Source organism: Diadema antillarum, unplaced genomic scaffold, assembly GCF_040938485.1.
Source record: "Diadema antillarum isolate AM-2024a unplaced genomic scaffold, OU_Dant_1.0 seq00001609_RagTag, whole genome shotgun sequence".
NCBI classification, from domain to species: domain Eukaryota; kingdom Metazoa; phylum Echinodermata; class Echinoidea; order Diadematoida; family Diadematidae; genus Diadema; species Diadema antillarum.
The window spans coordinates 23,506-85,678 of record NW_027272322.1 but is presented as its reverse complement, the minus strand read 5'-3'; the positions used below and the strand labels follow the sequence as shown (position 1 = coordinate 85,678).

The 62,173-nt window shown below is 37.1% G+C and overlaps 1 protein-coding gene across 1 annotated transcript; it reads left to right on the top strand.

The window, feature by feature from the left end:
* The first annotated feature begins 8,542 nt into the window (after positions 1-8,542).
* Positions 8,543-49,700, top strand: LOC139711090 (uncharacterized). The gene is made up of 11 exons (XM_071623006.1): positions 8,543-8,861; positions 21,110-21,164; positions 32,360-32,497; positions 32,778-32,899; positions 35,435-35,564; positions 38,296-38,331; positions 39,312-39,487; positions 41,387-41,440; positions 43,942-44,005; positions 45,824-46,099; positions 49,212-49,700. The coding sequence occupies exons 1-11, from the start codon at positions 8,736-8,738 to the stop codon at positions 49,553-49,555; spliced, it is 1,521 nt and encodes a 506-aa protein (XP_071479107.1). The 5' UTR covers positions 8,543-8,735; the 3' UTR covers positions 49,556-49,700.
* The last annotated feature ends 12,473 nt before the right edge of the window (positions 49,701-62,173 follow it).

Below are 62,173 nucleotides of genomic sequence, written 5' to 3'. Positions count from 1 at the left end.
TCTTAAATCTTAGATAATGTAATCTTTTTTACATAAGTCCTCCTTCTAATTATGTTCCTGTCTGTGTTCTAAATATAACGATGTGTTTATTCTCTCTTTCTCCTGCATTCTTACCAACATAATTACGTATAAAAAATGTTTTGCATTATATTCAATCCAGCTTGTATTTCATCATTTATTTTACATTATGGAATCTAGATTGCTTGCGTCCACGATGGCACATGCTGTAGTTTTTCCCCTTTTCCCCTTTTTTTCTCTTTTTTCTCTTTTTTTTCTCCTTTTCTTTCTTTTTCCCTTCCCAATCATCTTGATGTCAGTTGACATCAGGTCGTTTTATTCTGTTTTTATATTGCTGTCTTGTGTATTTTCTGAGGGTCCCATATCGTACAAGCTCTGCTTCTTAGTGGGACCCTCCACTTCCATCCTCATCCTTAGTTGACTTGTATTATACGCTTTATGTATATATTAACAAAGATGTAATTGCATCTACTTCTCATTTTCATATGTACCTTGTCAAATTATGTTCTGCAAGTATTACAAATATGTGTCCTGTACATATGCAATGTATATAATTTCTTTGTTTATTTGATGGAAGTGAAAATAAAGTTGAATCTTGAATCTTGAATCTTGGAAAAAGGATTCAACGTTTATTTGATGAAAATTGGTTTTCAAATGGCTGAGATATCCCCTCCAAAAAGTTGATAATTATAAAAGGCGACAGGCCACGCCTTTCATTGGGATCTCTTTGTTTCACCTTGTTTTCCGATATTTCAGCCATTTCAAAACCGATTTTCATCAAATAAACTTTTGATACCCCTTAGAATTGTATGCTCTTTGACACCTCATAGAGTGCTTTATAATTCTGACTATCTCGCAAAACGTTAAAAGCTATCCTCACCTAAACCAGAACTGTACACACCCTTTAAATTCCCCATGATAACATGGGACTGACAGGTTGATTTCAGAAAATAATTCTCGCTTCCATCATTCTGTGGGAAGGAAGTCGCTTATCTTACAATGGAAATGAAAGAATCGTGACACTATTTGCGCTGGTCATTAATGCGGTTACATAATTAGGAATGGTATCGAGAAGCATAGGGGGAGTCCCTGATTAGAAAGGGAGAGAAACGGGACAGAAAATACTGCAGCATTGGAAGTCCAGATATACAGCATGAGTTACTGCATGGATGCAAAAGAACTTACTTTTCTATCGTCCCATGACTGGTCATCAGTATCATTTGGATCATCCATATTGATGACTGGCTGACTCGCTAATGACTGATAGAACATGAATGATTATTATGATGAACTTGTTATTCATCTGGTTTATGTTTGTTTGTGTGTGTGTGTGTGTGTGTGTGTGTGTGCCTGTGTGTGCATGTTTCGGTTACTTTGACCTCGTTCTCAGTGTGGATTGGAAAACACGAAAGAAAGACAGTTTTTAACTTTTGATAAAGTTAAACCCATCTCTCTAATCAAATGTTTCATGCGTCAATCATTCGATCTTGATCATTTTTATTGAGCGTTTTTTTTTTAAATCGACAGTGTTGATTCTCGTTTAGGAGGTTGCTCTTGATTTGTTTTTATGCTTATTCAACAATCTAAATTCAATGGAGAACAGTAGTTTGTAATTTCAATACTATAGAGATAAAGAAGGAGAAATCTGTCTTTGCATTGTTGTTTTAGGTAATAAAAAGACATAGTAATACAACAATAGCAATAACGTGCAATGTATGCTCAATCATCTACTTTACTCGATTATGGAACGACAATATTAAATCATCCCGAGTACCGCTTTGTTTCACCGAGACCTCAGGCCGAGGTGAAATAGAACTATATAATGCGTGAGGGATAATGGTATTTGGAGTTCTATAATTCAGTACAATTTATAGATACATATGCATCAGTAGAACGTGCACTGTAATTGTTGTTATAGCAAATAAAGACCCCTCCATCTACATGCATTTTCCGTAGGTCTATAGACCCTCTTATCCACTAAATCTACTACTGATTTTGTTTATATGACATGGGTCTACATAAGATACACAAGTTTCTTAACACATTTATTATACTGAGTATACAAAATGAACTAAAAAATCAAAATGCCAGCTCTTAAAGGGATGGTATAGTATTGGTGATGAGGATTGGGCTTTTAACTTTTTGCGAGATACCAAGAAACCACTTATGAAATAGTACAGGGCATATCACTTTAAGAGGTATTCAAAGTTTATTTGATGAAAATTAGTTTGGAATGGCCGAGACATCCAAAAAAAAAAAGAGAGTAAAACAAAGCGATCATAATAAAAGGTGGGTGCCTTTCAAATATATGTGGGAAATAGTTTTTATTATAGTTATAAATAAAGTGTCTTAAATCAAACAGATACAAATCTTTATTTTTCAAATTTTATGTTACAAAAATAGCGGGTCAGTATGGGACAAAAAGCCAGTATGACATTTAATACGTAGTGATTTCTTTTGTAATAAAAGTAGTTTATCTAAAAGTGTTCTGTAAGCATGTATTTCCCCACTCGAGAATACCATGATTTAGATATGGCAATATTAGGGATGAATTATGTAAGCAGGGGCGATAAAGGAAAACAAAATTTAAGCTTATTGATTATACCAATGTTACATGAAATGATTTTACATATACTGTCAATATAAAATTTCCATGAAAGCTTATTATCAACAGTTATTCCAAGAAATTTAACATGGGAAACATTTTCGAGTGGAGTACCATCAAAAACAATATCAACAGGTAATACCTCAGCAGGATTGCTGAAAATCATACATTTTGTTTTTTGACAATTAAGAGATAGCTTATTGCTTTTATCCATTGGGCATCATTTTCTAATTCTGAATTTATTGTATTTACAAGAGTAAGAGGATTACTGTGTGAAAAAATAAATTTGAGTCATCTGCAAAGAGAATAAAAGAAAGAACATCTGATGATGAATTACAAAAATCATTTATGTTAACAATAAAAAAGTGGACCTAAAAAATTTCCCTGGGATCCCCTAATTTTCCAAATGGCGAGCACTGCAGTTCCTACTCGTGCATTCAAATTTACGAGATAGTCCCGATGAGCTTGTTTCGGGCGTCCAATTTCATTTTCAGATGATCAATTTCTTTTTTTTTTGTTCAATTAATTCAATGAAGGAAATAGAATACTTCTTTTGAAGAATGATGGGGTAATGGGACGAGGATGGGGCTGAAAGGGAAGAAAGTTTCTTATAAAACAAGCAGAGAGGTATACACAACCCAGGCTTATTATTTGAATATTTAAAAATAATCAAAGTTTCTGCATTGTTCTGTTTTCATACATGTATGATTATTCTTGGTTCTTCACAAAACAAAAACAAAAAACCGGACACCACCCCAATAGCCACACAATGCATAAAGACAAACTGTCTGACACACATTGAACTCACGTGATAGTCCCGCAAAAGGAAACCAATTTAGGATATCAATAAACAACAAACAAAAACTATATACAGTGTTCCTATCAGTTTCAGGTGTCAATCAGCCTCCCAAATTATGCTCGTTGGATTTTTGATTTGATTTATCATTAAAAAAGCAAAGATGTGTGCGTGTGTGTGTGTATGTGTGTGATCGTGTGTGCGAGTGAAAAATAAAAACAAAAACAAAACGAAAACAAAACTGACAGAGCATAATTACAAAGTACAACACAATCATATTGATTTCCTTTATCTTTTTCTTTTCTTTTCAATAGCAATCGCTGATCAAGTTAAAGGGATGTCATAATCTTGGCTGAGGTGAAAATCCAGCTTTTACCTTTTTGCGAGATACGAAGATAGGCTACCACTATGAAATGTCAAAAAGCGCACAATACTAAAGAGGAATTCAGTGTTTACTTGATGAAAATCAGTTTGGGAATGACTGAGATATCCAAAAACAAAACTAAAGTGAAACGAAGCAATCCTAACCTAACAAAAGGGGGTCCCACCTTTTATAGGATCACTCTGTTTTGGATATCTCAGCCATTTCAAAACCAGTTGTCATCAAATAAACGTTAAATTCCCTTTGAAATTACATGTCTTTCATATTTCATAAGATATTTTTCATTATCTCAACGAAAATGTTAGAAACCTGGAGTTACGTCTCAACCAAAACTATACGATTCCTTTGATATTAACACTGGATTTCCCGTGCCAAAATCAGTGTAGCCTAAACCGAAATATTCACACGATCACGCGATGCAATCTATCCAATCACAACGTATACCTGATATATTTACTATAAAAGACTGTTGCATCGCCTTGATATGAAATTTATATAAAAATATAAACGTTATTTCGGTAGCAAAAAACATCCACTATATAGTTTGTTTGGAATGATTCCAGAAATGTAAGTATCAAACAAACAGGCGTCAATTGGAATGAGATGGGATAGATGATCGTATTCAGTCTCTACACGAGAGAATTGTCTGAATTTGAAAGCATGGTTGTTATTGTGTGTGTGTGTGTCTGTGTGTGTGTGTGTGTGTGTGTGTGTGTGTGTGTGTGTGTGTGTGTTTGAACAGGTTCAGCTGTAGTAGAGGTATCTCCGAAACATATAAATGAATGTATTTTAATATACAGAAAAAAAGTAAAATGTATACATAATCAATCTTACTGATTTGAGTCTTTTGCAATTTATAGCAAATAATTAGAAATTGTTGCAAGAGTTTTGTTTTTGTTTGTTTCCAAAGCTTGCTTATTTTTAAGAAGTGAAATCATAGTATACAATACTGTACAGCATATTATTACATAAAATGAAGTAACATAATTATATAGTGTGCAGTAATGTAAAATGAACAAATATAATTCAGTTCAAAGAGTTATGAAGAAAACTAAAATATGTTATCAATAATTGATGTAAGTTCTGATTCATCCAGGTAACGTTCAGTAAAGGTACAGAATCAAATCATAGCATCTGGACTTACTGTTTTACATTCCGACAATGATTTCAAGTCCGATCTTTGACGCTGCATCAATGACTGACTCCGAACAATAACGTCGGGCTGCAGTGCGTCTGCGCCGATAGGCAAGACATTTTTCCCGCAATCACATCAGACGAGCTGATGACACGTCCAGGATCAGACGTGAAACCGTTCTCGGAATTAAGGACTATAGTAAATCCAGATGCAATGATGTAATTTTGTACCTTTATTAAGATATATTATACAAATTTTTCGTATTGCCCTCTCTTGATGACTGATTTCGATGCTGATGTTAAAGACTATCAACAAACAAACTTCTTGGAAGCCGCTAGAGTGGAAACGACAATGATTAAAAAAAAAATGAATAAAACCCTTAGAACTCTCAGATATCTTTTTTTCAATCAGAGCATCCTGCTTAAACAGAAAGGGAACACACGGATAGGGTTCCGATGGCACGTGACTCTTGGTAGTACAATGTCGATAATAACTTGAAACAAACAAACAAAGTAAATTGACCTCTATATACCTTCACACATCCCTGAAATATAGGCCTGTGGGCGATCGATGGATTTCCGTCTTAATCAGTGTAACAGGTAAAAGTTCAGATCAGTTCCAATATGATACCACACGATAAAAATACTGCCAATGTTGTTCAAAATGGGTTATAGCAGGGAGATGGTTATTATAGGCTATTATGTGGAAGCGTTGATGGGACTCATACGTGCATCTCTACATAATAACAAAAGAGTAAAGAATGTAAATTACTTTTATTCAATTGAATTAAATTCAGTTCAATTCAATTCAATTCAATTCAATTCAATTCAATTCAATTCAATTCAATTCATTGATAATCATAAAAATAGAAATATATACAGTGTAAAGCGAGTTCACAAAGAAAGCCAAAGGCTTGAGACAAGTGATCCCCTTTGTGGAGTTGGATACATAAGAAGTTTTATGGATCATCATGATGGTTATCTTGTATATAGGAAAAGCATGTTATATAGACATGAAAAACTAATCGATTATGATTGGAAAAGAAACTGATTTGAAAGTCAATGGATGGGATATCATCGATATCTCATAAAAGAAAACGATACACCGGTAGCCATATATCATACTGATATTATGTAGGCCTATAAATGAATGCCTATACACCGTCCTGATATACACATGACATTGTGTGTGCGTTTGTGTGTTCCATGTATAGGAGATATGAATATTGATGAGATATCTGAGATAAGGGCATGTATATGGCCAACATAGTTGGAGCGACTGCAACTGTTATCAATAAATTTCAATATATTAGGTTTTCTCTGTCAATTTCATACTTTCGTTATTCCAATTCATGGATGTGTATTGAAATTCACATATAGCGCAGGCAAAATATTGGGGCATTCAAATTCAGAATCCCAGTGATCGAATGGAGCAGCTATTTCCTTTCCGTCAAATCAAAATCACGCATGCGTTCAATAATTTCAAGAATTAAAGATTCAAATCTATTTCACTTCCATCAAGTAAACAAACCAATGTATGCGCACAGGATAGTTGTAATAATCGCAGAATGTGATTGATATAACAAAGTACATGACCTATGAAAATGAGTAACAGATGAAAAAATAACCCACAATTATATTTTTTGATATATACATAAAGCATGTAATGCAAGTTAACTAAGGATGGGGATGAAATGGAAGGTCCCACTAAGAAGCAAAGCTTGTACGATATGGGACCCTCAGAAAATACACAAAACAGCTATATTAAACAAAATTAAACGAACCAATGTCAACTGACACGAAATCAAAATGATTGGGAAGGGAAAAAAGAAAGAAAAAAGACACAAAAAAAAAGAAGACAAAAAAAAAGAGGAAACTACAACACGTGCCATATAGTGGACGCTAGCAAACTGGATTCCATGATGTAAGAGTAATGATAAAATACAACCTGGATTGAATAGAATGCAGGAGAAGGAGAGAATAGACACATTGGTATAGCAGATAGCAGATACATCTGAGGAGGACTTGCGTTTAACAAACTATTATTATCTGATTTAAAAAAATGAATACATAATTGCTTGATGTTAAAAAAAATGATGACTTAACTGAGATGATAAAGCGGACCTAACTCAGTTGGATGTTGTAAGATTTCAATAAAACAATTTTAATTTATTCTTAAAAGAGTTCAAAGTTTGAGCTGTTATAATACTATTATGAAATGAATTCCAACACTGATAGGCCCATCGTAGATGAATGTGTTCCGTGCCAGCAAAGTTCTCAAAAATTGCAAATGAAAATCATTCGATCGTCTTTTTTGTTGGATAATTATGACACGGATTGATTTCTTCGAAACATTGTTTCAAATATATGTGGGAAATCGTTTTTATTATAAATTAAGTGTCCTAAATCAAACAGATACAAATCTTTAATTTTCAAATTTTATGCTAAAAAATTGCGGGTCAGTATGGGACAAAAAAATGTAGTATGACATAAATTACGGAGCGATTTCTTTTGTAATAAAAGTAGTTTATCTAAAAGTCTTCTGTGTGTATTTCCCCAGGCGAAAATACCATAATTTAGATATGGCAATATTAGGGATGAATAATGTAAGAAGGGACGATAAAGGAAAACAAAATTTAAAGGGTGTGTACAGTTCTGGTCGAGGTGTGGATTTAGCTTTTAACGTTTTGCGAGATATTCAGAAACCACTAGGCCTATGTCAAAGAGCATGCAATTCTAAGGGGTATCAAAAGTTTATTTGATGAAAATCGGTTTTGAAATGGCTGAGATATCCAAAAGCAAGGTGAAAAAAAAGAGATCCTAATAAATGGCGTGGCCTGTCGCCTTTTATTATTATCACTTTTTTGGATATCTCAGCCATTTGAAAACCAATTTTCATCAAATAAACATTGAATCCTTCTTAAAATTACATGCTCTTTCATGTTTCATAAGAGGTTTCTCATCACCTCACTTAGGAATGTTCAAAACATGAATCCCCACCTCAACCAGTACTGTACAGTCCCTTTAAGCTTATCTTTTTCTTCTTTTTTTTTTTCAATAGCAATCGCTGATCAAGTTAAAGGGATGTGATATAGTATTGGTTGAGGTGAAAATCTAGCTCACTGCTTTTACCTTTTTGCGAGATACGAAGATAGGCTACCACTTATGAAATGTCAAAAAAATATCCAATACTAAGAGGAATTCAATGTTTATTTGATGAAAATCAGTTTGGGGACGACTGAGATATCTAAAAACAAAACTAAAGTGAAACAAAGCAATCCTAACCTAATGAAAGTGGGTCCCATCTTTTATTGGGATGATGGGATTTTTTTTTTTTTTTTGATATCCCGGCAATATCAGAAACAATTTTCATCAAATAAACTTTGAATTCCTCGTATGCCTTTTCATATTTCACGAAAGGCTTCTGATTATCTTAAAAGAAAAAAAAAATCATCATGGAATAATAACGTTGTTAACCTCAAGCCCCATCTCAACCGAAACTATTCATCCCTGTAATATTCTAGCCTGTGTAATACGAGTGTGCTGCGCGTGCGAACGCAGTCAAGTCCTGACTGGTGGCCCTGGTGGTTATGGTGGTGAACGCATCTACTTGGACTTGGCAGTGGGTGTAGGGCAAAGAGTACTGGTCACAGGATCGCCGGATCTCGGGATCTCGCAGAATTGTCCACTTCCAGAGATGTCCATATCGCAGACCAGGGACTGGAGAGTATTGACTTTTCATCAAACCTGTTCAACATAGGATTTTTGTAGCCGATCCGGTCGGGTCATTGTCAGGAAAAATGCCAGCAAGAAGAAGATACGCTGCTAGTTCATCAGTGCTTTCACTGCTGCTGTTGGTGTTGGCTACAGCGCGTGTGGCTGTAACCAGCCGCGACCTCTTCCCTATCTGTACCAGTATGTGCGAGGTAGGTTTTCGAAAGCAGCTGCTCGAGTGATAATGTTTGCAATGCATTGTTCGACATTCGCCAAGTTTTATTTAGAACGTCTAGACGTTATTTGCGTTGGCTGTTCGATTGTAGATCATGACTTTCACTTATGATTAATATAGCAATTAGGATGCCTATCATAATCTACAGATTAGTGAAGGACGTGGGATGAACCAGAACAGAAGGAAAAATGCATCTTCACCTTTGTTGTACCTTTTGTGCTGTGTTGTGTAAAGAGAATATGAGAATGGTAGTATATTACACTGTATATACCAGACATTTATAATGTGCCAAAGAAGGAAAATGTGTGATATAGGCCTACACACAATATTGACAATTTTGTTTGTTTTTCATCTCATCCACTGCAATGACTTCATCTCCCATCATGAGCAATCTATCATCTTTGCAGTCTCACAGTCTAATTCAATTATAAGGAAAAACTTCATAAATCAATGCTAAGACTTAAAGAGGAATAATAATATTGATAAAATGTCATAGTAACATTTGCATACAAGCTGGAATCCATGTCATTTCATGCATTAGCCAAACCCATAGCAGTCATATGCTGTAAAAGTAAGTCTTTGTATCAATTCAATTCAATTCAGTTCAAGTAAGTTTATTTCACATCTCTTGGTTAATGCACAAACATATAGACATAAATAAAGAACATCACACCGAAATATACACAAAACAATTGCAAAACACAAATAGGAGCTATCACCATAAAATAGAAAATAGTAAAACAGTAAAAATGCAGCCAATGTGAGGAATGACAAAAGGCCTTGGCCTGTCAGAGGTCACACTCACAAGAAAATGTTTAACAAAGAAAATTCAACATGCTTTCAATTTATCCTTGCATAATGGGAAAGAGCACTTGACTAACCGCTTTCAGAAAGCAGAATAATTTAATTACCGGTACTACCTTTAACATATGTCAGTATCATGTTGATGAAATGTGTAATTTTCATGAACATGATTCTTTATGCCTCCACCACGAAGTGGTGCCGGAGGCATTATGTTTTCGGGTTGTCCGTCCGTCCATCCGTCCGTCCGTCCTTCCATCCATCTGTAATGAATTTTGTGGACAGCGTAACTAAAAAACCTTTTGAGGTATCCTAATGAAACTTGGCATGTATGTGTATTAGGGGGTGAAGTTGTGCCTATCAACTTTTGGGTGCACATGCTCAAGGTCAAAGGTCAAAAGGTCAAGGTCAAATACATAAAATTTCACTATTTCCACCATGTCTATGCAATGCCTGAAGATATTTTCTTGAAACTTTAATAGTGTATACATGTATTACCCAATTAAGATTCTCTGGTGAAAGTTTGGGGTCATGAGGTCAAAGGTCAAAAGGTCAAGTAAAAATATCAAAACTTTACTTTTTTCTCCGTACCTTGGAAATTGTTCAAGGTATCTTCATGGAACATAGTATATTCAAGTACTGGCAATTTAGGGTTCATGGGGTCAAAGGTCAAGGGCAACACTTCAAAATTTTACTATTTCCCTCATGTTTATGCAATGCCAGCAGGAATATATGTTTTTTTTACACTTGGTGTATGCATGTATTTACCTAATAGAGATTGTCTGGAAAGTTTTTTTTTTCCTTTTTTTTTGCCTCAAGGTCAAAAGGTCAAAGATCAAGTGAAAGTGCTGAACTAACTACATGTATTTCCTCCATATCTCGGAAGTGGCTCAAGTTATCTTGAAACTTACTACATATTTATGCATGTTCTGCCTGACAGTGATTATCCTATGAATTTTAGGGTCAAAGGCCAGATGAAAATGGTAACAATTTACTATTCAATACAGAAATTGCACTTTTTCTCCATACCTTGAAAATTACTCAATGCACAAACGTATGAATGGGTCAAAGTCAAGTTAAAGTCCTTAAATCCCCCAATACATGCTCTCCTATTCATCCAATTAAACCTAGGTCAAGGAAGGTGAACATTCAACACATTTGTGACAAACTTGTCATTTTAATATTTTGCCAATTTTGTGAAAATGTAATCACACATTGTCCACATGTACTATCTAGACCTATTAGGAGAATCATTCATTATGGCGGAGGCATACCAGTCGCCATAGCGACATTTCTAGTTTTTTTTTTAATTCCCTTTATATTAATTTAGTTTATGTTGTTGTCCACACATGATGTCATAACCTCCAGTAGTCTCCTCATCCAGAGGTTCCAACACCAAAACTTTGAAAATTCATAACTTTTGCATCAATTGTCCGATTTTCCTCAATCATTCACTGATGTGTTCTACTGAAGTTGCTGCTTTCACTCAATCCATGTTTCTCTTTGGGTTTTGGTTTCCCTGTAATGCATACTTTGGCCTGACAGTTTGAGATTAACATTACAAAAAGTCTACACGCGAACGGTGACAAACAGATAATGAGCTATGACGTAGATCCGTCATTTGCATACCACCTATCACAGTGCGTTGAGCGTTAAAGAATAATACATATTCATGATGCAATCACGCGCCGCAAATGCTACGTTGAGCTAATGTATTAATGAAATCTAAATAGTAATAAAGACGCGCGCACCTATTGTCATGTCACGAATTTGCATACGTGCTGCGTCACGATCACGTGTTGACGCGATGCGACCTCGTAAGGCCAATGACATTTAGCCAATCAGCGTAGCGTATTCAAGTGAGAAGCACGCATTATAGTGTATGAATATATTGGTGGGTTATTCACTCGGGACTAAACTGACATGGTTTATGTATTGAAAAGGTACTGATGGCGAAGTTTCATGAAATTCCTCCAAACTCAGTATGAATACACGTGAGTATTTGCTGCAATTTACTAGGCAGGTGCATTGTACAAATACAACAGGTATGGCAGTAAAATAACCCTCCCAAAATGGCCTTCAGGCTCACAGTTGGCACACCGCGCCGTCAATGTAAAATTGCGTGTTGTCGTAGAGCTGATTGCGTTTGAGTGAGAAATGACACCTAATTTTCAACTCGAAAGGTACCGATGTAACATTTTCACAAAACTCTACAAATGAGGTATGTAGAGCAAGCTTGAAATCTAGATTTTCATAAAAACCAGGTGCATTTAAGCAAAAAAGAGATATTCTTGGAGGTATGAGTTCGTAAAGTCGAGAGTCAGTGTAAATGTCCTATACCTGATTGTGCGCTCTGCACGGTGCATTTAAAAACGTTCGTTTCCTATGGAGGATGTCACCGCACTTTTTGTAATGAGATTTGTAGATCCTAGTTAAAAGTTGAGTTAACTGTTTAAGTGGCTCTACCCTTTATTGTGATTTCATGTTTTAAATGTTTTTCGAAGTTTTGATTAAATTCATCAGCTGCCATAGCTAGATGTAAAGGCTGCGTGTCTCAGTAGTACATCAGAAATAGGAATATAAAGAGAATAATAAACATTTATACGCTTTTTAATGAAAAGTACCCATTTTGTCAATATATAGGCCCTAACTGACATACGCGTAATAGGTAATGTCATTCTCTTGAGGAGATAAGGAAACTCAAGCTCCTTTCCATTACAGTAGTAGAAATATATCAAATGAAAATATCTGGAATTCTTGTCACGCACTGAATGGGTTCCTGTAAATCAGACTTTGGGTTGTGGGCATCAGAGGAAGAATGGGGGGGGGGGGGGTTGACAATGGATCTTCAAAATAAGACAGTGGGTCTCCAAAGGAACTAAGTCTAGAGAGGGACTTCTTAGTAAAAAATGTTGATGAAATTACTAACATGTGATGTAACATTGCATCATATGCATTTGGATAAAAGAAGGAGGAGTACCCATCGTTTTCCTCATACTGCAGTCCACAGCAAAATGTTTCAATGCTGTTTCTTAGAAGATAGATCAGTTATTTGCAGACTCCCAGAATTGTGGAGACACTTGAAGTACTAAATGTATACATTTGAGTTGAAGTACAAAATGTATAGCATGTACCACATGTACACTAGATTAAACTGTTGCATGATTTGATTGTGTACATGTACCACGATTTAGCAAACTGGCTATGCTTCATTAAGGTCACCTCGTTTGCCTTTCTCAAAATATTGTTATGTTATTTTAAATGCAATGCATGGATGATTTTGTTTTCCAAACATTCCTCCAATATTATCACTGGTATGATGGTCATTATATTGAGCTGTCAAAATTACTCTCCACACTTTCATGCTATGCCTCCAGCCTTGGCAGCTAAATATCGTGCCACGGGAAAGTGCAGAGGAAATGTTGTGGAAATTAAAGAATGATTGGCAGTAAACCAGTCACACATGTGCCTCCTTTTCCTAACACATTTGTGTCAGATTGCTGCTTGTTGGCATGGTGGTGCTCTTGGAAAAGGATAACATCATACTGGTTGAAAATTTGCTGACAAGATCGAGAAGATTATGATATGTTTTGGTAATTTGCCCATTGTATACTGACGCAGCTGATAGGGATCATAAATTTACAAGTTGGTGGTGTTCTTTTTCTCAATTTGTGAGCTATAGAAGAGAGCACTTCCTCAAAGCTGAGTTAATTTAGGATCGATATGTTTTGATCACAAGGGTCGCAGGTTCAGGAGGTCAAAGGTCATGGTCTCTTCCTATCTTCAAGCATCATGTTCACTTGTTAGCTGCAACCAAAGTTTCTCCATGCAAGATTATACTGCTTGCAACACTACATTGTATTACTTGGAGAAAAGAGACCAGCCAAAACCAGGAACTTACATGTATTGCCTTTAGCAAAGTGTGCCATTAAAACCATCAGCAATTAACACTTTGCAGAGTCAGAAAGATAAGAAGAACAGGTTTAATCTGTGATGAAATAAGTGGGATCTTTAATTAGTCTATGTCACACATTGCTCTAATTTCACCACAGAATGACATAATATAACCACCTTTTTTTTTTACTTTGTAATAGACCATTGTAATTTATCACAATTTATGGATGTGTCTTTTCCTATAGCCTAGTAAAAAAGTATTTCATTCATCACCTGCTCCCTCCCATTAAAGAGGAAGTCCACCCCAAATATAAATAAACTTCAAAAGAAAGAGAACAATTTTCCCTACAGAATGAAACAAAAATGACAAAAATTGGATAAGAAATAAGGAAGATATGACATTTTGAAATTTGACATTTTTTCAAAAAACATTTCTTGACCAGTCCTTATGAATATTCAAATCAGCAAGTTGACGATGTCATGCTCTCACAGTTTCTTATTCATTTCATGACAGAAATGACAAAATCAGCTGTATGAATATAAAACTTGTCTTAAAACCACCCAAAATAAAAAAGAAAAAATGTTAACTCTGATACATCTTGGTATGGGAACATGGTTTTACTTGATAAGCTAAAAATAATTTCTCTGAATTTCATGTATGTATAACATAAAAATTGTGAGGCTGTCCGGAGGCTGTCCACCGTGAACATTGCGTCTTAACAGACACAATCTTCTCTGGAGAATAATCTTTGACAGCAGACTGAGGCTTCCCCGAGGCTACCCTGCATTTTGTGGCCTGTTATGACGGGGTTGAATAAATGTTGTCAGTCTGCCAAGTTTCTCGAGATGTTCAAGGATATATATACATAGTCTTATTGTGAAGGATATTGAGAAGAATGAAGGGGTTGAATTTTTTTTTTAATGCCATGTACATGTAACTACGGATATCAATATTTGCAATAGAAATATTTACATTTCTTGACTCAGTGTTTGTGTTTTTTTAATGGAAAAGAATTAAAAAGGGGTAGCTCTGCCGAGTTTGGAATTTGAGCCAAGATGGTTTTGCAGAAAACTTGAACCTCTTTTGTGAAATTTAGTCAATTTTTTCTGATGTACTAATGTAATTAACATCCAACTTATCTCTGCTTTTCCCCACATTGTGGGTAATTGAGTTATCAAAGATTATGACATATCTTATCTTTTTTTAAAGAAATATTATTCAAACTTGATGCATATTTTGTTTTGCTTTGACTATGATCATGTGAGCATTTGGCAGAAATGTCTTTGAAAACATGGTCTTATGTGGTGCTACATTTAAGCGCTTGCCCGGTGGCAGGGGACAAGTGAAAATCAAAGTTGGGCTTCAAGTGTTTTGTAACAAGGAGAAAAAATACTAACCTGAATTGGTCAAGCAAACATTTTTTAAACTACCACTAAGTTTTCACTCAACCCCCCTTAAACCCATGAAGTCAGAGGCCCAAAGATAATGATTATTTAATGATGCAGCATGCATTAATTTCTTTTCAGCAACTTTCCAATGCCTATGTGAAGAAGCCCCGGTGCAATGCAACGCCATCTCTCGATTGAACCAATTTGTTACTCCAATGTGTTTACATGTGAATCATTGTGTGCTGTTCATTGAAAATATTGCATTTCATCACGCCCTTGACTAACAAGTGGTTTTATACCATTTTTTTTTTTTTTTTGGCTTTCTTTTAAGGCAAGTAAAATTCATGTTCAGGCAAGTGTGTTCTGCAACAATTTGAGAATCTGCTTGCCTGACCAAGCAAGTGGTAAATAAGAAGTTAAAATAGCACCCCCTGACTACTGGTGTGAATGAAAAAAAATCCAGATTAATGTGACTTTGCTTTCTATAAAAGTGATTATGAAAGTGATGTCAAGTGTTCCAGTTACAACATGCAGTGCATTAGCCGCTACTGCCATAAAAAAAGCGAGTTATTGCACTATTGCCTATTGCACCATCGTGAATTTAATGACAAGAATAGCTCTTGTCATTCTTGCAATATGAACTTCACTCTCGTTTTTTTTTTAGTAGCTTGTACACACTCATAAATAGATACTAGAATGATATATGAATGTACCCTTATATTTTTTCAATGTCACTTGTTCTCATTACTTTTTCCCCATGTCATTCACTTTGGACTTTACTCATATTTCAGATTGAGGCCTCAGCACTCTTAGAATATTTGTAGGAATGTGCCTGACACAAAAAAAGCAACAACATACAAATTTTTAACTTAATACTACAACAGCTTTCCAAAGATTGTTTGCTCTCCAACAAGGAAGTAAATTGAAACTTTTTTGTTTTGCTTTCAAATTATCAGATTATAAGAAATAGTTTGAGGAACATCCGCATTAGATATTGGGGTAGGAATAAATATGTAAAAAAATAAGGCAAGTGAGGCTACCTTTCACATGGCTGGATTTCTTGTGTATTTTTTCCCCTTTGCAGTCCTGTTTATCTTCATAGGGCCTGGTTACTAATTGTTTGTTGATTGAGGTCATCACTGCCATTCGATTCCAGATTTCACTTATGGTGTCTTCTTGTGTGGGCGAGTGGATAGGCCTACATGTGCACATGGTGTGCATCTGTGGCTATGTTGAACGGTTAATGGATCTATGAAAGCAGGAAACTGAACTCATCAAATGCAGTTTTGTGTCATTCACAATATGCATGCCATAGTTGTTTTTTTTTTTAAATGTATAGACTGCTTTGTGGTTTATGACTGCTAATTTTATACACAGGATCATTCAATGGCTTTTCCCTCATTATCTCAGACTAAAGCAATGGTGCATAGTATCTGCCAACAATGCAGTCTGATTTTGCCTAGCAGATTATAATCAACTCATTACAATACTGGATGTGGGATACTGTGTTAAATCTGTAAGGGCATGTACCATATTAAAACCTAATAGGCTGTATGAATAAAAATTGCGCTTTGAGATTTTTCACCATGCCCCATTTTCTCGTCAATGCAGAATGATTTTACCCTATCTGTTTTGCTGCTCTGTAGGTGGGTCTTCATCAGCTCGAGCTTGATAAATAGCGCGCTTGTGGGGGATCAGAGAAATAAGCCCGAAGTCAGCTGTAATGTGCAATTGCATCTTCACTATCTTGAGCGTCAAGCACGGTGGGGTTTATAAATTGTGGCACATGCGCACTTTAGACTAATGGCACCCGCGAGAACACACTCCGACCTGACTGCCTACGTTCCTGCGTGGTGCGCAACGCATGCAGTGCCGATGGTTAAGCTCGAGCTGATGACGATGCGTCAAGGTTATATAGCGTGCTTAATTCAAATTAGCTGGCTATTCCGCAAATAAGTCCAAAATTTCTCTGGTTTATTTTCCAATCGGAATAGCGCGCTATTTTGGTCTTCATTGCAAAATTAGGGGGCTATTTTCTGATCAGGATTATTCTTTGGATAAGAAATAGCGGGCTAATTTTCAAGCTCAAGCTGATGAAGACCCACCTTAAGTTCACCAAATGGTACAGATGTCTGGATTGTTAATGAATAGAGATTACCGTAAAATCCCCCAATCCCCGTCATGATTTTTGAAGTGTCATCATTATCTGAACTTCAATAGCCTGTCAAGTTTGGATGGATGGTACTGAGTGCTGATGAAAGAGCTTAGCAATTTAAGAAAAGTGCCTGAGCAGATAAAGGATTTACATACAAATGTATATAATGTGGCCATTTCCCTTTAGTACTATAATATGTACTTGAGGTACTTCTTGAGAAGTGTGGTTTGTCATCCACAGTGAAATAATCTGTGGAATCTGAATCTACTCTTCTTGAAACCCAGGACATCATACCTGTATACTTGCCAAGTTGGAAACAAGCTTTTATCCACTGATAGGGTTCATTACTCTCTTGTTGGAGTCATATTCCACAATGACTCCAGGGGGGCCCAACTCACCCCCAGTAAGGGATCTTTAAAGATTTTCTCTAGAACCAGAAATGATAGAGCTAAGTTAGTACAATGAGTCAATATAATTGATGACTATTGTTTCAGATTTGTTCATGGCAGACTCGGGGGGGGGGGGGGGGGGGGGGGAGGAGTGGGATGGGATGGGTCCAAATGGGGACTTAAATTGTACATGTTCATATTCTTATTGAAAACCCCTTGATGAATGTTCACCAAACTTGGCAGGTAGTATGCCAGGGGGTTAACACTCAATTTGTTCAACCGGGCACCATGCTCCCCTTAGGGGCCCCTAGGGGGCCCAATCCCCCCCCCCCCCCCCAACATGAAGGAATATTTACAAATCTTATTCTAGGACCAGAAGTGCAGATGTCTCACCTTGTTCGTTGATGACTTTAGTTCCAAGTTTTTCATTGTACATTCAGGGCTACCTCCTCCCACCCATATTGGAGTTGGGGGGGGGGGGAGGGATTCATATGCAGACCTTAATTGTCCTAAATTAAGGATAAATAATAATATTGTTCTCTAGAATCAGAAGTGATAGAGCTTTAAGTCTTTTTTTTTTCTTCCAAAATGCATAGTTCAACCTTCTATGAAGTACAATGTACTTGGCAGGTATTTTTACCAGTGTGATGGATGCAAATGGACACCATACCTCAAGCTCACAAAGGTACCCCCACCCCCAAGTTTCCAATATTCTCAGGTAAAAGTCTCCAAAAGTGCATGGAAGGTGAACTTGCAATGCTCAGGAGAACGCAAGACCCCCGGGTCTCTTGTATGCTTCAAAAGCGTAGGCCCTTAGTAAATCTTCCGTTCTATGTCCCTCAAATACCATGTAGTGATGTTTTTGATGGTTTCGATCTGGTGATCTGATCATAGCTCATGCTACATGGAGCAAATTTGGCAGTGTCCACAGAATCGGACCCACCTGTATATCGTAAACAAGTGCAACAAACTGTAATTGCGTGTGCATGTGTGTGGTGTAGAAAGGTTAACCGTGAAATTAAAGTCGGTGTTCTAAAGGTCGGAACACTCTACCAAATTAATGGGAGAGTGAGAAGCACGGCCACACCGTCAGAAGTGGCAAGTTTTGGTTGTTACCACTACAAGTTGCCATCAGTTACAATATTAACCCATATTAAAGACGAGCATCGAGAGTATACTTGGGCATGTGTCTATGGGAAATGCGTGTTATAACAAAATCAGCCCGTCCTCAATGGGTTAACATGACCATCAAGTAGTCTGTGGACAAGCAGTTGTGTCATCAGTGCATGGCCAAAAAAAAATATGTTACATATTTGCGTTATAGTAGGAGGATGAGGAACAGTGGTTAGATGTTACCTGATTCATCAGTTGGCAACCTCAATATTGTATGCACTATAAAAGGATGTTTATAAATGAGCCACACTACAGATGATGAACTAGTTGTACACGTGCCAGATGTGTTACATTAGTAGTTGGCTGTCAAATCAAGAAATCCTGTCACAAACTAGTAATATATAGTATATAGTGTTTGTGCAGCCTCATTCATTGGACTTCTCCCCCCTATGGTGTGACTAGGTCAGTACATATACATTGCACATGTAGATCATGCCAGTGTAACACCTGGGGCGATCTGCGGTATCTTATGAACATCATCTGATACACGCAAAAACACCTACATTGCCAGAACGCGATACACAATCTCTGTTTCTGTCCCTAGGCAACCACAACTCAGAAAAATGGAGAAGTGGTCTTTAACAAATGCAGCCAGGGATTAAACATAACTGGAGTTGCGGCTGTTCCGGATGGGAAATCGGTTTCCTGCAATTGTTCCTCACTCACACCAAACTTTCGTGTTGTTTTCCTCTGCATTTTTAACTTATGTTTTTCAGCAGCAACAGTGCAGTTGTGACATTTGCTCCAAGTAAAGTTGAATGCATTTAAAAAACTTGAAATGAAGCAAGGGAATGACCATGTTCACACACCGACTTGTAACTAGAACAACTACAGGCAGGAATCAGAACTGTAACAGTGGCATTCAGTTCAGATTGTCTGCAAATTGACAGAATGTGTTGCCTTTGGAAGACAGGGTCTACAGCTGGATATCTTACTTAGTGGTAACTGTTAATTTATGAACATAGCAAATTATAACGAATACTGGTATAAGGTTTCATCAGGGTTTATGAACAGTTGCAATCAAATTTGCGAAACTCAATTTTGATTGTCATAAAGAAATTTTGAGCGTGTTCAAATTTCTTTGTGACAAGAAAATTGTTTGCAAATTAAATTAAATTTCTTAGCTTGATTTCGACTGTTTACAAACCCTGACAAAACTGAAAATTTGCTGCGTTCACAATCATATGCCACTCAGTAATATATCCACTTAATGTTACCTGAGAAAATGAGTTTGACTGTACACTGAAAATGTGCTCACATACACAATTCACCATTTATACTTATGAGTATCTTTCTCCTTTCAGTATAAAGCTAAACAAGCTTTTTTATATATGTTTTTGGCAGTGACATTGTTTATTTCATGATGTGTTAACTTGAAATTCAATGCCCATTTATCAAAAAAAGAAAAAAAAGAAAGGCATAGTAAGTGCTCACAAGTTCAGTCCACGTTTTACGAGGTAAGCATGTTTCAGGCACATGTCAGAGCTGTTTCTTTCACTTAACACTAACAGCGAGTGTGGATGTCAAAGGTCAAGGGAGTCCTAGGCATCTACTTGGAAACAAGATGACATAAAAACACACCCCCAATGTCTCTATTTCAAGTCAGTTAATGCATTTAAACTTAGCCTCAAAAGCCACTTTCTTCCCAGTATAGATTTTGAGGTTTCATTTTAATCATATCATCATCCAAATGTAATATTTTTTATGCCATCTTCTTTTAACATTTCCCCCAAAGTGGTCTAACCTGTTTAAAGACATTACATCAAAATTGTTGTTTTGTATTATCAGTAGATTTGATGATTAGCATGTTGATGAAATAAGAGTAAAATTTATGATTGTGTTATCAAAGTTTATGACAGATAGTGAAGTGTATCATGTTGTATGTAAGGTAAAATTTTAACTTTACTTACTTTACTTTACTTTTAGTTTTCCAGAACAATGGTTTAGGTCAGAGCCTCTCCATTACCAATATATAGCCTGAGTTAATCTCATTCAAATATGTTTTGTATTTTAAAGGAAGAAAAGCAAGTGTAATGTATCTTTAGATCTACAAATTATACTGTATGTACAATTAAGTGAGTTTATATCACAAGATGACTGATCCTCAGAAAATAAACTTAAAAGAAAAGCCCACACGGCATAATAGAAATATCGCCATTTCATATCACCAATGTGCAAAATTGCTAACTTTTCTCATGAAAAGTGATAAAATACATATCAAAATCTATTTCTCATTCCATTGCCATGGTTCTTGATCACTGATGCAACCACACACAGATTTTCTTACAAGTTGCTAATTTTGAAAATGTTATGCTTGCAAAATATAGGGTACAGGATTTGTGTTGTCCTGTGTTCCATAGTGTAAGCCTGTACATTAATTTATAATGGAAAGATCAATTTTTGCTTTCATGAAATTCATTTCAGGACCCAGCAGCCAATGCCCCCAATTCAAGGACAGTTCCGTGTATCATTACTCCAAGTAAGTTACTTGAGTATATTTGTACACTATGATATGCTCTAGGCCTATCAATACAGTATACAAATGATGCATATATAGGACAGAGTGGATCGGTGAGAATTGGGTGTGTGACTTTAACTTTTTTAGAACTGTTTAAACCAACGAGCGCAGGGAGTGAGTTTTGGAGCGGTTACACACGGTCAAAAATTCATCATTTGAATGATGATTCCAGTGAAAAATAATTCTAATGACGAATTTTTAGCATGTGTGGAAGCAAATTAGAATCACGAATGCTAATCACAATCACGAATTCAAATTCTAGTCCGGAGGTGAATTCCAGTGAAGTTTCACTCAAATTACGGTGCAAAATTTGCGTGTGTAATGCTTGACCTCCAAAACATCTTTTGAGGGGCGGAGCTTACGTGACCTTTCAAGCACCTCCGAGCTGAGGCTGAGCTGAGTTGAGCCAGCTAGTATGAAAGCACGCGCTATAGAACCTCGTTGTTTTGATTGACATGTCACCAAGGATTATGTAACGCCTTCGCTCGAGAATTCGAATTCTAATCACAGTTTTCGAGCGAGCGTGTGTAAGGTCCTTAATTCTAAAGACGAATTGCAATCATCATTACAATGATGATTCAAGTTACAGAATTTTCTCTCGTGTGTAACCGGTCTTAGACTCTTCCGAAGTTAAATGAGAGCATCCAATTCTCCCTGATCCATGAAATTGGCCTGTGCATCGTTTGTGTTATAAAATGGGCCCGTAAATTCTTGAAATACAACCATTTTCCCCATCATGAGTCAGGTACACCTACAACACTATACAACTTGTACAAGACTTGAGCCATGCGTTCAGATTTTACCAGACGCATTGCTTAGTGTGGATCAGTAAAAATCAGTGCATGACAATTGACCATTCAGATTGCAGAGATTCTAAAGCCCATATTTTATAACGTATATTGATAGGCCTAGATCATGGACACATGATGGGGAAAATGGTTGTATTTCTAGAAGTTATGGGCCCATTTTATAACACAAATGATACACAGGCCAATTTCATGGATCAGTGAGAATTGGATGCTCTTGTTTAACTTTGGAACAGTCCAAAACCCACTCACTGCACTTGCATTAAACAGTTCCAAAGTTAAACTCATGCATCCAATTCTCACCGATCCACTCTGTCCTGTGCATCATTTGTATAATAATCGCTGTTGTCACATTGCAATTTGTGTTTTGTTTTTTGTTTTTTATTTGATCAATATGAATTCTTTATCATATGTTTAATGAAACTTTGTACAATCACACATTTTAAATCTTAATTTGTGACCGTGCACCTCAAAACGAACATAAAGTCGCACACACTGATTTTGTGTGAGGACTGAAAATAAGTGAAATGGGTCAACCTAGCCGAACTTGACTTTTTCATATTTTCTGAAAGAGCGGGTCTTCTTTCACATTATGCTAAAATTTGGTATCATAAAACGGGCAGGAAGGTGTGTTTTTTTTAGCAGTTTATCTCGAACATTTTTGGTAGAATAGTGTGATTAGGTGTATCTCTAGAATCCCTTTTTCATTTCTGAAAAACCTTGCCACACTCTTCACTTTCAACTCTAATAACTTTTGAAAGGATAGTGCTACTGCTTTGAAAGTTGGCATCAATTATGGACAGATTGTGTTAATGAGGCATGCTTAATTTCACTTTAATCTAATAATCCCTTCATTGTTGTTACTCTGGTGGTTTACTTCCTGTTTTTTGTCCCATTCATCGCACAGCCAGCACGGTTTGGTAAAGATCAAGCGCTTGAATAGACACTGTACTTCGGAGCCTCTTTTCTCAGTTCACACTTTTCCTGAGTTTGTGCTTTCTTTCCAGTATTTAGATAGGTTAGGAGAGTCCATTTGATTTGAATTATACATCATTTTAAAGCTTAAAGTCTGCTCTTTCAGAATATGGTCTTAACTAAAAATTCATGTCTGGCGACTTTTTGTTTGTTTTGCGGTGCAGGGTCACATTTACAGATTGTGTTTGAATGCATTCATTATGCTGTGATAGATGAACACCTGTGTTGTCAATATTATTAGTGCATAAATTCTGTTCATATACCCTGTATCTTGTGTCTTGAGCTTACAGCATATTATGCTTCATTATCTTTGCTTTCTTTGTCACAAAGTCTTTAAAGTAACATTTTTGCCCCAACATCATTTTTTCACCAATAATCGCATCACCCACATGTCCACATTTTTCAGTTAGAAGGGTCTGTTGGAAGGTAGGCCTCGTGACGTGTTATATGTGACAAGATGTTATTATCGTTATGTAACCGGATTGCGCACCGAACACTCTCTCATCATACTATACAGCCATATTCCAACTTCCTGAGCTATGACTCCACTCAATTTACTAATAACAGTCATTGACAATTGAATATAACGTTCAATAATATACACGTTTTATTGTCGTGTACATTATGTATCACACGCAGGTGATAATTATGGGGTGCTTTCAACAGAATTATTGATTAATCAGTGAGTTGATTATACAACTCTCAATGAGAATATAATAGCATCACCTGTATCTGCTCAAACGAAGGTTTTAAACTTGAGGGGACATTATAGTTATATAAAGAGATGTAGAGGAGTGACAATTACAAATAGGTGTACAAGGTGCGAACCACTGCGACAGTCCAAGTAGAGTCCCAGGTCGCCTTGGTGAAATATGTTACATGCCACTCTCCAAGGGGGCCTTGATCGCGATCATGAACTGCAGTGTGCACTACCACCGACGAGCTCCGGGTCGAGATGCTGACATGTACTATCTGGAATGGGTGTTCGCCGTCTGGTTGTCGTCTGGAACTCACATAGCGTTGACACTAATGCGATGTTAATGATGCGATCCCATCTTAGAGATTCACATTCACGCTAATTCGTCGTGAGCTGGAGTTGGATAAAATTCACCCTCAGTCATTGATGGCGGGGTTGACGAATGAGAGGAGCTGCGAGTCGATCTCTGATGCAATAGCCTTAGCGTCCACATGTGTGACAGGAAGGCAACTCCTCCTCCATAATAATTGTTCCAAAACTATTCAAAACGTTGCTGGAACTGAGCACCTCACTGACGTAGTGTAATATATATGAACTCCAAGAACTATAACAAAACCGTCTCAACAAGGAATGGAATTGACTCTGTAAAATTACATCTCCTTTTTATAGTGGGCGCAGGAGAGTGATGGTCTTATGTCCATCTCCTTTGGAGGTTGAGGAGCCAGAGTGAGAGTTAGAGCTATGACCACGGTTAATGTTGGGAAAAGGGGGCTACGTGGCAAGTATTATGGGATAAGCCTACGTGTACCTTTTTACATAACCGTGGTCAAAAGACTGGTCAGCAAAAATTACCTCTTATGTTTCTTTTTGCCGTCGGGAGAGCGTCCAGAGAGAGTAACATGATTATAATACCAATTGAAATCGCTCCCTCTCTCAGCCGGGGACTTATTGTCAAACTAATGGGGTACGTGCTGCTACAGGTCCATACCAGATCATAGTTGTTTATAATAGTTTTGTGTGCCATCTTGATTGAAAATCTACCATGTTCATATAGTGATCATCCACCACTATATATATATGATATATATATATATATATATATATATATATTATGATGAATGAATGATTGCACGGGAGCTACACTGTGATGCGGGCTGAGATTCTTAGTTGTATAATTCCACTGGTTATATGTACAAGATGAAATTAGCTGTCAGACAGATTTAAGCTTCCACATTCTACAGGAGCTGATTACAAGGATCCTGGCTCGGTCATTAACTTGAGTGATGAATTAAACTGTCAAGAATGGAGTTTGACTGCCAAAATATAAGCGTGTCATATTTTCTGCTGGTAGAGATCTAGACCTATACTGCAAGAGACAAGGCTGTTGATGTACTATTAACAGAGAAGACTATACCCTGTTTATAATGCAAGTGGGTATCAGAGCCTCCTCCAGGAGGTTCTAAAAGCCTGCTTGAAAAAGCGGTTTCTTGTCTGTTCATGGGCAAGTCCAAGATAAGGTCCCCTCAGAAGGTAAAATTTCATCTTCGCTCAATATTGACATGTTTGGTATCATTTTGAAGCTTATGAGTTGAAGTTTTGATTTCCATGGAGGAAAAAATGATATTATGTAAATCTATGCAAATTTCAAGGGCTTCATTTGCATAAATGTGAAACACAGCGTTACGTATGGGACATTTATAAAAATTCATATTAATTCAAAGGAAAGCAAATGATATTTGATTTATATGTGGACATAAGAAGTTCATCACATAGTTTAACTTGGTATGAAAATTTAGGGATTATGCAAATGATTATGCAAATTAGCTCGTGTCCTATCATGAGATGTCCCATACGTAACAAAATGAGGTCATTTTTTTAGGTTTTTTCTGAAATTGCTAAGGTTATTTTAATGCCCTTTTGGAAAGTTCTAATTTATTGTTTAGAGAAATTAAATACCAGAGAAAAAAGAAAAAAAGTAAAAGAAACATTTTTTATTAGGCATTGAAATAATGTTACGTATGGGACAAATGCGTTACGTATGGGACATCCTCATACATATTGCATGTGAATGCATGTAGCTAGCTGGGAAGGTCTCTCAGTACACAAATGGTCAATCATCCTGAAGAAAGCATCTCAACATTGTAGCTACTTTTTGAGTTATAGACACTTGAAACAATACATGAACTTGACTGAACAATTTTCAGAAAGGGGGAGGGGAAAATGGCAAAATACACAATGAAAAATCAGCATTAAAGGGATGGTATAGTTTTTTGTAGAAATGAGGATTCCGTTTTCAACATTTAATGAGATGATTGGAAACCAATTATATGAATTACTTAAGAGCATACAATCTTAAGACTAGAGGAATTCAAAGTTTATGTATGGAGTTCCAATTTGAAATGGTTGTGATATATATTAAAAAAAATAAAGTAAAATTATTTTTTATTTATTGCAAGTGATACACAAATTGTCCTTATTCAGTTTTCAATAGTAGCCACAACAAAATTCATGGGTATACATACTGAAGTGTGACTCGAATCAATGACCTGACTGCTAGACAGACATCTACTCGATCACTGGGGTTCCATGCAGCAGGTATTGCTTATTTATTAAAATTGATATTTCTTGTATCAAGCTGAATTTTATTGAAACTGAATGGCAAACTGCCCTTCATCATAGGAAGTAAACACTTTAAACTATTCAATTTTTCAGTAGTAACTATCCTGATAAAAATAGGGCATACATACTAAGGTTGGTCATAAAAATATAGAATATGATTAAATGTGATTATGATGGTAAATATCTGGGGAATATTGTTCCCTTGTCAATCTGGATCAGTATTTGAGTAATTTCAACTGATTCCACTTCAATAATTATGCAAAAATTTGTTTATGGGTATTTTGCAAAATTATTTTGCAAAATACCCATAAACATGGTTCTCCACACACTAAACGAATGGGGGACAAAGGGCATGCATACCCAGGTTGGTCATAAATATATAAAAATATGATTGAATATGATTATAATGGTGAATATTTGGGGAATATTGTTTCCTTGACAATCTGGATCAGTATTTGAGTAGTTTCAACTGATTTTACTTCAATAATTATGCAAAATACCCATAAACATAGTTCTTCACACACTAAATGAATGGGGGACAAACCGTCCCATACGTAACTGTCCCATACGTAACGCGTCATGTCTGTCTTTAATTAGAACCTGTAATTAGAGCTTTTTGCCTAATGACATGAAACTTACCTGTGATAATCTTGAGTGTTGTGACTTTCATCACAGTGAGTTACAAGTTGTAGAATGATATACTTTCAGAGAGTTTTGAGGTTGAAAAAAATGTTCAAAAAAACAAAATTTTTCTGGTCCCATACGTAACGGCACATATTTTCTCTTCTAGAATATAATTGTCAAGGTCATTTTTCTCAATTTTTTACATGATTATACTTCTCCTAGATATCAATCACCATGATGAAGTTCAATATGATGAAAGGCCATTAACACTATTTTTCAGGTCATAAAAATCTCTGAATGTCCCATACGTAACGTGCGCGTTATCTTGGACTTGCCCTCATACTGCTCGGGCTGGTTTTGCCCAAGCAGGTCCAACTGGCTCGACTGTTCGCATGGTAACTTTGTTCCCCTTAGATATACAGCACGGCCTTTTGAATTTTAATGGCAAATGTGATTGAGCGCAAAAGTGTGCAAGTTGTGCAGCATTTAGCAGTGGCCATTGGTGATGACGGCTAGTTGTTTAGTTAATTGGCAATGACCTATGACCTTCAGTGATAACTTCCAGGTTAGCAAAGAAATGGCTTCTCGAGCCCCAAAGCAATGGCAGATTCTGAAACCACCCCCTGCGGGTAATTTCAGAACCTGACCTGACCCCCGGGTCCCATTTCGTAAACTTTGTTATCAGCTCACAACTGCCACATTTCTATGGCAAATTTACAAATTTGCTCTCAGCCAATCAGATGCAAGGATTTCAGTATCTTATAACAACTAACATAACTTGTTTTACAAGTTCTATGAAACAGGGCCCAGATCTCCTTTTCTGAATTCTGTCTGTTTATACAATTCCTACATGCTGAGCTAAGAGGTTGCTCCATACAGGCTGCTAAAATGGGGTATTACTTGATATCCTGGTTGTGTCAGTGGGGCCAGCTTTCGTTGAATTGCCCAACCTTTGTATTTACAAACCAAATATAAGTACAGTGTACCAGGAAATATGTTTTGTACATAGAAGCAGCGCCTTCTATTTCATCTTTATGTTTACATGCTATATTTCAACATTAGGAGGGGAAGAGAGATGAGGTTCACAAAGATGAAGATGGTAGTGTGACTACACGTATTAGCTTTTGATATCACATATAAACAAGTGAGGTAACAGTACCTAATGGCTCTGCATGAACTGTGTCGAAACGTATTTTGGCAGCTTCATTCATTCAGGTTGTTTCTCCATCACTGACTTATGAAAATGGATAATGATGAAAAAGAAAGGTCTTTAAAGGAGAGTCATGTCTATAGAACATCACATTTGATTTACCAAGTGAAACTTCCTTGATTCTGAGAATAAAGAGTTTTGATAGTATATCCTCTCCTATATTAGAAACACGGTAATGCACCAGGAGAAATACACAGCATTGTTTATTGTTTGGAATTAGTAAAACAAAAAAATAATGAAGAAAAAAAAGGAAGGAATAGGGAAAGCAACAGATGGTTTTCAGTTGGCCTACATGGGCAGAAATGTAAATTTGGTTTGATTATTATGTCAGAAAGAAATGCTATGCAAAAGGAGACAAAGTCAGATTTCACACCTCGAAAGTTCTCTGTTTGTAATCATGTTTCTTATTATGATTCCAATCCTGTGTAGATCTGTGTGCTGTGCAGATGCTAAACTGAGTCTACCTGGTGATTGCAAAGAGCAATCTTACATATTTCATGAAATTATGTGCTCAACATTTATGTCCTATTCAGCAAATGTGTGGTTATTTTAAGTGGAAGTAAATAAAGGTCTTCTATCTTTTTTCCTTTCAAGTTAGTTTTCAATGAATCATGAGTCAAACTGTGTAGACTACTAATGCACACACAAAGACAAGCTGAACTGGATTAAAAAGCACATTAAAACTATGACTGGCCAAGTAGAAATGTGTTTAGGAGGAAGGTTTACCCTGAAAATGTACCCTGAAAATGTTGAAGTTGTGAGTCATAAGAGGTCTTGAATCAGATCTTATGGGTTGGGTCACTCCAAGGGGACAAACTTCTGATAAATTCCAAATATTGTGTGCTAACTAGCTTCCATTATGATGGAGCAACTATAGCTTGTTGGCAAACTCGTAAAGAAATTAATGCTGATTAATATCATGATCTCCCACATGGTCAATGTTTTCTTATCATAGACAGCAGTGTTGGCATATCTGGACAAGGAAGTACATGGTTGTATCTCTGTGCAAGGAGTGACCTCATTTGACCATCTAAGCATTAGCCAATCACAGGATGAAATAATTTGAGTGCCCTCACATGAAGTGACTTTATTGCATTCCTCAAATTAGATATGATAATATATGATAGCACTACAGTGTACGGTCACAGCTATATGCCTGGATTCAAAGTGAATGTATTTTGGCTGAGAGTCAGGGATGGTTTTATATTTATTGATATTGGATTTTCAATAATTTTCATTTGCTTTAGTCAAATACTGTTAAGATCTAAGGGAACCTCTCTATTTTCTGACTGATATCTCTTTTAAAAAATGATGAAATTCTGTCACAAGAATTCTTTTAAACAGTCACAAATTACACAGATTTAATCTAGTTGATATATTTTTGTTAGTTTCAAAATATCTGTACTTCATCCACTGGACTCATTAATCCATATCAAGACTTTCTGCCTTGACTAAAGTGTCATTCTAATAGCAATAAAAGTGTAAAAACATCTCAAATTTTCATTTTTTCCCCAAAATACTTTGATATGCTGGTTACAACCGAATATGCACATCAGATGACAGATGAGGTGCTCATGTCATAACCTCATGTCAGTGGCATCCACTCAGCCTCACACCAATCTTTACAAAATCTCCCTGAAAATGAAACCGCAAGGAGAAACTGAAGTGTCTTATCGCATCAAATTATTTTGTCAGTGTAAATCATTAGAGTGATGATGACTGGAAGGGTGAGCAACCTTGAGCAACCTTTAACAAGGTCAAGGCTTAAGGGGCAATGATGTAAATGATAGGGTTCATGGATGGTATTAAAGGTAACAGTGTAACTTGTATGTCTACAGAGTGTCTGGAAAACTCAACAATAAGTGAACCTTCTCTTGTGGAGGCATTGACTATCTCTTGTACATATCAAAAACGTATGGCAACATCTTTAGGGCATGTTTATGTTCCACTTGCAAACAATGTCACACCTATTAGATTGTTTTTCCTTTTTTTGACATGGATACACACAATGGGACAGAGCTTTGAAAGGACACACCATAAAATTATATGCTATTTAGTGAAACATTCACAGTGTATCAGTTACTTATTGCCACTGATTGGCATTTCAAGATTTACAAGGAAATATGCCGCACCTTGGACTGCGGCACAGGATGTATTGTTTATTGTTGGCCAGAAGAAAGATATGGTATATCCTGATCTGAGCTTCTCTTTAAAACAAAAATGCCTCAGTATGGTTCTGAACCCAGTACCAGAAGGAGTCGTAATGTTTCAGCTCATAAAGTCGTCAGAGTCTGGCAGGATGGTAACAACAACAAAAAGACCAAAAAACAAAACAAAAAAAAACATCATATCAAACAAGCAAAAAGACAGCATATATTGAAGTATTTGCACAGTCACAGGGGGCGGGGTGGGGCAGCGTACCCACTTGTATTTGTGCTAGATTTCAAGCACCTCTCATGATTTCAGTTATCTATGTGACACAGCCTATGAGAGATGAAAGTTTATACATAGGGGAAGTGCCTGGATTACATTGAGGTCAGACCATCCTCTGTTTCAGTCGTAACACTGAGAAAGATCAACACTTCCGGTCCCATTTTCCTACAGTGTCATTGATCTCTATCACTCTCTTCTGGCGCCTACGTTGTATATATATGGGACAGACAGATCAACATTTGATGGATAAAGATATCGTGGGTGAAAGTGATTGCATTTTGGAGCTTGATGTCAAGTGCTTTGGATGAATAGAATGACAAAATTGAAATTTGGAGAACCAATAACTGCAGAATGTTGTAGTGTTATTATGAATACATCAAGGAATGTAATAGCAGTGATGTTCCATATATTTTCAGCAGCGAATGTCCATTGCATATAATGAGTTGTCATCACAATGATGATGTGATTGTTTGTCCCCTAATCTTTGTAATGGCATGGCCACTTTTCGGGGTTTCTTTGAAGAAATTTATTGGCATTCTCTCTGGAACTTCTTTAGGATGACAAACTGCAGGATTTTCCCTGTAGGGGCATATCTGAGACCTCAGATCTTAGCCATAGTGCTAGAGCCATTCACACTTTCAACACTATCACATCTTCTAGGAGAGTAAAGTTCTTTCATCTCTCTCAAATTGGAAAATTAAAAATATGAATGATTTTGTGCAGAGTTATTAGTTTCAACTAATTCCATTACCAGAAAATGTTACTTCAATTCGTATGATGTACACCATATACTGTATATCCCATATATTTTGCGAGTCTAAATTTTCGCGAATCGAGACTTCCTGACGATATCACGAGTGGTTTATTCACGATCTTGGAGTCCTGTACTGAACGGAGAAATGTGTACGCATATGTCACATTCATATCAGGATCAGAGTCAATATTTTTGTGCGTTTTTAATTTTGCGAACAGCAGCTGACTCGCGAAATTCGCAAAAATAAAAACCTCACGAAATATTCGGCATATACAGTATATGCAGTAAAATGTAGATGTTCCTTTAATATTGATAAAGACAAGAGGATGATTTTTGCTGCTGCCAAATTATTCCAGGACTTGAGGATTGATGCACAGTGGAAAAAAAAACATTGAAATAGAGCAAAGCAAATAAAAGATTTTGGGCCTTTTTGTTGTTAAAGAGAGAGGAACTAGGTACAAATGTATGTCAGCATACACCTAATCATGCAGTCTAAAGGAAATTTTGGCTCCTTATGTACATAGCAGTTGCCCAAGTATCACAAATGAGGGGAGGGGGGAGGGTTGTTGCAGCCCCAGCATCCTAGCACTTGTCCTCCTTCTCCAGTGTAGTATATTTGTTTTATTGTAAATTGATCATATTCCAGATTCATGTTTCAGTCAAAATATCTGGATGAACTATTTATATACCAGAAATAAGGGTATTATAAATGATGTCAAAACATAGATAAGTAAATAAATGAAATTTTACCATTTTTATTCTTAAATCTGACATCATCACCTCTGATAATTTTTACCTCTGACATTCTTATCACTGACACTTGTCTCACCTGCGTAGTGGAAGCAAGATATATAGAAATAGAAATTTGAATATTGGGGAAAAGGTCAAGATGATGCTTTCTCATTTCTGTCTCTTGTCTACACCTTGATGTGGCTCCCTTTTTCTATTTTCTGTGAATTGAATACAGAGTTGCTGAGTAAATGAACTTGTTGATGTGCAACACATCTTTCTCTTATTTCAAATAAATGTTTCCTTTAGCCTGTGCATCCGGCAGGACTGTACCCATTCGTAGCGCCCCGGGAAGTCCGGTCAATGTTACTGTTCGGTCTGACTCTGAGGCCGGCCCTGATAGCCTGACCTATCTCAACATTGCCTCTCAGTGGTACACCTCAGAGGGTAAGTCGGCTGTCGAAAATGAGCTCCTTGCTGATACTCAATGCGTATTAAAAATAATTTATTGAAAATTAAGTAGCATTCCAAATCATTCAAAACACTTTGATTCCAAAGCTTCCATAGTATTTTGTAGATGTTATTGAGTTGTTTACTACTCTTCTCATTTGATCTTGCTATGTAATACTGTAGTCAGATAAAGCAGAAAGTGGGGTTTGACTTTTTTGGGGGGATGTTCCCATGGCTTTGATAATCCAGTGATTGTTGTCTACTCTCTGTCCAATAGTCCGCATCAGCAAGTTGACCGGCTTCGAGGTGAGAGTGATATGTGCGAGTTCAGGCTGTTTGTCAGGCGAGTTTTGCTTCACCATGCATTTCAACCGATCCCTGACAGCGGCAGATGCAGGGGTGAGTATGTGGCTATACATGTAGCCTGGTATGATGCATGGAAACCATCATCCCAAAATTGTGCTAAAGTGCAAAGACATAAAACTGGAGAAATAGTTGGATTTCTAAATCACAGCTAGCGATGGTGTGATAAATGGTTTACAGTCACTTGGTCTAGTACCACTAGGTCTAATTCCCAGATTATTCGTCAAATCATCAATACCGTTATTTAAAACCTATTTGGTCTATCAATTTAGTTTAATGACCAATTAATGTGGTCTTATAACTACTTGGGCTTATAACAACATTGACATATTGTCAATTTGTGAGATGACCAATGGATTAATTTCCACCTCTTCCCCTAAGACACAGATTTAGTAAAAATAGACCAGTTGGATAGTAGAGGAAATGGACATGGCCTAATTGGTAGGCCTACTTAGATGAGTGGTGATTAGGCAAAATGGTTATTAGGTGATCTACCCATATTTGTAGGCAAAGTAGGATTGGACTATGTGGGTTATAAAAAACCAACCACGGATTAACCAGATTGGGATTAAACCAAATGGCAGTTTACCTGATGAACTGTACAGTCACATTTTCCAGCTCACCAGGACTCAAAGCTGGTTTAGTGACTTTATAGTCTGTTTTATGCATGCATACACTTTACAAGTATCTTCCTTTCTGACAGCCAGCTGCTCCTTTCCTTGACCCCACCTCTCTTCCTCCATCATCATCTCCTCCTAATTCTCTTTCTCAGTGACGTTACCCTCATAGTTTATTAATGTTCGCCAAGGAGGTTATGTTATTGCCTTGGTTGGTTGGTTGGTTGGTTGTTTGGTTGGTTTGTCTGTGTGCACAATAACTCAAAAAGTTGTGAAGAGATTTGGATGAAACTTACAGGAAAAGTTGATAATGACACAAGGAACAGATATTTAAATTTTGGTAGTGATCCGGGTATTTTTTAAAGGAATTTTTAAAGGGATTTTTGATGTTTTGGCAGGCAGGGTCAGTGAACTTGAGAGTTCAAGCTGCTCTGCTCATAAACAAAAGGCTTCTATATTGGGAAACTGGGTGATTTTCAGCATGCATATATGAGTGGAAATCACTGATCTCTTTGGAAGAACAAGATCAGTGGTGGAAATGAGCTGCTTGGTGGAGGTCTGTGCCCTCAGAGTACCTAAGTTTCTAGTATTTATAGCGAGACTCTTTTCTGGCTTCTGCTATCTGGTAGACTGGAGGGAGGGAGAGGGGTGTTGGGAAGAAGAATGAATGTGTGAGAGATTCAGTTATAACACGATGTATTAAATTCATAACTATTACCATGGGTTTTTTACTGGTACTCTGTCAATGTAGTATAAAACTATGTACTGTAGTTTTGATATCATTTTCTTTTATGTATGGCACTGGATTGTAAATTTCTGTATTTTCATACAGACACGAATTATTCTTGAGTCTTCAGTTCAGTGATCTCATGACCCCAAATTTCCAACATCTGTTTAAACGTTGCCGTAGGCAACATCTTTGTCTTATTTCCCTTTGCACTCATCTGACAAGTTTCCTTTGGCTAGGTGCCTTCAGGCAGGCTGCCAGGTTTACATATTTCTGTTTAAAGCCTTTCCTTAACACCCTTAAGATTTGGTATTTCAAAGTTTTGCTCTCATTTCCCATCAGCGCAAAAGATTAGATTTACCTTTAAATAACATGTGTTGGAAAAGACTGGATACTGCATAACTGAAGTCCAGTCTTTTCACAGTGTAGTCACTGACAATGGTGTTTGTATGCCCCCATCTTGTCATACTTTTGTTTGTCTATATTTTTTTCTTCACTAGCTTGCCATGGTGCAAATTATTCCCACTCCTTTCGTATTGTGATTCATGTGGGTCAAAAAAAAATAGATGCAGGAATTGGAAATGAATGTAAGAGTTTTTATTAGTCAAGAATAGATGGGCATATAAACAATGAATCATTTAAAAACATTTTTTTCACACATTCTCTCTTTAAGAAGTATGACCCAAACACTGCCAAAGCTTTCCTGGACATGCTGTCAGACATGGCATACCAACACTGGTCCCTGGGGCAAAGATTCGGAAGTTAAAGTTGGCATCAATGCCAATACCTGTTAGCTTCCTGCAGCGTCTGTCCCACTGTCATGAACCTGACTATACATCCATATGAAACTGTGGCAGCTGAGTCTCAATGCAGATACATCATATTTTGCTGGCCTAGAGTATGATTATTTCATGTTGCAAACCAGCAAAGACCATCTATGACTCAGGATCACTTACTGTAGGCACAAAAACATGTAGAAATCATATTGTCAAAACTTATACATCCATATGTGATATGACTTGATCTAATGGATACACCTTCAAGTGGAAGTGTCTTATCACTGGCTCCTTCTTTATCACAAAGGCAACACTTTTAAGAACAAGAAACAATGTTGATTTTTCATGCCACGTTAGATCTGTGTGAAAGTTTACTTTATGTCAATGCAGTCATAATAATTCTCTTGTTTTGTTTTGTTTGTTTGTTTTTTCATTGTCTCCTGATGATCAGAGCAAATTTTCGGTGAGCTGTCTCTTTGGCAACTTCTCCGTGCCTAGCATGCAGTATTCGATTCTAGCTCGAAGTTTACCGCACAACATAAAGGATACAAACAGGGTTGAGAGCAAAATCACTTTGCCAAGTAAGTAAGCTTGCCATGTAACTTTGAGGTACTGGTATTAACAGTGAGAAGAAAATGATACATTAACATACAAATAATGCACATTACACAAAATATGTTAGTAAGCAAATAATCAACGTTGGTGAAGGTGATGGGACAAACTATCACTTCCGAGGCGATCTGGATGTAGTTATCTTTCCGAAGCGCAGCTGAGGAAAGATAGCGTACACATTCAGATCGCCGAGGAAGTGATAGTTTGTCTCATTGCCTGAAACTAAAAGTTGATTATTTGCTTTATATTCCACATCTTGGGTCCTAGAAATTCCCATTCTTTGCCACATCTGAAACCGTTTTAGCTGTCTTTAGGTATCATTAGGGCTTAGGCTACGTGTGCGCGTAGATGACAAAACAATGAAGTTGCTGCGCGCACCGCGCGGCACCGAAGTGAAAGTGCGTTGCACTGTGTACTATCAAGTGACCTAGGTCACCTGATAGTCCACAGTGCAACGCACTTTTATTTCGCGCGTACTCATCTTGCGTTATGACTGTGTGGACTGTGTGGAGATCAGCGAAACAAAAGGGACTATCAACATAGGAGTATAACGAACTTTTCTTCTCAGGTGATGTGATGGGCAAAACTACGCTTCATCATGTGATCAGCTCTGGACCAATCCTATTGCAACATTCTTAGTATGTGGAATATAATAAGAATTAATCACTGCTTAAAAGTTAATTGGATAATTGTACTAATGGCCGGCAAAGTACTAATACGCATGATTTGTTCTATGAAAAGGTGATATGATCAAATCCCCCAGCAGTCATTTTCACAAGATTCCCAGGCCATTGCCAAGCTCCAAGTTAACTGAAGTACATGTACAAAACAAATTTTGTTTGTGATGCACAGGCAATGCAGCTGAGCACAGATGAATTTGCTAGTATCGCCCTGTTGAAAAGTAAATTTGGCAAAAATTTGGCAAATCAGGCAAAATTAAAGGCTGTTCACATGACACTTCTTAGCCAATCATTTGATAGGAATCCGTATTACCACGTTGCAATGATGTTGTTACATGTAAATGCAAAGTACAGGTATTGAAATGTAACTGATCGTCCATATATATGCAACCTTAAACATTGTCATAACACCTGTATGTGCAGTGTCATTGGTTGAACTATTAGAGGAATAGTCATAGCAGTTGTGGAGGCATTTTATTTTTATTAGTACTAGTATTAATATTATCACAATGATAAAGATAATAAATAATTATTACCCTTACTGTTACTATATCTTCTTACTATTAAAGTTTGCCAAATTTTTGTGAACTTTTCATGGATTTATAGTTGTATTATTAGGACACTCTAACTTTGAGGTTGTTCAGGAAAAATTTGAATTTCTAAGTGTTGACCTGCTGAATGATGAAGATAGCAAGAAACAAGGAACCAAAAGCATCTGTTTCAGAAAGAAAGAGAGTAATTACACTACAACAAACAGGTAAAATAAGCAATAGACAATTTTTACAGATATTAAACATAGGTAAAAGATTTATGACTACCACCTGAGCTAGGAAGGAATTGCCTATCTTTCAGACAGGAAACGGAAGGCCAAGCAAAAGGCTTGTTGCTGCTTTTGATAAGATCAATTTGTGGTGGGAGTACTGTGTAGCTGCATTGTATGTCCTTAAATTCAAGTGGTTTAATGGCTGATAGAGTCCTTGGTAATTGTGTATGAATTCAATTCTGCACCACCATGTACACTGTACAGTATGTCCCCCAAAAAATTACAACGGGGCCCTCCGCAATGATATCTTTAAAAATAGTGAATCAATCTAAGTACAAATTCAGGGTATGAAACTTTAACTCATTGCCCATATCTTACAGAAAACCCCATTCGATTTGCTTCAGTGGTCAAAGAGAAATATGGAATTTTGTAGAGGATGTTGGGAATCTCTTCTGTCCAAATTCTGTCTATTATTCACACACAAGAGCATTGAATTGCTAAAATTGGAAGAAGCAGACTCATGACATGCTTTACATCAATCCACATTTCTCTGTGACCACTTAACCAAATTGAATGGGGTTTTCTGCAAAATAGAGCTAAGATGTTATATTTTAAGACCCTGAAGTAGCACTTAGACATGTTGATCATATTAGGTGTATCAATTCGAAAATCTGGTTGTAATTTTTGGGGCGACTTACTGCAGTATGTTCCCCAAAAAATTACAATCAGATTTTCACATTGATAATGCCCAATATGATTACATTTTTTTAATGCTACTTCAAGGTCTTAAAATATAACATTTTAGCTCTATTTTGCAGAAATCCCCATTCAATTTGGTTAAGCGGTCACAGAGAAATGTGGATTGTTGTAAAGCATGTCATGAATCGGATTCTTCTGAGTTTAGCATTTCGATGATCTTGTGTGTGAATAATAGACAGAACTTGGACAGAAGAGACTCCCAACATCCTCTACAAAATTTGGTATTTCTCTTTGACCACTGAAGCAAATCGAGTGGGGTTTTCTGTAAGATGTGGGCAATGAGTTATAGTTTCATACCCTGAATTTGTATTTAGATTGATTCACTATTTTTAAAGATATCATTGCGGAGGGCCCCGTTGTAATTTTTTTGGGGACATACTGTATATTCACCTCCATATTGTCCCTTCTACTAATCCAGATGTCAAAGTCAGTGCTTATACTCTCTCTCTCTCTCTCTCTCTCTCTCTTTCTCTCTCATGTTTCTATTCCCTCTTGTAGGTTGTACTGAAAAGGAAACAGTTGCACTTTGTCGTGGTGAGTTGACAGTAGCGTAGGTGCAAGAAGTGCAATGCCATGCCACTTTCAAGTTTGCTGTGGGAAATGAGTAAAGTTTAAACAAACAACTTGGCAGAAGTTTTAATTCAGATTCAGATTCAGATTTATTCAACACTTTCAGTAAAAAACAAACAAACAGGAGAATACAGAAAATTGACAACAACAGTTGACAAAATTGACAACAACATTTAACAAAATTCAGATGTGAAATGAAAACTTTATAACAGTCTTGCAATGTTTCATGTGATCTTATGAGTGAGTGATAACACACTAGTTGCAACCACATCTATGCACATGAAATGAGAAGTTATAGTCACACAAGTTTCCTATTAACCCACAACAATTCTTCAACCCTCTTTTTTCATTCAAATCTCACAAGTTTCAGTTCTATATTGGTGCTTTCCTTATAAAGGGAAAGTAAAGATGGAAGACTTGCAGAATTGCGTCTTATGGGCAAACGTTCATAAGCTGTGTGTTTTCCCATCCATTGAAAACTACACCTTTCAGGGTTTATGATTCAGTAGGGAATGGTACACTTGTAAAATAAATAATGGCATGGAACTGTAGATAGAATGACTAGTTATACATACCAATGGTGGATCCAAGGGGGGGGGGGGGGGGCCACCGGGCATGCGCCCCCTTATTATTTTTTGTTAAAACAAAAGAAATAAAAAGAAAAAAATTGGGAGGGGGGAGAGTACACCACCCCTTTAATTTTGTAAAGGCACCTCCCCTTTATGGAATTCCTGGATCCGCCCCTGCATACAACGTGACATAATGATATGCTGGTTTTATATGTCATCAGTTTCTGTGTGGTTGTGTGTGTGTGTGTGTGTGTGCGTGTGTGTGTGTGTGTTTGTGTGAAATTCTGGTATGCACAGAAAATGCTGTTTTGAAGGTCCTGAATACATGTAGTTGGGATGTGACTTTATATATTATCATTATCCTATAATCTACAGTGTCCATGGAACACTGGATGCCAACGAGACGGCCCATGGTCTCCCTGACAGGAACACGAACAGTGGCCGTGGCAATGTGGCCCAAAGAGGGCGTTAGCTACCTTGCCGTGCAGTACAAGGTGTACCTCCAGAATAATCACACACGTGATCTAATGGGCCCTGAGTACACCAACAATGTGAGTGTGGCAAGGTTCAAATGTTTCAACTACCCAAAAACTCTTCTGCAGGAATAAAATAGAATATGTGGACAGGGATATCAATTCACCCATGAAAATGATGAGAGTGATGGAATGAATTCATGCAATTAAATACTGTAAAAATGGAAATTTTTCATGGAATGGCAATTTTTGGCACATGTGGCAAAACATGTACATGTAGCTAGCACAAAAATTAAAAGATCTGAATTTTTTTTGCTAGTTAAATGACTGTTTAATGAGACACAGAATATTGCACAGTGTGGAAATTTGCACAAATTCCAGCCTCCAGTGTGCCATCACAAGAATAAGAAAGTTGATATCTTGGAGTTATTAAATGAATTTTGAAATACTCTCACCTATGGCATCATAAACAGCATTAAAAATCAATGGCATCAAAGTTTGTACTTTTACAGTGATAGGGAAGAAAATAGTTAAATGACTCTTTAATTGGGCACATGATATTGGACAGAGTGGAAATTTGCACAAATTCCTCCCTCCACCATGCCATCACAAGAATATAAAAGAAAGTGTATATTTTGGAGATATTCAATCAATTTTTAAATTACTCTCACCTATGGCATCATAAACAGCATGAAAAATCGATGGCATCAAAGTTTGTACTTTTACAGTGATAGGGAAGAAAATAGTTAAATGACTATTAAATTGGTGGAAATTTGCACAGATTCCACCCTCCACTGTGCCATCACAAGCATATTAAATAAAGTTTATATTTTGGAGATATTCAATGAATTTTTAGATTACTCTCACCTATGGCATCATAAACAGCATGAAAAATCGATGGCATCAAAGTTTGTACTTTTACAGTGATAGGGAAGAAAATATTTAAATGGCTATTAAATTGGGCACATGATATTGGACAGCGTGGAAATTTGCACAGATTCCACCCTCCACTGTGCCATCACAAGCATATTAAATAAAGTTTATATTTTGGAGATATTCAATGAATTTTTAAATTACTCTCACCTATGGCATCATAAACAGCATGAAAAATCGATGGCATCAAAGTTTGTACTTTTACAGTGATAGGGAAGAAAATAGTTAAATGACTATTAAATTGGGCACATGATATTGGACAGCGTGGAAATTTGCACAGATTCCACCCTCCACTGTGCCATCACAAGCATATTAAATAAAGTGTATATTTTGGAGATATTCAATGAATTTTTAAATTACTCTCACCTATGGCATCATAAACAACATGAAAAATTGATGGCATCAAAGTTTGTACTTTTACAGCGATAGGGAAGAAAATATGTTCTTTAAAGGAGAATAAACCCCAAATATATATATATAAATATGGTAGACTGAGTGAATGCACTGACGGAAAACACAAAAATCAAACAGTCCATTTAAATTGTATGAATTTTTGCTGTGATCACTGGATGAGAAGACTACAAGAATATATTATGTCAGTGCAGGACAAGGATATAAAGAAAGTATAAATAAGAATTTCACATATTTTCTGTTTATTTTCAAGCAAAATGAAAGAGAATTTAACTGACCCTCTGCCAGAAAGGCTGGAGAGGGGGATAACAATAATAATAGCAACTGTTCTGTGTGGTAATTCATGAACACATGTACTGTAATTATGTCACAGATATGTGTGAAATGAAAATTGTAGAAACTAGCTATAGTGAGTATCATGTATGTATATGAATGTTTGATTTCATTGCTAAAAAAAAAAATTGTAAATGATGCCATTTCCACAAAATTTTCTTATGTCTTCTACTAATATTGCTGCAGTCACTCAGTCACCATGCATATCTGAGTTTCATTCCCCTTTGAATTAAGATGATAATGGAGATATGTGCCTGTCATGCAACATCTTATCACAACATGATCTTTACTTCATTTCAGACTCATACTGTGGCGAAATTCTATGATGTTCCTGATGGCACTTACTTTGCTTTGGTAATTCACACTGTTCATTTGATTGGATGTACTTTCTTTTAATTTAAGGGGATTTTAGTGTAGATTCAAAACTAGAAATGTCGCCATGGTGACTGGTATGTCTCCGCCATAATGCATGATTCTCCCAATAGGTCTAGAGTATGTCTTGACAATGTGAGACGACAGTTTCACATTATTGACAAAAAAAAAAAAATTAAAATTACATGTTTGCCACAAAATTTGTGGAGTTCAGTGTACTTTCTTTGAACTCGGTTTCATTTTGATGGGTGGCTACATTGTGTAGGAGAGCAGGTCAAAATATGGAGAAAATTGTGACATTTGAACATGTTCCCTTGACCTTTGACCCCATTGCCAAAATCTTTCCCTCCAGAATCATTGTGCAGCAATGCATGTACATATACCTAATTCTATTAAGTGTATGCTACCTAATAGATGATCTCCAAGGTTTGGGAAAAAAAAGTTGAATTCTAGCATTAAATAGTAGAATTTTAGCATTTTAACCTGACCCTTGACCCCTTAATCCAAAAAGTCCCGAGAGAATCACTGTCAGGTAGTACATACATGTGTACTATTAAGTTTTATGAAGATCTTATACAACGTACCTTGAGCCATTTCTGAGATATGGAGAAAAAAAAGTGAAATTTTAGCAATTTCACTTGACCTTTGACACCATGGCCCAAAACTTTCCCTTGTGAATCTTTGTCAGGTAATACATGTATTTGTGTTCTGTAAAGTTTCAAGAAAATACCTTCAGGCATTGCATATATATGAGATACAGGTATATCAGGTAATATACAGTATGCACATATCCACCAGTCTTTATCTGGTAATGCTTGTATACACTATACACTAAGTTTGAAGAAAATGCCTTCAGGCATTGAATAGGGGGAAAAAGTAAAATGTTGAGAATTTTACGTGACCTTTGACCTTAAGCACGTGCAACCAAAAGTTGATAGGCACAACTTTGCTCGTAAATACATGTACATACATGTATGCCAAGTTAATTCATTAGGATACTGTAGTTTTTATAAGCACTATGATTTAATGTTAAAGATATCCAAATGAAACTTGTCATAATTTTATATGTGTATAAAGTGGATGAGGCTGCAACTATCAACTTGTAGGTGTATGCACTTGAGGTCAAAGGTGAGAGGTCAAGGTTAAATTTTACAATTTCACTAATTCCCCTCCCCCCCCCCCCATGTCTGTACAATGCCAAAGGGTATTGTCATGAAACTTGAATAGCATGTATTACCAGGTACATTATAAAGGCTCTCTAGAAAACTGTTTATAGGCCATTGGGTCAAAAGTCATGGGGTCAAAGGTCAAGTAAAAAAACTAAAATTGCATGTTTTTTCATACATGTATCTCAGAAATGGCTCAAGGTATCTTCATGAAACTTAGTAGATGTAGGAACTGTGTTGCATGTATTGCTTGGCAATGATTCTCTTCTAAAGTTTTGGGTTACAAGGTCCAAAGGTCAAGAGTCAAAGGTCAGGTTAAAATAATAAAATTACACTTGTTACTGGTTAAATTACAATATTTTTTTTTCCATTAGCTTAATGTACCTTACAAATGACCCAATGTATATGCTGAATTGAACTTGGTATACAAGCATTACTGCACAATGATTTGGGAGGAAAAGATTGGGGTCATGGGATCAAAGATCAACAGAAAGTGATAAAATTTCACCAACTATTTTTGTCCTTTGAAAATGGCTCAAAGTATTGTCTTTGAGAATTTGTGTATCACCAGATGCTTACTATTTACCAGTCATGTGTAGCAATTGTCTCACATAAGCAAGATGTTGTGTAGACCTACCCTGTATTAGGAAAAATACTGTGCTATAGTGTATGTTGTAGGCATACATGTATCATTTGCCATAGCAACATTTCTAGTTTGTTTTTCACATGTGTCTATGGAGAAATATATGCAGGTACAGTGTATGAGACCTTTGCATCTGTCCATACAACTATACTTGTGAAAAAAAAAATTTGTCTATCCAACTTAAGAAATTCTGGGAAAGTTTCTTGATAACTGGCCCTGGTATGCTGATTGAGAAAGAGATGGGCTGATTAGTATTTTGGCATTTTTTTAAAATCATTTCTTCTCAGTTGTTGCAATGTCCAAATTAAACCATTATATTGTCATTCTTTTGTTGTTCTGTCACATATCATCCCCAACCAGTACTACTTCACTTTTGAATGTCTATTCTCATGAGGTTATAAATTGCACTGAATATATCCTCTTGGATTTTAAATCTTGGGCACAGCATGTGCTGCTTCCCCTCCCCCATTTTTTTTTCATAATTATAGACTTTATTCGTAGGACACTTGCAAGATTCTTATTGAGGCTGCAGTTGTTCATGAGGGTGAGAATATTCCTGACAATGTGTTTCTTTGTCTTCTTCTTTTTCACACATTCACATACACTGTATTACACACTCATACACTCACAACACACACACACACACACACATACACACACACACACATGGACAGATGAAGGTCAGCGAATGTGACGATTGCATGTTATTTAAGTCGTCGAATACGATCCAGATACCAGGTGAGATAACCTTCATTTAACCTGAGATATTAAGGGACAAGTTCACCTTCAATACATGTGGATTGAGTGAATGCAACAATATCAGCAGAACACATCAGTGAAAGTTTAGGGAAAATCGGACAATCCGTTCAAAAGTTATGAATTTTTAAAGTATCTGCACAGTTACTGCTGGATGAGAAGACTACTACAGTGTATGATGTCATATAAGTATAACGACGTAAAGAAAATAAAAAGAGAATTTCACAAAAATTTACTTTTTGAAAAATGTGTACATTTCCTCAACTTGTCACGGATGTATGTTAAGGGTTATATTATTCCCCTTGCCTTCTAAAAGAGGGAAGTCAAAAGACCTTTTATCAAGCGAGGAAAGTGAAAATATGTTGAATTTTCTTTATATCGTTGTACTCATGTGACATCACAAGCTAAAGTAGTCTTCTCATCCAGCCTTCAGTGAGCAGAAACTTCAAAATTTCATAACTTTTGAACGGATTGTCTGATTTTCCTCAAACTTTCACTGATCTGTTTTATTGATATTGCTGCATTCACTCAACCCACATGTCTGTGAAGGTGAACTTGTCCTTTAACCCCAGGGATCAATTTGACTCCTGATTTGAATTTGAATTGGTCTGAATTTGATTATATCGCCAAATTTTCTGCCTGTGGATGAATTGGTGACATGTTTTATGGCAAATGACAAGAGGCCAAATGAAACTGGTTTCACAAACTTCTCACTGTGTGTTGAAGAAGGAAAAGAAGAAGGAGAAGAAGAAGAAGAAAAAAAAAGAAAAAGAAGAAAAAGAAGAAGAAGGAAAAAAAGAAGAAGAAGAAGAAGCATGATATTGGAAGGTCCGGGCAAAAACCTGCAATCATTGCGGTCTTCCATGAATGTATTCAAATTTAATGATTTTGCTTATATCTAGAACCAGATAATGACCATTTATTTCACTTAGAATTCTGTTTAATGCATTAGTGGTTGCTATGCTAGGTAAGCCTCCAGGAAGCTTTCCTTTAGTCAGGAACAGCTGTTTCATAAAGGTATATTGAAAATTGTGCCATATGTGTTTAAAAGGTGCATTAAGACACCTCCTGATTCTCCCCAGTCAAAAAGCTTTATATGGTGGATCCTGTTATAAAATGAAGACCTCGGGACCGGCAGTTTTTCTTTCGTTATATCAAAATTTCGATATAACCAAACAAATAAACAATAGAGTGGATAACGTTGCGGCCTGAATTATTACTTCACTGTAGCCAGAATTTCGTTATAACCGTGTTCGTTATAACAGGAGTGCACTGTATAAAAGATATACCTTATGGGACACTAACAATGATTGATAAAACTACAGATACAGCCCTAAGCCACGTTTCTTTGGTTTCAAAGTCTTGGTGGGTTAATATGTGACCCGGACTGCTCAACAGATAGGATGCTTGTACTTGAGGTGTCCTCATCCTATATCCATCTGTTATTGCATCCTTTTCCAGAAATTTCCCAGCAAAAAACAAAAAATAAAAACAAACATACGTATAAACAAACAACAATCCTCGCAGTGTTAGCTGTTTTCTTGCTTATCAGATAAGAATTTATTCTGACACATGTTTGGTTTACCATGTGAAAATCTCAGAAAGGAACACCGTATCAGAAAATGCTTGTACATTATGCCATGTTTTCATGTAGTATTAGCTTCCTAGCAATGTCACATTTACATTCATTTTACAAACAATTCTTAACTTTCTTGCATGAAGTTGAAAAAAGAAGAAGCTATATATATAGTACCAGTGGATATGTCTCAACTCTCTTCTTCTTTGGCTTTTTATCCCCAGCTCTTGAGCCAACTCTCCTGGTACCTACAACTCACACCTCACAAACACCTCGAAGGGACATTAGCAAGAAGGATCCTCCAGCATCTGGGTCTGTTCTCATTCTGTACGTGGTTGGCGGATGCCTCGGAGGGATTTTTTTAGTCCTGGTAGTCTCAATCATGGCCTGCAGTAGTAAATTTCATACTACATGCTGTAGCAGTGTGCAAGGCAAGAGTAAAACCGCAGCGATCGATCCTTCAACCAGATCAATCATCCAGAGCAACAACGGACGCTATGGTAAGTGGCAGACTGGTGCGGATGGCTGCATCGGCGCATCAAGTTCTTAATCTAATGTCAATCTTCACATGTTTTTCGGTATTACAAAGACACTCAAAGAGAAGATTGAGTATGTGGGCGAGAATTCGCAATAATAAAGGCTCAAGTGGGATGTTGTGATCATTCATTGTCCGGTATCCATTAACCCGTTGAGGACGGTTTGATATTGCTACAACACGCATTTCCCATAGACGCTTGCCCGAGTATACTCGGGACTCGTCCTCAACGGGTTAAACTGGAGAAATTTACACTGGATTTTTCATTAACATAAAAATTGAATGTGAGGATCATATCAATCACAATTTCATCATCAATTCTTCTGGAGTGATTGGTTAATCGCTTTGTATATTCTTTTTATTCCTCCGCCAACGAAGTGGCCGGAGGCATTATGTTTTCAGGTCGTCCGTCCGTCCGTCCGTCCATACGTCCGTCCGTACCTACGTCCGTCCGTCCCGTTTTGTTTTTGTCGATATCTCAAGAACCGTGTGGTGGTTTTACATCAAACTTGGTATGAGGGTATATCCTGGGGGGATAATACTTTGTTTGGATTTTAGGGTCACGGGGTCAAAGGTCAAAGGTCACAGGTTATTTTGTGAAAAAAAAAGGTTGAAAATTCATGTTTTTCTCCATATCTCGCAAATGGTTCAAGGTATCTTCATGGAACTCAGTATATATGCTTGTTCCAATGGGCAGTGATTATCTAGGGAAGTTGGGGGTCATGGTTCAAAGGTCAGGGGGTCAAAGGTCAAGGTCAACTCCTCAAAATATTACTACTTTCCTTATATTTATGCAATGCCTGAATGTTTTTGGGTTTTTTTTAACTTGATGTATGCATGTATTACCCAATATATATTCTGTGGGAAGTTTCTTGCCAAAAGGTCAGAGGTCAAGTGAAAGTGCTGAATTGCACTTTTTCCTCCATATTTCAAAAGTAACTCAAGTTATCATCATGAAACTTACATATTTATGCATGTTCTACCTAACAGTGATTCTCTTTGGAACTGTGAGGTCAAAGGTCAAAGGCCAGGTTTAGATAATGTTATTTTCCCATTTGATACTGAAATTATACTTTTTCTCAATACCTTGAAAATTACTCAATGCATAAACTTATAAAAGGGTCAAAAGTCAAGTAAAAATCATCAGTTCCCCAAATACCTGCACTCTGACATTTTAATCATTCATCCAATTGAACCTAGTTCTAGGAAAGTGAACATTCAGCACATTTGTGGCAAACCTGTCATTTTAATATTTTGCCAATTGTGTGAAACTGTCATCACACATTGTCAAGACATTGTACTATAGACCTATTAGGAGAACCATGCATTATGGCGGAGGCATATCAGTCGCCGTAGTGATATATCTAGTTTTTAGCTCACCTGAGCCAAAGGCTCAAGTGAGCTATTGCGATCGCCCTTCGTCCGGCGTCCGTCGTGCGTCGTGCGTCGTGCGTCGTGCGTCGTCCGTCGTCCGTCGTCCGTCGTCCGTCGTCCGTCGTCCGTCGTGCGTCGTGCGTAAACTTTTTACATTTTCATCTTCTTCTTGAAAACCCCAAGACCGATTTTCATCAAACTTGGCAGGTAGCATCCCTAGGGGGTTAGGAACTCAATTTGTTAAAATGGGCACCATGACCCACCCAGGGGGCCCCCAGGGGGGCCCAAACCCCCCCAAATTAAGGAATCTTTAAAAATCTTCTTCTCTAGAACCAGAAGTGATAGAGCTAAGTTAATACTATGAGTTAGTTCATTGATGACTGTAGTTTCAAGTTTGTTCATGGCAGAATCAGGGATGCCCCCCTTGGGACCCAGGGGAGGGGGGTGGGGAGGGGTTCTAATGGGGCCTAAATTGTACATTTTCATCTTCTTCTTGAGAACCCCATGACCCATTTTCACCAAACTTGGCAGGTAGCATCCCTAGGGGGTTAGGAACTCAATTTGTTAAAATGGGCACCATGCCCCACCCAGGGGGCCCCCAGGGGACCCCCAGGGGGCCCAAATCCCCCAAAATTAAGGAATCTTTAAAAATCTTCTTCTCTAGAACCAGAAGTGATGGAGCTAAGTTAATACTATGAGTTAGTACATTGATGACTGCAGTTTCAAGTTTGTTCATGGCAGAATCAGGGGTGCCCCCCTTGGGACCCAGGGGAGGGAGGTGAGGAGGGGTCCTAATGGGGCCTAAATTGTACATTTTTATCTTCTTTTTTAGAACCCCATGACCCATTTTCACCAAACTTGGCAGGTAGCATCCCTAAGGGGTTAGGATCTCAATTTGTTAAAATGGGCACCATGTCCCACCCAGGGGGCCCCCAGGGGGGCCCAAACCCCCCAAATGAAGGAATCGTTAAAAATTTTCTCTAGAATCAGAAGTTATACAGCTAAGATAATACTATGAGTGAGTACATTAATGACTGTAGTTTCGAGTTTGTTCATAGGAGATCCAGGGGTGCCCCTCTTGGGGGCAGGGGTGGGGGGGGGGGGGGGGGGGTCGGTTAGGAAGGTCCAAATGGGGGCCTGAATCGTACATTGTCATCTTCTTCCTGAAAATCTCATGATAGATTTTCGTCAAACTTGGCAGGTAGCATCCTTAGGGGGTCAGGATCTCAATTTATCAAAATGGGCACCATGCCCCACCCAGAGGGCCCCAGGGGGCCCCCAATTCCCCAAATTAAGGAATCTTTAAAAATTTGGGCCCTTATTGTACATTTTCATCTTCTACTTCAGAATGCCTGGTCAAATTTTGGTAGAGCTGTGAATAATTTAGATTAGTGACTGCGTGAAAGGTGAACTTGCGATACTCAGGTGAGCGCTAGACCCGCGGGTCTCTTGTTTATGATTGCTGATAGTATAGTATATACAGTGTAAGTATACATATATATATTTATATGTATTTTGTCAGTTTAAGCCTTGTGTTTCCATGCTTAAATTGTCTTCATGGTCATCTTTGACAATAACATTTTAGAAGAACCATAACTTGCTGATTGTGACTGCCAACATTCAGCAAGCATCAAAAACTGTGCACACAACTATTATAGTTACTTGTTCATGTCCAATTCTTTCCCATTTCGTGTGTGTTACAGAGCGAACAAGCGACACGGATACTATTTATAGGCATTCCAACGGTCACTATGACTACTATCTGGACTCGGCAATGGACAACCCATCCATGATCCCCCATACAGTACATGAAGACTGGAAGCAAACTAACGGGCATCTGCTCCGAGAGAGCAATCGCTACGCTGAGATGATCGGCCAGGGCAAGGGAGACAGCATCAGTACCACGGTTCTGGATATCCAGTCCACCGTCACAGTACCATCCTCCGTCCAGATAGACTCTGGTTTTAGGTCCTACTCGGACATTGCGGAAGAGGATGGAGAAAGGGTGCTGTCATTAGCCCTGACCGACGTTGGTGAAAGTGTATAGCGCGTTCGCTGGGGACCATCACAAGCATCCGAGTAGAACCGAAGACGCTGTGATGCTGTCCCATTTGTGCAGTTGAGTGGCTTTTATCAAGCACCAATCTTTCAAATGGAGGTCCTGGCCGAGTTTGATTCCTTCCAAGCGCTTGACGTCGTTGGAGAAAGATGTATTTACCCATGATGTCCCCCTCCTCCCAGGTGTATTGATGGGTAGAGCTGGGTAAATTAGCAGGGCCCTCTGGAAAAACAGTGTTTACATTGAAGAGGCTGGCGTGGGAAAATAAGACCATATTATCAAAAAGCTGTGAGTTTTGTGAGAGAAGTGATAACTGCTCTTCTGATGCATCATCGTGTTTGTTGGTCCTGTTTCTTGATAAGGCGTGGTCTGATGATACTGGTGTGAAAAGGACTTGGGACTGGATGATATACCAGGGTAAGGAACCTCCTCCTCTCCTGTGAAATCCCATCAGAAGAGTTCAGCTCTCTGGGAATTCAAGAGTTAAAAAGTGATTAAATTTTCAAGATATCGTTCAGGTTTATTCTAAACTTAGGCTCAATGTTCTTTGCTAAGCCTCATGTTATAGATCAGTTACCATGGGGATAATGTGGAGTGGAACAGCTGCCCCAGCTCACATATATTTGAAAATCCCTGTAACAAACTGTGTACAGCTTTATCACTGAATTCTGTGCAAGTACACACTCAACTGAGAAATCTTGACTGGCGTCGACTTTGACTGATGAGTGTACACTGTGATACACATATTCGCTGACTGTGGTGCTATTATGTGGTTTTCAAATGTACTCCGGTGTTCAGCGAATGAATCGGGCCACCCATGAATCCCCCACGCTACCAGGCCTTTAACACATTCTGAGCCAATGAGTAAAATGTGTACAAATTTCACAAACAAACCTATAGACAGGTAATGAATATGGTGTGCAGAGGGTTAACAGGCTCAAAGGATAGTAATTGACTGATATTGTGTGGTCTTTCTCCAGACTGTCTGTCCAAAGAACTTTCAACACAGGTATGGATGTATGGAATCGGCAGTTTGGATCTCTACACTTTTTTCTCACTTCCTACATGTGCACGTAGCCTGTGATATAGCGTTTCAATTAATCATGAAATTGAAGAGATACATGTATGGGTCCTGTTGCAAAAAACTATGATAACTTTACAATTAATGGTAACTCTGCAATCAGTGGTACCTATCGTAGCATGATTCCAGAACCAAACAAAGCCACAAAATCACTGACGGTTATCATGGATTGAAGAGTTAACATGTAGTGTATAAAGTTTCTGTAGTTTTATGTACTGGTAATTGGGCCCAAGTTTCATTTATGAAGTTGGGATTCCCCAAAGTTTGACGGGGCATTCATGAAAGCAGATTGAGAGAGAATATTGAGAGTGAGCGTTGTGAAGGGAAGCAGTTGGCAATGTGGTTTATTATCTCGCCTGCATAGCGAAAGTGAGACATAAGGCATCACTTTTCTGTCATTATCAGATGACAGCATCAACAATTTGGTGTACACTTTCTAACTTCCCACAGCTTTGAGCTATGACCACGAAACTCACACTACAGGTACGTAACGTAAAAATGCTGGTCAAGATCAAATAAGCACAAAGTCTGACTAGTTCAAAGGCCTAATGGTCAATGAACTTTACCTGATAAGCACTTTACGTGATAGTATTGTGGTGTACTCTCAGTACCTTTCCACAGCTTTGAGCTGAGACCTCCAAATTCACACAACAGGTTCATCACCCAAAGATGCTAGTCAAGTTCGAATATTGGTGAATTTTGACATGGTCAAAGGTCAAAATGTCAGTGAACTTAGTACCTTTAAAACACTAGGATCACAAATTGCGATATGCAGGCAAGATGTCGCTTGGCATTTGCCTTGTTTGTACATATGTCTATTACTTTTATCAACAGGCACATACCTTATTTGTTTTTTTAAATTGTATATAAGGTGTGTAAAATAGAAATTACATGTATATGCCCAAAAGTCATACTGCTTCTCCCGATACATGTGTAGATATGATACATGTATATGAATTCCTCACCAGGCTGGCTGAACGTTAATATTCTGATGAATATTTATAATTTTTCTTTACATTTTACATCATTTTTGTCAGGGTGACTTGCCACCCACTTTCAAAATCTTCCTGAAATTAAAATCATTGGCATTTGATTAAGTTTCTCCAGCAACAGTCACACACACATTTCAAGATTGTGTAGACCATGTAGATTTTTGCAGATGACCACTTACAATTGTAGCTTCCTCTTGGCAGTAGATATTCAAATAGACTACCGGTACTGTAAATGTGGATATTTTTGTAATTTGGAAATTTCAGTGCATTACATGAAATTGATGCTCAAATAAATGTACAAGCACAAGAATTTTCTTGTTTGTGTTGCTTTTTATGTAGCTCACGTGAGCCAAAGGCTCAAGAGAGCTATTGCGATTATTCATTGTCATACAATTGTATGAGGAGTGGGAACGAATTGGGGGGCCACTTTTTACATGTGAGCTTCTTTTTGAAAATGCAGATGTTTCTGCCAGTGTGTTGGAATATAAATGAACACCATGCCCCCTGGAGGCCCTCAAAGCTACAATTGTACCCCCTCCAAGTTTTCTATGCTCTTAGGGTAATAGTCTGCAATAATTCATAGAAGGTAAACTTGCAATACTCGGGTGAGTGAGAGACCACCGGATCTCTTGTTTATAATGCTTTTGATTTAATAGCCAATTAACCATATGTATAAATTATTTATAAGTTAATCATAAATTCTCTTGTTTTTCATTTGTAGTTTTACTCATGTTTGCTAGCCCTGTAGGACAAGAGAGTTGGCCTTTGTAATGCAGAGCAGTTACCTTTTACCTTTGAATGTACTGTAAAAGCCCTTGACCACTGTGGCAGTGATGAGCGATTTGAAACGTGCAAAATTCAACGTACAGGGTCGAGTGACAGAAAAATTCCCCATGGGAAAATATCCACCTTTGCAGTACTTCTTCAGAAAGCTGCCATATTGCATTATCTTATCAACAGCAAAGCATGAGTGCATGCAAAGATATGAGTGATAGGTCTCGGTTTGTATTTTTTCTTTTCATAAGCAATAACAAGAGGCCTGAAAAAGTTGTAAACTTTCTCTCTAATATTCTGAAATATGGCATAGAGTGATCAGAGGATTTGTTGGATTCTACGTTTTTGTCTTTGTTTGTGTATGTGTGTATGTATGTTTTTTGTTTGTTTGTTTTTCTGCAGAGGAATATCAGAATAGGTGTCCAAGCATTGTAATAATTATTATACAGTATAGCGGATAGCATACCCAGACAGCAAACGGAGTGAAATAATAATGTAACACCTGGTTTACTCATGAAGTGTGTTCTGATCTTATTGTACAATGTTGCTGGTCTACATATTTTGTATTTCAGCTCAGATGAATATGGTACATGGTACACTTGCAAGAAAGCATGCCAATCGCGCTCTTTAGCTACAAGTGAGCATTAGCATGGTTACAGTGTCCATCACCAGTGATCACAATGGTTATTTGATATTGAACGTCCCGCCAGTAAAAACTGATGCACTGTGTGGACCAATGAGAATGCAGAATTTTCTCTACCTTTTTGGTAATTTTTCTTGAACGAAGAGATTAAATACTACTTTATGCAAAAAGGGGTGTTTCAAATTTCCCTATTTACATGAAGTTGGCAGTGCAGCTAATTGCAAAGCAGCTGATTCTATCAAAGATTATTGTTGATTTTCCATTTAATTTTGTGCCCTGTTTTTATCCAGTATTTCTCACCCCTTATGCTCAATTGCTAGCATATATGTAATAGCACCGTGTTTTTTCACCGCACTATCTTTACTTGTGTTCTGTTTGTAAGTGATGTTTATCATTTATTTCATTGTTTTTGTGATAGTTAAATCTGCATCTTGGAAGCAAAGACTGAAAGTACTATTATTTTCTTTGTGGTGTTGTTTCTTTGAAGAATAATTGATTTACAATTGTATGTGCTTTATACTTGTTTGTTACCAAGTGTAGCAAGTGTAGCAAAACCGCTGCTTTTCTTCTGTAACCAAGGATGAGGTTTACCAGTACTCCCCCGTGAGAGATGATGTTACAAGGATGGATGTCATGAATATTGAAGAAAAAAAAATAAAGTTCATTAGATGGAATTTGACACTTAGATTTTCTGTAGACAGTGATACATGTATCAGTTACAGGCACATAATTATACAGGTCGGGTGAGGTGATGATTCTATGACCTCTTAATTAAAGTCCCTCCTTTACCAGTGTGCAAGTATTCGCTGAATAATCATAATGAGACCAGCCCAGCAACAAAATGGTTTAAGTTACTCATAATCACACCACAGCATTTTGTCCTGCTGTTGATTTATGCTGGTGAAGTGTCTAAAAATGAATGGGTATTGTTGCTGTGCTTATTGTTACCTCATTTGTGTGGTAAAAGTAAAAGGAAAAACAGTTTTGTATAGAAGTTGTGTTTGTAAGTTGTATGCAAGAGTACGCACATTGTTAAAGTTGCTTTATGTCAAACAGAGCAGCTGCTTGAATGTGAAACAATTGTAAGATACAGTTGTCGCAGATGTCTGTATAATTCATCTTGACTTTTCTCATATATTTGTTTTTGGGTTTTTTTTGTGATTGTGGAACAGCATTTTCTTTTTTAGGTACATACAGTAAATACATTGTGAGGTGAAGTAAGATATTGTGTGCTTCCTATATTGACAGGCCCCATGAACTGAGCTCTCAAGTGTACACTGTATCTGTGACATTATGTACTATACATTCATATCATTCCTATGCCAAGAAAGATATTCCTAGTATTTGCTGTCAGTTTGCGGTCAATTGTTTTGTTTTGTGTTCACTATTAGGAAGAAGTACTCCGCCATGTTGCAATACCTGTACACAGACCACATATTCATCATATGGCCCATTAACAAACTGTAGAAGAATTTCAGCTTTGTGTGGTCTGTTAAAACCGGCCAATGCTCCTTTTCATCAGTTTCCATATCTTCAGTGTGACCAAACATGGAAGAGGTAATTTCATCATCTATCTATAGCAAGACAGTCATGTGTATCTTAGCATAAGGTCATGGATTTGAAAACGTGTATACAAATGTGCATGATTGTATGGCAAAACTATCTATGAAAGAGAAAATACATGGAGGGGATGTATATGTAGGGAAGGGTAAAACACTTTGCAGCATTTTGTTCCATTGAAAATGTTGATGATGACAATACGAGGTGTCAATATCAATGCAAACAATGAATTGTCTTGCAGCAAAGAAAGAAGAGGTAAAGTCCAACAACAACAGAAACTCATTTGCATGAAAAGTCTCATGTTACATAGATTGCTAGGGCAGGTGCTAATGGAAATTTTAAAGCAGCTGGTTTGTTGTGTTTTCTAAAAAAAACAACAACAAATGTTTGACATTTTTCTTTCTTTCTTGATTTCCTTTTGTCTTTTTTTCCCCTTTATTTATATGAATTCAGTACTCCGCTATGTGGAACATTGAATAGGTAGATTAACATCCTTCATGGAACAAAAAAAAAGCATTTACCAGTACTATTCCTGATGTTAATTTCTACTTCAGTGATAATTGTGTATATTGAGAATATTTTGTGATAAAGAATAAAATTACTTTTGAAGCATCTTCGTTATGATATTTATTTTCGGAAGGAATTCCACAGACTAACTGTAATTTGATATCTGATGAACTGCAAAAACTTTGTACAAAATTATGCAATGGAGAACTTGTCCAAAATGTTAAAAAAACAAAACATCATGGACACAAGCTTCATATGCTGATCGCATGCACTGTCAAACGTGACATTATCAAACTCTGTGACATAATCATAATCATGCTGTAGGTGTTATGTTCCCTGAAAGCATAAGCTTCAGTTTGTCAGTGGCATTCCTGAAATGTTAGTCTCCAATTATGGTTGCTGTGGATAACTTATTGTAAATAAATGCTTGGAGTACTTGCAATCATACTTCCCTCCTGTTTTAAACTGAAAAATTGATATTGTGACATGGAAGATGGAAGGGAGATCAACTTTCCTGTCCCCATACTTTGTACACTATGCAAGAGTCTAAAATAAAAATAGAAAAGATTAAATTCTCACATGTCATATTTTTGTTTGTGTCATGCTTATTCTATTGATTTACATTATGTTATCAATTACAGGCAACTACCATTGTAATGAAGTCCTAGGGAACGGCAGTTTCCCTTGCTATATTGACATTTTGTTATATGGTAATGAATAAAGTATATAAAGATTTATAAATATGATTTGGGGACCTTAATTTGTTCTAAACAAATTTATAACTGTGTTCATCAAATCGAGATTGCATTGTACAACTGCATTCATCTGTATCTGTTCAGATACTTGCCATTCACCAAAGCCAATCTTACTTTTTATGCCAGTTTGATCATTTTGCAAATGTTGCCTTAGTATAAAAGATACTATATGTGAATGCAAAGGGTTTGCTAACATTAGTTTTGTTTGTTTGTTTGCTTGTTGTTGTTGGGGTTTGTTTGTTTTTTTATTTGCTAATAACAAGTTGGTTTCAAAAGCAGCTGTCTGTGCTCAATCTTACCAATTTCTTAAAACTTTGCAAATAGGTAATAGATATATCATCTTCCTTTTTAGACATTCTTTAAGTGGAGTGTGGTTATTTCTGTTCCAGATTATTGATTTTGAAGACAACCATTTTTTTTTGCTTTGACAAGCCCCAAATGGAGGCGTCTATCCAAGCCACTCTGGCAGAACTCGATGCCAATCGAGTTCAGGGAAGTAGAGCACTACAAAACAACCTCCAAAATAAAGCAGTTTGAATATTGTAACAATGCTTCAATATGAAGAAGACCACAATCTGGTTGGAGTGTAGCCATTCTAAAATTAAGTAAGCTCCACTTAATTGAAGTAAAATCACTTATGAAATCTAAAAGTATATATATATATATATATATATATATATATATATATATATACAATATATATATATATGTATATATATATATATATATATGTATATATATATATATATATATATATATATATATATAATATCTCTAAGCTCTATGTACACCTAAGATCTTTAATTTCAGCAATATCGTTGCAAATACGTCATTATTTCGCATACTATGGGAAAGGCCATTCTTTTTCCAATAAAATGACACCAAGTTCTTTAATTTTGGTCAATGTATTATGATTTTACGACCATTTTTGTCAACCCTTGCAATTTTCAAAATTTGATCATTTTGACTCTCATGAGAGATACCGAAACCAGCGAGAATACGGCTTGCCATAGAACCACATTATTCACAATCATAACGGACGACAATTACACCTTCCGCCCACAGTGCTTCCGCCCTACATTCCACACATTGTGAACGCTACTGGTTCTATGGCAAGCCGAATTCTCGCTGGTTTCGGTATCTCTGAGAGTGCAAAATTATCACATTTTGAAAATTGCAAGGGTTGACAAAAATGGTCCTAAAATCATAACGCATAAACGAAAATCAAAGAATTTGGTGTCATTCTATTGGAAAAAGAATGGCCTTTCCAATAGTACGCGAAATAATGACATATTTGCAACAATATTGCTGAAATTAAAGATCTTAGGTTTTCCGTTCTTTCTGGGCCACCCTGTATATATATATGAAAGCATAATTATTATACCCATCACCCTCCATAGAATTATTGTTCACCATCCGTTATGGATATCAAAGCCATGATTATAAAGCAACAAACGAAATCTGATTGTATACATTCCTGTACTAGTAATAATGCATGCTCATAAATGGCCACAAAACAAAAACAAAAACAAAACAAAAATGCTTCACAAAAGGATGGTAAGGAAATATAGGGTAATACCATTCATTAATTCATGAATTTATAAGTCTCCTAAAAGTTCAGAAGAATTGGACAATAGAAATAGTCATGCATATTGACAAGGCAAGTCTCATTATAGCTGTATAGACTGATGAAGCCATTTCAATGTTGCTGGTGTTGTGCAATGAGGTGAAGCTATGTGCAAATATATCCCAGTGACATTCAAATATTCCATTATAATTTCCGTTAAAAAATTTCAAGAATCTCGCCGAATTGTGCAAGTACCTTGTAGTGCCGCACAGACATATAGAAATATCGATTTTTTTAAATGTTTGTTTTGTTTTGTTTTGTTTGTTTGTTGTTGTTGTTGTTGTTGTTGTTGTTTTTTTTTTGGGGGGGGGGTTAATCACAAGATTACTTTGCGTCTAGGTACTTTTAAACTTTATTGTCTGACGGGTGCGTGTTCATCAGGTCAAGGTACTCCACGACCAAGGCGTTCAAGTTGGCATAATAAGAAGAGTATTAACTCAGACAAACAAACTGGTAGAGGGTTTGATTGAATCGGCAATAAAATCAAGAAAGTGGCATCTTAAAGTTTCACCCTCGGAATAACGATCCTTCGGAATAACTCCTCAAATTTTAACACGTTCAAATTAAATAACGAACCACTTTTTTTTTCCGGATTAACGAACATCATCTGGGAATGCGGAATTTGTATTTCACGGAACACTAACAGCATAATAACAATTAATTCCTTTTCGGATTAACGAACTTTCGGAATAACGAATATCCCCGCGAATCTTACCATAGGATGACATTTGCCATTTCAACTCTTCCATCGCCAGCATCGGTATGTACACTTTCCCCAACAAATTCAAATTTTGGTCAATTAGAGCGACTAAAACTCCTGTCTTGAAAGTTATCATTGCAACGTTAATCAATACAGCATCTTCACCAATCAACCAGTCGTGTACTAAAAATGAAACTCAGTGAAGATTTGCGTATGTATAAGACAACGAGAGCCTCTTAGCGACGTGATTACAATATAGGCATATTGAACATAACATCCTCCATCAGTTTAATGATGCGGCTAAATGAAAACATCAAATTCATGAAACTTTGAAAATGTCACTTAACTTTCTCTGCGTCTGGTTTTCCTCTTTCTATTAAAGCCCACATGCACTTGGCAGCGGCGGCGCAGCCGTGGGGGCCGTGGGGGCTCGGGCCCCCACACTTTTTGTGCACCATACAAAGGAATACATAAGGTGTCATCACTTTGGGCCCCCACACTTTTTTAAACCCGGAAATACGTAAGAGGCACTACAATGGGAGGGGAGAGAATGAGCTGAGGACCTTTTTTTTTTTTTTGCTTGTTAGCTGAAGAAACCCGAGCTGAAGAAACCCGGAAGTGGACGGGGACGGGGAGAGATAAGCTGAGGACCTTTTTTTTTTTTTGCTTGTTAGCTCATGAAACCCGGAAGTGGGCCCCCACACTTTTGAAAACAGTGCGCCGGCCCTGTTGGTATGGCATTGCACATGAAAAATCATTGATACAATAAGGTTGAATGTCGTGTTGAAGCCTATAGGATAATGGTTTTTTTTTTTTTTTTTTGTCGTTGTTGTTGTTGTTGTTGTTGTTAGTCTCTCTCCTTCCTCTCAACCAAACATTAATGAGCATCTGGTGGGGCGCTGTGGAAATCATAGTCGATAAGGCACTTGACGGTTCAATCAGAGATCCCGAGTTCGAATCCCATCAAGTGCCTGTATAGGCCTACACCCTTGGACAAGATGTATTTACCCGCCACGTCCCTCTGGCAGTCTGGATCCAGGTGTATAGGCCCTAATGGTGCCTGGTAACGCGAGGGGGGCCCTTGCAGGGCCCTCTGGTGAAGCAGCGGAACGCAGGAGAGGCTTCATTGAATAAAGAACACCATATTGTAACAGGATATATTGAAATCATAAAACGAAACTTGGTGCAACGCCTGACTAAAAATAATCATCTAAACAGCAGGCGGAAGATGATCCCACTCGATATACATGCGACTGAATAATATAAATACTTGTACAGACTTCAAGATCCGTGTATAGGAGTTCCGCGTTCGGTCACTAAATCTTATCAGATTACTTCGACATCCTTGATCGCTGTGTGCTACGTGACATGAAATCCAGGTAGCCTCGAGCTTTAATCGGCATTAAATTATATTATAGACAGGATAAATTGCGACAATTGCATGATCAGTTTCAGATGACATATACTTCTCTGCGTATTAGACATGTGTGGATAAATTCTAACATTCATCTGGTGTAATTCGCATTTCTGTATTATTTTTATGTACTAAATCATTCTAGCCAGACATTATATTATATACTTTTTCCAAATACTTTGTCAAAGTATTATATTATATACTTTGTCTCGCTAGAATGGCCTGCATGCCTGTTGAAAAGAGACATAAATCCTATTCCGAAAAATCGACCACGAATGATTAATTTACTTCGCCTATTGGCAATTATCAGCTGATATTTATGCCGGAATCATTATCTCCGACAAAAGTGTTTGGAAATAAAATCTCAAAATACAAATTGTTGCCCCATATTAATCATCACAACTTTTTAACCCTTCGACAACACAACTATTGTATATGTTTATATCCTTGAAAACCGGGAAAGAGCCTAATCAGTTTTCATTATTTTCAATAAAGATATTTTAATGGATTTGATGGGCTAGATCATAAGATATCGATGCATAAACTCATTGGAAGACCATTCATATTATGATACAATGGACAATCATAATGGAATAAAGTTCAGAATAGAAAAGCATTCGGAGAGCGCATACCTTCGCAAGCAACTCATTTCCACCCATACACACATGCTGAAAATTGAAACAAAAATATAAACTAAACTTCTAGATTGAAATAGAAACCATAAATCAACAATTACGTTTTCTGCACAAATTTCGGTGAAGATAATTTACTTGCAGGATTTCACAGTGTGGCCAAGATATAATTGCGTTGATATTATTCGATCGAATTGTTGGCATGAATGTCGACAAAATGAAATTGTAGTTATAATGGCTGCGGTGGACACTATCACAGGGAGGTCTTGTCTATAACCAGGGAGGAGGAAGACCTCGACCCTGGTTTAACATTCCTGGGCACAGGACAGCGTGACTTGATAATCATCAGAACTTGTGATATCATCATAAACTTCAACTTCAACTTAAACATCTTGGGATAAAAAAAGATTGAAAACCTCTCGGTTGCATGTCATGATACTTTTGTACACATCAGAATTATTTTGCTTGAGAAATTGCCTAAATACACGTAATTAGTTACGATTGCATGATTTACCGTCCAAGAAACATTTCAGTGCCAAACAATGTATACGAAAGGGTGAAAGCATCAAGTACATAAGACCGAGTCGACTTAGGATCATAATCTTTTCACACAACATGCAAACAGGTCTGACAGGACCAAAGTTCCAAAGTCCAGAAGCTAATTCCATAAAAATCCCTCTCGACATGGCCAAAGGTAAGGAAATGAGAGGGGCTGGTAATCCAAGTGAATGGAGTGTGCAGTGGCGGATCTGGGTGGTGGTGGTGGGGGGGGGGGGGGGGGGTAGAGGTTTCAACACCCTTGGGCTCCTCGTTGTTGTGTTTGTCGTGTGTGTGTGTGTGTGTGTGTGTGTGTGTGTATGTGTGTGTGTGTGTGTGTTTGTTTGTTTTTTGAGGGGGGCGAGGGTTGTAGGGGGTTTAACCCCTTTAACTTTTTGTGTTTATGTTTTGTTTTTTGTTTGTTTTTAGTCGGGGTTTTTTTTTTTGCTTGTTGGGGGAGAAGTGGGAGCAAAAAAAGTGAATATTTTCTATTTTTTATTTTATTATTTGCTTGTCAACCGATTTCGAATTGAATTGAATTATTATTTGTTAAGCATCAAAAGCATCAAATAATAACAATGATAAACATGCAATCATATACTAAAGTAGGCTACAGAGTAAAGACGGATGTTGATTATCATAGAATACAATGGTACATAATACAATAGGCCTACTTTTATGATAAGCTGAAGGAAGCAGCCATCGAGGAATCAAAGTTTCCTTAAATTTAGGCTGACCCAGGTAAGCAGTGAAAATGCATTAGTGGTAATCATTTTCATATAGTTTCGTTTAAAAGAGATGAACAAAAATACACAAATGGAAAAACAGATCGCACAAACAAACAAGCATAAAAAACAGCCAGTAATGATAAAAAAGCAGTACAATTACATTACAGAGACAATACAAAAACAAAGTAAATTATAATCATTAGATGAAATAATGGCAGCCAAGCATGTTGAGAAGTTATCATGGTACTGAATTCCATTTAAGCGGGCCTTGATAAAAAAAAGAATGATTTCAAAAGGTGTTCTTACTTTGAGTCTGTGAAAATTCTCAGCATTTCTAGTAGGCCTACGGTAGCAGAGAACTGGGTAAAATTTTCTGTGCCATTGAAACATGGTATTTCGCAATAAATACTCGTACGTTGATACAGCGTTATAATCTTTTAGGTATAAAAAAAATGGGTGAAGTGTGAGCTAAGTTAGTTGAATGGTTGATTATTCTTATTGCACGTTTTTGTAGTTTAAAAAGTCTGTCTAAATATGTATTTGCAGCCCATCCCAAACAGAAAGTCCATATTCTAAAAAAGGTACAACAATTGCATTATATACATCATTTTAAGAATAAATATGGGTCAAGAAAGTGTACCAATATTTTTTGAAAT

Excerpts from the sequence above, each read along its gene's own strand:
- LOC139711090 (XM_071623006.1), top strand. The coding sequence starts at position 8,736 with ATGCCAGCAAGAAGAAGATACGCTGCTAGTTCATCAGTGCTTTCACTG. Across the intron at positions 32,498-32,777 it reads TCAGTGGTACACCTCAGAGG|TCCGCATCAGCAAGTTGACC; the intron begins GTAAGTCGGCTG and ends TCTGTCCAATAG. Across the intron at positions 35,565-38,295 it reads GAGCAAAATCACTTTGCCAA|GTTGTACTGAAAAGGAAACA; the intron begins GTAAGTAAGCTT and ends TCCCTCTTGTAG.